Source organism: Boleophthalmus pectinirostris, unplaced genomic scaffold (assembly GCF_026225935.1).
Source record: "Boleophthalmus pectinirostris isolate CB_2022bp ecotype Guang Dong unplaced genomic scaffold, ASM2622593v1 HiC_scaffold_13, whole genome shotgun sequence".
Taxonomy (NCBI): domain Eukaryota; kingdom Metazoa; phylum Chordata; class Actinopteri; order Gobiiformes; family Gobiidae; genus Boleophthalmus; species Boleophthalmus pectinirostris.
The window spans coordinates 14,819,478-14,888,736 of record NW_026571036.1 but is presented as its reverse complement, the minus strand read 5'-3'; the positions used below and the strand labels follow the sequence as shown (position 1 = coordinate 14,888,736).

Here is a 69,259-nt window from a genome sequence, read left to right as displayed (position 1 = left end):
ATTATAACTATGTTGTAACACAAGAAAACAAAAGGAAGGTTTAAATCATGTGAGAGACAGTGATGAAGAGCTCATAGTTGATCTCTCAGTTGAGCCTAAACCTCTGACAGGAAGTGAATTGAAAGGACCTGGTCACAGGCTCTTTACTCACTGGTATCAAACAAGGATCAAAGATAATGACAGAGAACAGTGGGATAAATAATAGCAGACAAATGTATTTTCAGTATTAGAGCAACTAAACATTTAGTGCCAGAGGGCTACATTTCTCTTGATACAAATATTCCCATATTGAACAATAAATAATGCATTTTTTCTATGATTGTGGGATTAAAATGAATGGTAGAGGATGGAGCTTTATTTAATCCCCAACCAGTGTCGTTATGGGATTATGTGAGCCCCTATGACCTGCCGCAGGATTACCCCAGGAAAGGACCATGAGGCCAAGAGACAGGCTGCAGATCAGACACAGTTGGAGTTTACGAGAGTAATATGGATACTATGTTCTGAACAAGTGTAAATTATACTTTTAGGCCACTTTAGAATAACATCTCTGAGATTTATGAACACAAAAACCTAATCACTGCCTGGAAGGCAGACTTAAATACATGTTAATGTGCAGTAATTATAATAATAGCAATAATAATAGCACTTATTATTGTGTGAATGTGATACAGACTTTGGGTTTGCCCGATAAGTAGGGAAATAAACGAATGTGTGTGGGTTGTCTCTGAAATGTAAAAGACAAAATGAAAAAACTTACTGTTTCCTTGACAACAATGATGAAATATCGATTACCACTCCCACTTACTGTTTGGATCTGCCTCATTTGTGCTCACTGCTCATGTACATGAGGCACACAGCAAAGAGACAAATGTGCAGCATCTCCAGTCTCTGGTGAATGATGATTCTTTTCAATGAATTTGACCTCCAGTGCTGTGAGACAGTCTTGCCTAATGAAAAGCCTCCATCTCACAACCACAGCAGCTATGGCCGCGAAAACTTATAACCTATTTCAATGAAACCAAGACGCTCAAAGCAGATGAGAAGATAAGACAGAGAGCAAGACTGAAGAAGTGATAGAGGAAAGTGGGGATAGTCTGTGTGAAGAGGAGGGGTGGGGGGTCAGCAGATGCTGATGTGAGCTGTCATATTGTTGAGGCTTACATGGCCTAATGCATATGCAAAGGAGATTTCCCTTCTAGACAAATGTGTCTGGCTGCAGGAACTATAATCCTTAACTGTACTGTCTCATGATGATGATAATGATGACAATAATTTGCATCACAGTTTTGTATGCAAGCCATATCAACATTTCTGGTGATATGACTTTGTAACAGCCAAAGAAATGATGGCCAAAGTCAGTGGATAAATGGTTATCACCAAATTTACTTTTGTTTGTTTTACAGTTGGTTGTAGAACTCCGACTTTTTTAAAATCGTGTGGTGTGGTGCCGTGGTTCAGTAGTGTTCCCACAAACAATTCCGGCTCTTACAGTGGATGCTTGATTGTAGAGGGTGAGTACATGAGACGTGGAGAAGTGCAAAGTTGGAATCCATGCATTCCATCTATCAAGTGGTGAGACAGAATGATTATTCACCGCATAATGTAATGAATATTCTGATGCTGAATGCATCTAAGGCATTGTAGTCACGTGAGCACACTGTGTCTTTATCCTGAGAACGTTGTGCCTAGCAGTAGCCTATTAATGAAATTATAGCCTACTTCATATAAGAACAGTGTACTCCTCAACAGTGCGCACCACACAGTCACTGAGGCATCGGGTAGATTACGTCCACCCTGCTCTGCGTGTCACATGTCCATTCAGCCCATCTGCCGTGCGCGTGCATGCTTGAGCCGAGCGCGCCATCAGAGCTGGAGGCTGCAGGTAGGCTTCTCTCATCCAGCAGGCTGCACGCGGGACACTGCCCTCTCCGTGGATTTATCTCGTGTGGAGTACCGTGTCCTGCTAACTTTTTTGGCGTGGATGTGACTGCAGCATAGATCTGCGCTTTTGGACAACGGAATACGCCTCTTCTTCGCACTAACGCAAAGACAGGTCCATAAACTGAAGATGGGAATTACACATATCGGAGTGGATTTACAGCTCCTGTGCGCGGCATCATGGCGTGATTATCGGCCACATCTCCAGGACTGACGGTGTACTCTGAGGTAAGACTCCGCGGGGATCGGCTTGTTTGCGCTGTTGGTGTTGGTGCTTAATGCATCAAAAGCAGCCCGGGAGATCCTGTGGCGCGTCCCTGTCTCCTGCCGCCGTTAGCGCACGATGTCCTACTTATAGAGGTCTGCGAAGTCTTCGCTGAGCCTTGCATGTAGGCTACTCTGCTCTAAAAACAGGGCAATTGTCGACTATATTTTGTTGTCTGTGCTTTGAAGTAAATATAATAATGCATTTATCAGTCATGCAATGACACATTATACCGCTAGATGGAGAATGCAGATGACTCGATGTAAGGCAACCTATTTAATTCTGACTATTTTCAGGAAGCAACTTTTGAAATAATCTTGATTTTAGAATGCAGTATTTTAAAGACAAAGCATCCATATCCACAACATTACAATTTAAGCCACATACGATTCAGTTTGGAAAATGACATGATGCTGCAGCTGTAGCCTACGTATAAAGTTGGCCTGTCGGTGGCCTGTCAAAAGCTGCAGTGATGTGCTATGTAGAATCATAGGTAGGGCATTGCGATTAGTTGATTTTATTCATTGGAATCTCACAAAGACTAAACAATCTATTATTCCCTTTCAGGGCAAATGTGTCATAGCTTCAGGCCTACTCAACTCCAAAAGGCTATTCATGTTTGGATAGTGCTTCTTACTTCCCAATACAGTTAAAATATTCACTGTTTAGACGAATAACTGATGATGATTAATAACACTATAAAAATGGTGATATATAGGTATAGGTGCACATGACAGGCAAGACACTGTGTACATAAATACATGTTGATAATTCTGCTATAGTGATATTGAGGTCTATATCCCCCTGGAAATCACATGATAATGGAAATCATATCATAATGTAACCCCAGTTCCCTCTAACCCCAATTCCCTGTCTTTGCTGTCGTAAGTGCGAGTTTTGAAAAAGTAATTTTACTTTCTGCAGGAGGACATCACCTGCATCCTTCTGTGCAAATAGAGAGTTAAAATCATTCTCCATGGAGGCAGATGAGTTTTATGCCATACTGTTAAAAATTATAGCCAAAGGAACAACATTCCCAAGAAAACAAGCAAGCCTCCTCCAGGCCAAATAAGAGCCAGGTTTGTGGACATGAAAGCCAGCTCACAGTAAGGACACATGTTTTTCAGTGCAGGGAACACTTTAATAAAAGGTATATTGTAATAAAACTGAAAAGAAAATGTATTAATAGTTTGGCATCACTGTTGTTCAGTCTGAACACAGACCTCTGCTCTGGTGTGGTCATGTGATTGGAGCCAGCATGTCGAAGCAGGTCAGCAGGTGAACGACAGATGCTTTTGAACCCCTGTCATTGTTTGCAATTACTTTGTCCTTTAAAAGAAAACAAATCACAGAAGAGTCATCACTATTACAGCAAAATTAGAAGACAATTCAAGAGCATGAAAGAGACTGTGTACTGAGTCTCCCACAGTTTCATGCTTTAAGTGACACTTTTTCGGATATTATTTTGTTTGGTGAATAGTGCCTGTGGTAAGTATCATAGTTTTCCACCAGTTAAGTGACAATTTATGAAGAAAAGTGGAAAAAACATGGGATGTAAAGCTGAATTCTAAAATCTATCTATGTCTTTATCATCAATACACAATGAGAAATGATGTGCAAAGAACACATTTTTTCTAACGGCTTAAGGTGCACTATGTAACTTTTGTGGTAGGGGGCCCGCCAGTTGCTTGTTTCCATGGAGATGTTATTGCTTTGCCTGCACAGTTCCACAGTATGGCATTAGATTTATCAATCTCCACAGAGACAAGCAGGAGACACACCAGGCCAATTTACAGTTAAGATCTGTGAAGAGACGACCCCACTTACAGTCAAAATTCATGTTTAAAGGTTTTCTGAGCAATAAAAACACTCATGATTGAATAAATGCTCTATATAAATTTAAAATCATATTGTGGAACATTACAGACTAAGCAATAGCATCTCCATGGTGGCAGAATAAGAAAAGAAAATAAATAAATAAACATGTTGTCATAATTTGTTGTTATATAAATTAGACTTGTGTGTGGTTGCTATAGTTGTGAAATTATCTGCTCAAGTCCAACCAGAAAGTAAAATGATTAACTTCACAAAAATGGTCAAACTAGTAAAAAAAGGCAAGATGTTTAGTAGAATATAAAAGGTGTTGTCTAACTTGTTGCTGCACAATTTACACCGTCTGCGATGAAATGTGACTGTGAGGAAAATCTTGTGTCATGTCTACTGGTTTGACAGTGAGATATGGACAGCTGTACAGCCAATGATTAGATGCAACTGATATCAAGCAGTGTTTGATATTTTGGTGTTTTGGTTGCAGAGTGGGCCCTCCTCTCGCTGCGTCTAAAATCAATCTCTGTCAACCAGGAGAACCGTCGAGGTACCAGAGCCAATTGAAAAGTGCCTTTTAAAAGACATTAAGCTTGTGTCTGCTATATAGTTATAATCTGTGACACCCATGGATTATTATGTTATAATTTGGACATTTTAAATCACAATATTGATCTAAAAAGAAACAAGTCTGCTGGATAGCTGCACACACATTGTTTTTTTCAAATCACCAAATAAAAAGATTAAATTGGAGAATGAACTGGGTGTATATCAGTTGCGGTAAAAACAGGGGTTGATCGGAACAATAACGTCTTGAATGCAAACATGTGTGAATCAATACAACAACAACTTTGAGAGGGGAAATGAGAAGGGGAAACAACTATTACCTGGTTTAAAACTCTGTTGCATGATAGGCCACTTTAATAGACTTTCTCCCTCTCTTTTCCTTTCTCTGTTGTGGGAGGGACAAAGCGCCAAAGACAGGAGCAAATGCAGGGGAATACTGTCCACTCACAGATGACCTTTGGTTCGGTGGGATTACACACAGACCTTAATGAACTTAGTCTTAACCCTTTCAACACATATTTTGGAGTCATGCTATAGCACCAGGTCAGGTGGGGGAGGGGTGTTAATCTGGCCCCTGCTCTCTCCTGTGGCCACAGACTGGACGCCACAGTGAAACGGCTAATCTGCACTAATCACATCTGAAAATTGTTCCTCTTCTTCTCACTAATGATACAAACCCCAAGAGGCATTACTTTCCACTTATTGATGTGTTCATTTGGCTTATAACAAAAATGGTGGAATCCGAAGCTTTTGTCATTTCATCAGCTTTGCACAAAAAATGTAAAAAAACACTGGGCCATCTGCTATGTATTCTTCCTGGAATAGTCAAAAAGTTGAAGACTGAAAAATAACGGTATATGATATGGTCAGTAATAGCACAATAACAGGATGTAAATAGAATAGTAACTATTATAATTGCATGCTAATTACTCATGGGTACAGGGCAAGTCATATAACTCAGGTTGTCTTATAAACAGTTTTCTTTTAATTTAATAGGACATTTAAATTCTCATTCCACATTAGTGCATGTGCTGTTTTTGCAGTTTCTACTGCTAGATACTACAGTGATGGACAGGTTGGGTTCTAATGCTTGGTCTAAGCAGCCCCTGGGCCTCAGCGGATCTGCAGCCTATAAATAATGGCACATATGTCTCTGACGTCCTCTAAGCCGGTCCTGATCCAGAGACCTGCACGAGCGACTATGAGCAGGAGGGAGCTCACAGGTTACACCCATCTGACACTACTCTGGACAACTGACTCACAACATTGTAGGGCTGGGAATTGCATGGTTCCTCACAAATGTTTACATGTACAGTTATTTGAACTAGTACAGTTAAAGTCGTACTATGTAACTTTTCTAGTGGGCAGATTTGCCACCTGCTGGTCTTCATGGATGGAAGCAATTTGTTATTGCTTTTCTCCAAATATTCTACAGTATTAGATATTAGACTTATCTGTCTTTTATTTATGGAACTACAAGTGTTTTTTATAAAAATACCTTAAAAATTTTGCATTTTATTCTGAGGGGGGTTGTCTCTTCACACCTCTGACCCGTAACTTGGTCTGGGGGCACTACCTGCTTGTCAGGAATAACAACTGGAGACAAGCTGGTGGTGGACACTCCACCTAAAAAGTGACATAGCGCATCTTTAATATTTCATTACACAAACAAGATTATTTTTTTGGAAAAAAAACAATAAACAAAATATAATACTGAATTAATTCAAACTAAACAATTCACTTAATAAAATATCACGTTATCCAGTTTGTAAATATCAATATTTTGTCACACCCACATTGTATTTCCAGTTTATGTGCTGTGGTTTAGAGATGGTCTCATCCAGCTTCAGCTACACTCCAACTCATAAATATGATGGGAGCAGATGGGCTTGAGAGATATTTCACACACACTGCTGAGGGTCCAGTCCAGACTCTGAATGACAAAGTGCTGTGAAGAAGTAAGTGACAGGTAGCGGATCTGAGCAGACAGCTTCTCTCTTTGGTGTGATATTCTCCCAGTTCTCACCACTGTCTCCTGTCTCATATCAGAGCACAAGCATAAAAGGGAGCTGCATTAAAAAAAAAAATCTCTAAACCTGAATGAGATTCCATCTGTCTTTTTGTGGTCAATGACTCAGTCCACCCACCATCGCCCCCTGCTGTAGACGTGTAGGGAAGGGCTTGTTTGTTTATTCATGTTTTTGAGATACAGCAGACTGGGATGTGTCGAGCACAATGTTGAGTCATCAGCTCGAGAACAGCATCTCTGTGCAGAAATCACCATGGAGACACACTTTCCCCATGGTAACAACCAGTCCCACCACTAGGCCCACTGTTCCACCTGTCCCAACATAGCACCTCATTGCCCCATTACAGCACCCACTGTCCAACAGAGTGCATTCACAAGACATCACGGATGAATCTCTATCCTTTAAACCTGAGCTGGAGGGCAGGATTCAGTGGTAGAATTGTTGGGGGTAAGGTTAGCTTTTATTGTCTCTGTAGGGAAATTTGTCCTGTGCATTTCTTGTGACCCGTCCCTCAGTGCCAGGCAAACTGTCTAGAGCACTGGGTGCACCCATCTCCAGATTTTGAGCTAGGCTTTGTCAGGGCTACCTTTGTTGGAGGATTTTACCTATTGTGCCTGTTCTGTTTTGGGTTGATAGGGAAAACCAGGGTACTCGGAGGAAACCCTCCCAGACACAGGAAGAAACATACAAACTAAAAAAAACACAAAAATTCAGGCAAAATTTGACCCAGAACCTTCTTGTTGTGAGGCAGGAGCTAGCTGCAGCCATGATACAGGATCTATCATTCAACAAAAATTTTCACAATAGGCCCAGAAAGTGACGCCATTGTTTAACTGTGATTGTCGTCAGTTAAAAAAACTTAAGACATAAGATTAATACTTGTATGTCAAGTTTGTGGAACCAATCTCTAACAAATAATGATAACTCATAATTTTGGATATTTCTGTAGAGCACAGTGAATCTTGTGACCTTACAGTTTTTTAGGCCCCTGCCTCTATCTGAAATTCTGCTATACAGCACTCACTATCCCACCATAGCACCCCGCAGACCTCACCTGCTGTGATGCAGATGATGTGAGCTGAGTGGCCATCTCACCTTCCATCAAGATAAATTACATTGTGCATTGTACGGTAAAAGCTGCTAAATGAGAAAATGAGACATTTTACATAGCATATGCTCTGGTAATAACCAACTCAAAATAACAAATTTTGATTTTGAATGGTAAGTTGATTATCGTGACCTAAGGCCTAAGAAGCTACTGCTGCTACTGCATTGCTTGTCTGCAGTGGTACCTTTTCAAGACATAAAGCCACCAGTATGGGGACTGGGGAGAGATTGGAGGACTCTAAGGAAACAACTACATGACACTATCCTAGACTGTTGTTTCTGTGTCCTGGTGCAATAAACCAGTGGCAGAAAGTGAGCAGAGCTAAAAGTTAAAATGAAAGTAAAAAAAAAAACATGTTCTCAACTCATGGTTCAAAATCCGGCTTTAACCCTAAAAAGAGGTCAACACAGAGTTTAGCCTTCAGTCACCACAGTAATTTCAACTTGCTTTATTTTATGCATTGCCATACATGGACAGTCTGTGGAAGAATGGGTAGTATTCTGAATCTGTAGTAGCTACTTTCTACTGTCTGCCACATGACTCGCACTGAATACAAATACAGCCTATAAAGTTTTCTCTGCTTGATCTTGTGCAGAATGTACCCACAGACATAATCTAAACTTTCCTCTTTGAACCTGACCTGGTTCAGAGCAGGTTTTATTCCTCTAACCCCGAGTTTAATCAGAATCTGCTCCTGAAAGATCTCTCTGATTGGGCAGTTCACTTCCCCATGCACTACTAAGTATTGGGAACAGTAACATGAGGAATTAACTTAAAGGTAACCTTCATCTTATTCAGTCAGCTCACTCTTGTTCCAGTCTGCATGTGAAGAGGGGGCTAAGAGCCATAGGTGCCAAGCAGAAAATTTGTAGAACATATTGAAAAATTTATTATAAATTAAAGACTGAAGTGACCTAGAGAGTGAGGGCAGAAGAGGAGGCTGGTTGTGGAGGAGTGGAGGGAGCGGGATGAAGTGTGGTGGTGAAGCAGGTCTAAGAGGTTGGAGGGGGTCATGCTATGCAGGGTTTTGAAGGTGATGAGTATGACTTTGAACTCGTAACGGTGTGTGCGAGGAAATGGGTAGCCGAGTTTTGGATGTGCTGCAGTTTAATGAGACTTTTTGAGGGTGTATGCCGTTAGAGTAGTTGAATCGGGATGTGATGAATGCATGGTTTAAGGTTTCAGTAGAACAATAACTGAGTGGTGAGCAGTAATTTTTACTTTCACTTTGATTTACATATATTGTAAAAGCAGCTCATAGAGTTAAAATATGACCACCATATTCTATTCTGTCTGCAATCAGTTACAATATAAAGCATACAAGGAAGTGCACTGTTAGCATGCTAGTTGTCACTGTGATGGCAAAACTCTCTGGGATGTAAACTCATTACTTGAGTTAACTTGAGCATAAGAAAGAAGTTTTATTGCTTGTGGTGTGAGTAGGCCTGTCATACCTACTTTTCTGTGAAATATTGGTGATGAGAATATAGACGATAAACTATAAAAATGGACGTGTCTAGGGTGAAGGAAGTCTGGGAGTCCCTGCTTAGACTGCTGCCCCCGCGACCGGGCCCAGGATAAGCGGAAGAAAATGGATGGATGGATGTACGACAATGACATGATAAAGCAGAGATTTTTCATTAAAAATATAATATATGCATGTGTAGAAGTGTAGAGAAGTGAGGCCTTGAAACAGTGTCCTGCTGCTGCTCTACTAACAGTATATGTTATGATAAGAATTGAGCATGCAGATGTTGAAGTGATTTTGGTCATCATCAGACATGTCCACAGAGGACTAGCTCTTCTCCCCGTCCAAAGACATGCAGAGGTGAACTGGAGGAGGAAGTGCTGACACTCTCGATAAGATCACAGATCATGAATTAATGAGCAGAGCTGTGCAGGGACAGAGTATAGGGTATTCTTTCAGCGTGAGGGCGATCAATAAGGTGTTCATAGAAATGGCTTTCCCCTTCATCAGCTGATCCAGAGCCAGGCATATACTCCCAAGTGTTCTCTGTGTAGTAACAATGCTTCAAAAGAGAACAAAAAACATTTTCAATATTGGACATGCATTATTTTGAGAGATCAGTGACAATGATGATTTAGTTATTTGACAGGGACAATGCAGTGGTCTGATGGTTGTTATATAGGTTTATTATACAGTCACATCGCTGGTTGAAAAGTGACTTGTCTTGATATCTAAATTCCATTTAGTTGTACAATTTTCCATATGTTTTGCTCCACTGATTCATGTAATTACAGATTATCCTATTGATGAAAGATAATACTTCATAGATACCATTTGTATTGGGTTCTGGCACATACTAAAAAACATGACTTTTTATTGACACAGATCAGTTGGATTGGTGCATTTCTATGTGCTATTGTATAGTTTTGCATGTAAGTGTTGACATGTGCGGTTGCCGTGCAGTGGGTGACTCATACTGACTGTCCAAACCACCAGCCCTCCTCGCTGTGAAGGGGGGCTCAAATGTGGGATTTAGAAAAGAAAGCACAGCGGATATTTTTAGCTCAGCTCTGGCATCTCACTGTCAACTCAGGCAGGAGCACTTTAAATGAGAGTTGCATTAGGAGTCATTGTTTAGACACCTGCAAAAAGAAGATATTAAAAATCTAAGGAATATTTTGAAGTAATTACAGTTTTTTATGGTAATTCAAGAGAGTATAGTTTATATGTTGCTTAAGGAACTGTGTGAACTATGGAATGCATTTGCTACATAATGAAATTAAATGTTTATCAATTTAAACAAATATATGATGAAAAATATTGATGATGTGTTTGTTTATGTGTTTATGTGGCTGTAGTGTATATAAATACAGTAGTAAATTCTGATAATACTATATATTGTAATTCTATGTCTGGCCCTTTCAAAATCTCTGTTGATGTGGATAAATCACCCAATCACTGCTATTTGTGATGTGAATAGATGAGACATGAGCAGTCATATGGTGTGAAAATGACACGCTGCAGATGTCCTCAGGGGAAGCTGCATCCACCAGACTCCTGCACTTTCACTGTGCTGAATCTATTGAGGCCTGCCATGTTCTGTTTTTAGCAGCTACATGTTTCTATCTTTACCAACTAAAGCTGCTGAAAGCTAATATGATATTTTGATGAAACCTCACTTCCTGTTGTGTATTGCAGGGATGGCCGTGGAGCTTGCTGAACAGCTGTGCTCCTGTAAACTCAGCTCAAGATTCAGAAGGTGAGTGTTTTGTTTGACAATAGTTATTCTTCTAACATAGGTCATTAATAAAATTAAGAGCACTTACATGGACAACACAGGGGAAGTCAGATGAAAATATGCATTTGAGACCAACTTATGCATAATTTTCCTTCAAATTTGTTAAAAAAAAACACAGTCTTTGTTTAACATTGCAGATATGCAGAGCACTAAATATACATTACAGCTGTTAATTTAACTTTTATAGAAACATATATAGATTCAGATGCATATTAGTGAGACTGTGTGTTATGGATGAAATGGTTTGGGCAGAACACATTCTCCTCTGTTAGCTGAGCTGCTGCAGTTTGTTCGGGCTGTATTCTGCTGTTATATAGGGGCTGATCTGAGAGGCTGGCTGGGCCTCTGTGCTCAATGTGCTGTCTGCACTCACAGGAGGATGGCCTATCACTATAATAAATTGAGCAAAGGCCTTCCCTGTGGGGTCGGCTGCCTCCTGCCTGCACACATAATGGATAGATATTGTGTTTCCTCTCGCCAGGAGCAGCAGCTAATTGGCTGATGGATGGCTAAATGCAGCCTAGTAAAGCTAACACAAACCAACAGTTCAGCTGCAAACCAACTGTCCCATCCTCCTGGCCTAATGTGGCGCACACTGTCAGAAGAGTTTTCTGTGAATGTTGGGAGGGGAGGGCCTAAAACAACACATACATAACATACACACACTAAAACTTCAAGCATGGTTTGTCTCATATTGCTCCAGGTGTGGCTGGAGCTGCCCGTGTGAGGATTCAGGTCTGATAGTCAGAATGAGGTGACCCTGATGGTCTGAGACCCCTGATAGTGAAGCTTTGACCGTGTGAGCAGCAGCTGCCGCCTAATTGTTTCAGCGTTGGCCTATTTCTTCTATTATTTCACTGTAGGTCTCCCCTGGAGAAAAAAAATAGCCTTGAATAACATCAAAGTTCAAAGAAACAGCCCAAGTCCGTAATGAGCCTGTGCTGTTGTCTAATTAGCTCCAGCTGATTCTTGGGCAAAGATAGTTGCTCCAAATCTCTGAGCAGAGTCTAAAAATAACTTTATCTCCTGGTTGAAGTCAGATACCATTGTGTAGTGTTTTGTAGAGTCTTATATGCAGGTGTGGACATGCACACTTTGATAGAAGTGCAAGCTTGATTCTGTCAACTATAAAATTAGCCGACTTTTGCATCCAGGCCGACCTTTATTGTTCCTCTGTCAGTTTGTGTGAAAACCCAAAAGGACTTCTCTGAGCGCTGTGACTGCGCCACAGCACTAACTATTCAGATCATGTTGGCAGTTGGAGAATGCAGCCTGAGAGGCTCCAAGTGGGTCAGAGCGTGGCGGGTGAAACTTAGCTTTTAATGAAGACACAACAAAAACGGCAGAGCACGCACTTGTGCAGATATTTTTAACGCAGAGTTTGTTTACAAGTGCCTGTACAGCTACGGGACAAATTACATAACCCACAATGCTCTGTGTAGATGTGATCAAACTTGTTAAAAATATAAGCACCTTTGCACTGGTAACATCAATGATCCCAAAGAAAGAAAGCTGTAACACCTTTGCAGCAAACCCGCAAAAGCCACACTTACATTGTCTTTGAAATTCAGTGGAACCTTTGGAAGTCCATCATTTATAGTGTTGAATAACTTTGTCTGTGTGTAACAATAACATTTACTAAACTACATATACAGCTTTTACAAAACTGCCATATAAAACAATACAAAAAAAAAAAAAAGAAATACAAAGTTTAGTAATGCACTGAAAAGCTTGCCTGACCAGCCAGTCCCTTCTACATTCTGTTCTAATCCAAAAGGGTCTGGAATTGGACAATACTGTAAAAAACCTCTGTCCTAACGTGGGACGATCCAACCACAGCTGCTAATGCGGAAGACATTTCCTCTTGAAAATTATTGTATCATTCAGAAGAAAATATATAACTTATTATATCTGAGAAAAATAACAGGTTATGTTAGTCATGTTAATTTTTACCTCCCTTTGATTGGTTAATCCACCTGTCAGTCACAACCTCTGGGAGACAGGATACTGTTCCAGATCCACTTTGTGCAATTTTGCCAAAGCACGTGTTTCTGACAGGTCAGGTGACTGAAAACCATCAACATCTTGGCAGGCATAATAATGACACAAGTGATAACAATAAGATATGCTGGCTAACATACACAGATAAACTACATTGTTCATTATAATGTTTAAAATAGTTCCAGTTCTATTCTACTGTCATCTTTACAGTCTTCTTACAGTCTTCATCTGATTATTGTCTCAGTTCTTCTTAGGGAAAAAAGAAAGGAATCTGATCATCTTACATTGTAGCTATAACAAACCAAAAAGCATTCTGAAAAATGACTTGTTATTGTAATTATTGTTTCCAACACTGCACATAAGGTGCCATGAGCAGTGTCATCCTGAAAATATTTTTGCTTAAAATCAGTTTGAGACAAAAGAACTCATTTGCTTTTTCTGGAAATTCATGCTTTACTGTGATTGACAAAATCCCACCATCGATAACTCATAATCTTGGAGAGGCTAACCAATGGGAGGCGTGGGTGGGAAAAAATGTGTTTGAGCAGCAGTTGTATTGAATAGCCCTTCTCTTCTGCTTATAAATCTAACACTCACACAAGCAAAAGCACAGCCTCCTCTGTTGTCTTGAATCCATATTTGAGTAGAGTGGAGTAGAGCAGGCCTGTGTCGTTCTGCCATCCAGGGCGCACTGGGGTCTATACGCGGCACTGAAGAGTGTTTAAATATTTACTAGTTCCATTGCAAACACTCAATAAAAGCACCATCTTCCCAGAAGTGGAGCGACTTGTTCAGGACTAGTCCTGAACAAGTAGTCCTGACGACTGAGGAAACTGCCATACTCTGCTTCTGTTCTAAGGCAGAGCATGACAGTGAGGTAATTTATTTATTTATTCATTTATTTATTTTTATTAACTTATATTCAACCAGATAAAATATTTGACAACTAATTCTCATTTACAAACCTGGCCTTGCCATCTGAGCATCTGGTCAATGACACTTAACTTCACTTCAAACAATGTAAAAGAAAATCCTTCTGTGTAACCACCTTTACTAAAGGGTTTCAGCGTGTACAAATGTGTAAGTAGCATAGGGGTGATGAATGATATTGGGGTGATGGATGATATTGCAAAATAAATAAATAAATAAATATAACCCGAAGCAGCAATGATTAGCCCACGCCCACCCTATCCTAACCCTTAATACTAACACTGACCCTGACCCTAACCCCTTACCTAACCCTAACTACCCCTAAACCCAAACCACCCAGTCAGTACAGTTATTAACCATTTGTATCCCATTGTGACATTTGGTGAGTTGGTCCAGAGAAAAATAAATAATATAAAATAATAATATTCCAATGCAAGAACAATGCTTCCCTTTTTCATCTAAACTTTACATTTTCAGAAAGCACTTCAGCATTCCTACATCATGTCTTTTTCACTGACAGGCCCTTGACTTCCTGTCAGTGCCCTTACACTGCCTTACGATTGCAATAGGCCCTATATAAAAGCTTCTGTCGTTTAGGCCTAATAACTCATGTTAAAAAATAAAATAAACCAGAACAGTTATTTGCTAATTAAATGTTTATTTGACAGTCCACTGGCTCCACAGTCCTAGATCTTCCTGACTCATCTCCCTCTGTAGTTGGTGAAGTTAGTTTTCATCTCTCCCAGCATCTGCACATCCACCTCCAGGGCTCTCTCAGTCTCAAAATCCTAAAGATCCCAGAATGCTGTTGGTTGAACGACATTTTGCTGTCAAGTCAGTTGTTAGGTTTTGATCCAAGGAGGTCAATTTGGTTTTCTAAAAAATTTTATTAATATTTTTTTCAGACAATTATTTAGTAAGTTAAAGTTAAGTTCAACTGTGGTCTGAAAAGGAAAATCTGTTAGAATAAGGTTTTGATGTTCTGGTGATTGAGATTCAAATATCTAGCAAAAAATAAATAAATAAATAAATAATAACAATAAAATAAAAAAATATCAGCTTCACTGGTCATCTACTTGAGAGGATTCTTTTAAAATCCCTTGAAAATATGTGTCTCTGAAATGTGCTTTTCCTCAGGTTCCTCAACATTCTTCAAATATTCAGGAAGTTTAAAGTTATTCTGGCTCTTTTAATTCCACAGCTGTTACCTAGCAACCATTAACAAGGCCCCAAATCTGACTAAATTGCACAAAACTTATGATTACATTAATAAAATAAATAACAACATATTTATTTGGTTACATGAATGTTTAAAATAGCAGATTAATGCCTTGTACGTAAATTCTCTCAGCATTTTGGATGGAATTTTTGGAGTTAATGGCAGAGGTAGAGTTATTTTCATTTATAACTCATTGCTACTTTTTTCTCTTTTCTTTTCATATTTTCATCCAACCAAACCAAGTAAGAATTAAAAAAACAAAACAAAACAAAATAAAACATGAAAACCTGTCATTCATATGCATTTAAATTGTCAGAACTGTAAACACACAAAGAAACAATTGACGCTTGAGGACAAAAGAGAGTTATGTGCTTCTTCTGGGAGTTCACATTTCACTGTAACTGGGTAAATCTGCCTGTCAAACAATAAGATGAACAATAGGAGGAGTGGGTGGAAAAAAATTAGATTTTTTTTTGCATAAAGCTGCATTAAACTAAGAAGTACTAAATCTTAAAATAGAGCTGTTGCAGGGTTGTTGTATAGAGGCTATAGCAAAGAGAATTTAAGGAATTATAGGGCTTTCCTGGCCAAACCTCCATATTGGACAGTGGCAGTAATGCACCTTCAGTTGTGTGCCAATTGCAAAAAAAAAAAAAAAAACACTAGAAGAAAGTACTGAATCTCAATATCCTGATTTCACTAAAACAACAACACTGTGGGATCAAATCAGGATTACATTTTTGTCATCATATTGCCCAGCCGTAAGGATTGGTGGGAGAGAATTGTGAAAAGTTAATCTCAGGTACTCAGCTAAAAAAAGCATGACAATGAAAAAGCATGGACAACAAAGTCTTCTATCTAAGATACCAAGTCATCTATACCAAATCATCTATCCACCGCTTATAACAAGTTGCTTAATTGCATTAGTATAGGTACTAATTTTAAGTATAGTTTAACTATTTTTACTTGAAGTCTAAAATCATCTTGTTGGTGTACCAGTATTGAGGAGCAGTGTGAGATATGATGATATAAGTGCTGTATTCTGCAAATGTTAGGTGAATTGCATTTGTGTTATCAGGGGTGCTAAAAAAAAGAAAAAAAAAAAAAAAAGAAAGAAAGGCTTTCTTCAAAGCTCCAGTGTCTTAGCCTGCCTGAAAACTAAAGGAAAAACACTGAATGATGATTTGACAACAGAGAGGTCCGGAAAGGCTTAAAAGGAAATGTGTGTGTGTAGGTACTTAAAGATGCCCCCATTAGACGTGCATTAGTGAAATATGAACGGAGACAGCGGGAATGAGCCGTATATTTAATGGGAGCAGAGTGTGGAGCAAGGTTAGAGCTGATCATAATTCAGCACCAAGAAAAACAAGAGCCTTTAAGTACTGCTGAATTTTTTATTTTGAAGTGCATTCAAGACCTAACAGGAAATCAGACATGCTCTGACAAAGCAGGGCCTTTTTTTCCCCTCCTTTTTGATAAACAGTCCTTCTGTCTTTTGACCCTAAACTATCTTCACTATGGAAATATAACTTTGTCCAATCTCAGTGTTGTCTTTGTAAAGTGTACATGACAGGTTTACATGTTTTTTCTAATTGTTAAAATATGTGTAATATGTTTACATCAGTTTGATCAGTTTGAAATAATAGTTGAAAAATACAGGAATATTGATAGTTTCTAAAAAGAAACTCCCCAAAATTCTATCCAAAACACATAGACATACACACAAGGCACAATTTCTGAGAATTTAAACATTAATTACAATAATAATAATGGTGTTGTCATACAGTTTATGTGTCAAATATACTGCTCCATAACAGTTACAGAATGTGTCTTAAATATAATTATAATTATGTTAACTATGTTTTCATAAAATAGGTTGTCTGACCTCAATCTATTCCTGTTCCTTGCAGGTGCTCAGTTTGTCTCACCGGTGAAGAAGTGGGGACACTGGTTTGGAGAAAACCTATGGAACCTATGGCAAAGAGACAGGACGCTTCAGGTATGAACTCTGACACCAACACAAGCAACTTGGGCTTTCACTCACCTTTCCAGTAAACCACTTTTCTATTTATCTGTTCACTGTCCATATATTAGGGTTGCACAAATATCACAAAGGAATCAAAATTGCAATTTGTAGAATTATCACATCACAAATCTTGCAATTATTTAGGAATGTTCAACCATTAAAAAATACTGATATTGTGGGGGAAAAAACTGCTTACCCTGTAGTTTATAGATCTCTACAAAGTATTCTGAAAAGCTATCTCAGCTCTTGGTATGTGTTTAAAATGAGCAAAATAAGCAGCATCTTATTTACATGTACAACGCAGATTTAACCACAATCACAATACGTCACTGTCAGAAAAATCACAATAAGATTTTTTTATTACATTATGTATATCTACAAAGAACCAAGTTGATACATTTCCCATCTGAGCAGCTCTGTCAGCAGACTGTAAAATAGATTAACTTTTCAAAGCTTGCAAGCCTGAAGAAAGTCGTGTTAGCAATTCCCTGGATGAACAGGAATAGAGTAAACCACAACCTAAAGTCAGAGGAGATATAGTCCACACAGGAAGAGATAAAGAGACGTTAGATTGTCCCCTTCAGGGCCATGCAAACAAAATGGCTGAGGCTTTTATGTTAGCCGTGACTACTCCTTGCTAACATCTCCTCTCCAACAGTGACTAATGTGACAGTACAAAAGATGACATGAATTATCCACACCTTTATGCAACAGTGGCGTATGCTCTTGTCTTGTCAACTCTACTGCATCCAATCAAAAGGAAGCTAGATGAATTCAAGTAAACAGCCTTATACTCCAAAAACAACTCATGTATTTTATATTATGTTGTCTAGTGTAAAAATACTTTGCAATTTGTAAGTTCTTTCTATTTCCTTTCCAACTCTTTTTATGTTCCCGGACTTAGTTTGGCTAGTAATGTGGCAATCATGAGCAACACATTGAAATATGGCCCAAATATTCTTAATGCTTCAAGCTGTTTTGCTCTGGTGGTAATAACCAGATTTTGAAAAGGCACCCCTCTGTGCTACTAATGGCCAGTAATCTGCTCGGCATAACCATAACTGCACTACAACACTTCATAAAACATCATCTAAACAGATGTCATTAGAGAGACAGAGGCAAGACCAATCAAACCTCTCCACACAACACATTGGACTTCTTTTCAATCATGCTTGAATTGTGGCAAGACGGAATTTGAATAAAATTAGACAACTGAATTTTGTGCTTATGAAATAGAATAATCATAATACAATGTTTCAGTTGTCTCCCAGTATTAGTAAAAATGCATTTGACATCTCTTTGTGGCAGCAGAGGCAGTGCAAATCTCAGAGTTGTCTTCCTGTAGTCTGAGCGGCTGCCATATGGCCACTGTCGTCACCAGCGCAAACCGTGACTAATCCACATGAACAAACGCAGTGTTTTTTTTTCTTCTATGATTCTGCAAAAAACAGGCCAATTGTGAGAACAAGTGAAGCATGGGCAGTGGGAGGACAGCTCTCAGGTACAAATCCAGACAGGAACAAAATTCACCCTGCAGGGCTCTCCTGGAGAAAGAGACAGACACATGATAATGATGCCTTTACACCTTGTATTAACATAATCACTCACCAGCTCAGTTCTCAGTGTCAATCGTACAAGCACCTGCTTTGCTTGGAATATTCTTCACTTTAAAATGATTATCCACTGAAACTCCACTGTTGTTCCCTCAAGCTGATGCTTCAACAAGTAAATGGTTACTTATAATGAGTAAAAACAGGTGCTTACTCTTTTTTCATCAACAGTGTTAGCCATAACAAACTGGTCTCAGTGCTCTAAGCAGGCTTTTTGGGGGATCATCATGTCTTTCTTAATCTGCCTCTTTTTTTTTTTTTTTTTTTTTTTTTTTTTTTACTAAATACACAATACACTTTATGACATGCTAAAAATAACTCTTTCCTGAGTTTATGACTGAACCCAAAGCCAGCAGCACAGAACAATAAGCAGGCTAGGGGTTTAGACCTGCTGTGTGGAGTGTCTGGGACTGTATCAGTGTCAGACTTTTACATAATCCACAGCTTTTTCACACCACTGCTGTTAATGCGCTCCATACCCCTGATGCTGAGGACAGGGCAAGTCGCCTGCATCCAACAGACTCTGACAGCAACTGAACCTTCAGGGCCACCATAAATGTTATGCTCATTCATACAAAGATTATAATGATTCATAAGATTAAAAATGAGGAAATATAGGAAATATAAAGAACATCTGTGCGAGTTTGGATTTTGTTTGAAGGTAGAGGCAACAAAGAGGATGAAAATTACTTTAGGGGGTCATGAAGGAATCCCAATAAATTAATGGATTCCTTGTGTTTACAGAACGATAAGTTTATTATCTAATACATTCAAAGAACATGTTTATCTGGAACATAAATATCAATCATATCAAGTAGGATGTTTTTATTATGACCTAACACACATCCAGGCACATGCACACCACTGCATTGTATGGACCTGATGTCAAGTATACATACAACAATTTCATCCTTCAACTTATTTATTTCAGTAATATTTATTTTGTTGTACGGCATTTAGTCTGCTTTACATCAGCGCAAACAGCTGAAACAGGCGTTTGTGTAATTTCCTTTGTGTCATGTCCTGTGCTCTAAGGATAGACATATTTATTTTTTCAGCAGTAAGGTTTAGTAAAATGTTTGCAGTCTTTTACAATGGAAACAGCTTTTCTCACGTGTGCCCTTCCACAGGCCGGTGTGTATGACTGGGCCATGGAGCGCCTCCTGTGGTGCCTGCTGCTGCTTGGAGCTACAGTGATGACCACAGAAGCCTGCCCCAAGTACTGCTCGTGCCAGAACCTGTCTGAGTCCCTGGGGACGCTATGCCCATCCAAAGGACTCCTGTTTGTGCCTCCGGACATCGACCGCGGGACAGTGGAGCTGCGCCTTGGTGGAAACTACATTCTTCGTATCACTCAGCTAGACTTTGCCAACATGACTGACCTGGTGGACCTGACTCTCTCCCGGAACACTATCAGCTACATACAGCCCTTTTCTTTTGGAGACCTGGAGACACTGCGCTCACTACATCTGGACAACAACCGTCTGACAGAGCTTGGTCCAGATGATCTTCGAGGATTGATCAACCTTCAGCACCTCATTGTCAACAATAATCAGCTGAGTCGAATACATGACAAGGCCTTTGAGGACATGGCTCTTGCTTTGGAGGACTTGGACCTTTCTTATAATAACCTCATGTCTCTGCCCTGGGACTCTGTTCGGCAGATGATCAACCTTCATCAGCTGAGTGTAGACCATAATCTTCTGGACTACATTCCAGAAGGAACTTTTAAGGACTTGGAGAGATTAGCTAGACTGGACTTGACTTCTAATCGTCTGCAGAAACTGCCTCCAGATCCCATCTTTGCCCGCGCTCAGGACTCCATGATCCTGACCACGCCCTTTGCTCCTCAGTTGTCCCTGAGTCTTGGAGGGAACCCTTTACATTGCAACTGTGAACTTCTGTGGCTGAGAAGGCTGGACAGAGATGATGATCTAGAAACCTGCGCCTCTCCACCTAATCTGAAGGGGCGCTACTTTTGGAATTTAAAAGAAGAGGAGTTCCTGTGTCAGCCTCCCTTAATTTTGCAGCATACTCACAGAATGCTGGTTTTAGAAGGCCAGACTGCGAGTTTACGCTGTGAAGCCAGTGGGGACCCTGCCCCTATCATCCACTGGATCGCTCCAGATGACCGTCTCCTCGGAAACTCCTCCCGAACTGCTGTGTATGCCAATGGCACTCTGAGCATCACCATCACCACTTCCAAGGACTATGGGACCTTTACTTGCATCGCGGCCAATGTGGCGGGGGAGTCCACAGCACCTGTTGAAGTGTCCATTGTGCAGCTTCCACACCTTAGTAACGGCACCGGACAACCTGCACAACCCAAGTCCCGCCTCTCCGACATCACAAGTACCACTAGGGTCAGCAAAGGGGCCCCGAAGAGCACTCCTGAGAAGGAGGTCAGTGTGTCAGAGGTGACAGGTGTGTCAGCGCTGGTCACCTGGACAGTCAGTAACACGGCCCCCAAAGTGAAGATGTACCAGCTCCAGTACAACTGTTCTGATGATGAGGTGCTCATCTACAGGTACCACTGCTATGTATTGTATTAAATATATACTATCTTCTTGGGCTTTCTATCTCATAATGTATTTTCAAATAATAACCTTGTGTAACCATTTAAGAAGATTTTATTCAGTATTTCACTCAGGACATTTAGATCTCTTTATAATAATCATAATTGATTGATGAATTGTAATATTGTTGCATAAGGCATGTGTGGCATCAGAATTTATCTAATTATTCAATTATTAACATTTATTACATTCTTTATTAGCTGCAATATATAGAACTTAGTCCTCTGACAATTTTTCTCTCTTCTCAGGATGATCCCTTCTTCTTCTCAGTCATTTCTCCTCACCAATCTGGTTTCTGGCACACGCTATGATCTATGTGTGTTGGCAGCCTGGGATGACACGGCCACCACGCTAACAGCAACCAATGTAGTGGGTTGCACGAACTTCTTCACCCTGGATGAGTATCCGCAGTGCCAGGCCTTGCCCAGCCAGCTGCTAGGGGGCACCATGATCCTGGTGGTGGGAGGGGTCATCGTGGCCACACTGCTGGTATTCATTGTGATCCTCATGGTGAGGTACAAAGCAGCAGAGAGCGAGCCCCTGGGGAAAATGAGCGGTTTCACAGACATGCACTCACAGACAAATGGGGGGCGTTTGGGGCCAAATGGGTTGCTTCTACCCCAATCCCGGGCTCCAGATCCCTCTGGCCCCAAGGAGAAAGTAGCGGTGGCACTTCGAGATGAGGTGGTGCAGTTTAAATGTGGGTCTCTGCAGAGTAGCCTCACATCCTCATCTTCCTCGTCCGGCTCCATGCCCGGGTGCTCCAACAGCCCCAACAGCACACTGGCCCACATCTGGAGGTCTGCGGCCCCTAAGCCCAGACACAACTTGGACCATCTGCTTGGTGCCCTCACTGCTATGGAGTTGCGTGGGGGGCAGCCTAGGGACGCTGTGGCTGTTGGTGGCACATCTGTAAGAATTAGTAACCCTATAGAACAGGAACCGCTGCTTGGACGGACACTGGACTCCCGCCTCAGCAGACTACTCATGCTGCCTCTGGAGCGGCCCAGGCGCAGTCAGTCCTTTGACATGGGGGACACGGGTGCAGGCAACCGGCGCTCCAGCCGGCCACGTCGCATTAGCCGCATTTGGACTAAGAGGAGCATGTCAGTGAATGGCACGCTGCTCCAGAGTGAGGATGAGGGAGACCCTGGGGGCAGTGGAAGCTCTCCTGACAGTGCTGACTGGGTCTTGGAAAGTACTGTGTAGACCACACAGCAGATTCTGAGTTGTGCTTGTGCAGAGACCAGAGGGAGGCGCTAAAGAAAAATACTAAAGATGCTATATGAAGCAGCTGTCATATATAATTAAGCTGCAAATGTGTAAATACAGGTGTACTCAATTTTTATACGTTCTTTGTTTTTATTGTTTTGTTCAATTTCTTCATTTCTGATATGTTTCTGTTTTATTTTGGCAACATTCTTTGATATCTAATTTTATACACAAAAACTGTTTTTACTTTTTGTCTCACAAAAATACCTGTTTCCTCACACAATGAGTTGCAAACTTATTTAGTTTAACACTGTATACCTTCTCTAGTCACTCTACTTTAGAACTGACAAAAAGTACACTTGTAACCTTCTGTGCATTATTTTCACACAAAAAATCTACATTTCATGTGATAATTTTGTATATAGGTAAGTCTGTATTCTCACCAAAATAAAAAATGAATATGGATTTATTTTACGCTAAAATGGGCAGACCCTTGGATGCAGTTACCTCTGACTCTCTGGTGCAGTGTATAGCTATTTAAATAAATGTGTGCTTTTATAAAAATGTATGACAGATATGGAAGTTGTATATGGATGCTGTGCTCAGAGGCATCATCCTTCACTTCTGTAATTGCTTATTTTTACATGTTATTATTCATTGCCAAATTAGTGATGGTGAAGTCTTTGTTATTTTATATTTTTTGTTTTATCTGTTATGGTACACATAGGACAGTGGCTATGGGAAAAACAATCCAACACCAAGACAATGATTTAACAGACTTGGGTTTGTTTAACATGCAGTGTTACAAAATATTAAACCTCAATACAAGTATCTCCTGTTTTAAAGTGGGGCTTATTGATATATAGTGGACATTAGTTAATACTTTTTCTGTAGTTTACTTACAAACATTAAATATCATAATTGAATGTTTTCATATGGAGATAAGGAGTTTTATGTGCAATAATGGTCAAAGTTTTACTCATAAATCATAAACATTAGATAACAGCCTTTGAAGTTACAGTGTCCCATATAAGTCAATAAATGAAGTTGATTCAGTGAAATTATAAAACATCTTAACAAGATTAGACAGTTTTGCTTTTTTTTTTGGAAAGCATATATGTTTAAGACCTAACATACTCACTATCATTCACATTTAATTTACTCTGCCAGAAAATTGAATGGTGACCCAAAACAAAAAAGGGAGAAAATTTTGTCTAGAAACATCAGGGTGACTGTAAGGGAGCATTAAAGGCGGTGCCTGAGGTCTGTTGGACAAGGACAAGTTCCTTCCTGTACATTTAAAACCCATTTTGTTACACTTCATCTACATTTAACAGCGGCTGTTCTCACACAGTTCACCTAAGAAAGAATTTGGCCTTCTGACTATCGGATCTAAACCTATAAATGAACTATTCTAGGTCTAAACTAGACCTAAACCACATCTAAAACAAACAAGGTCTAATCCAAAAATGCATTTTATAAAAGATCAGGTAGAGGGTACAAAGCCTGCTTGTGTTATTAAAATGCTATTGCTTTGCCTGTTCCACAGTATCATATATAAACTAAATGTTTATGCAATTACACATTAGGTCTTGTGGAGCATTCCAGGCAAAACCCTAAAATCTCAATGGGGAAAATATTGTTAAATACTGTAGCACCGTTAAGTGAACTGCAGCAAAATCTGTGTATCGCCCTGCGTACCATAGTAGAACATGAACCACAATTTCAGAAACACTGCTTTACTGCACTGATCTGAAGCAACTGCACACAAGTCTATTAAACCTTTTTAGGAAATCGAGGCCTACTTGAGACTTAAGACAATAAATGTTTAGTTGTTTTGTTTGTGCATATTGTTCATTCACATCTAAATCTGCACTACTGCAGTGAAAATTCCCTCAAATCCCTACCCTCAGTGTCCTGGTGTGGATGCCTCAGTGCCCCTATGTATCATGTTTTGGGTTGTAGGCTATACATAGTATACATTAGGTCCCATCACTATTAGATCATGGTCATGGACATTGTTTATAATCAATATATGGGTATACTTGGTTGGTTAAGGGTTAGCCATGTAATAGTTATGGGTAGATTGGGATCAGTCTCCAGGAAATCAAATTAATATAATGTCCCTAAAAACATGGAACCTCAGTATAGGCTATGTGTTCAGTGCAAACAGGTCTGTTTCTGTTTCAGTCTATAATAAATTAAAGGGGCCAATGAAGGTGATAAATAGGCTATATAGTCTACCCATTAGGTTAAGGCTAATTACCGATCGTGTAGTTGCAGAATTTGTTTACTCCACTGACTCTATAAGCTACAAGCTATAGCTATAGCAGCCTAACCAGAAGCATAAATTAGTGGAGAAGCGGCAGCACTTCTCCACTAACTTGTGGAGAAGTGCTGCCACCTTGTGGCGATTGTTCTTTATTACATTAAAACTGCCGCATTTGGGAAGCTTGCCGAAAACGTAATCATCGCGCATGCGCGCTACAGGCCTGCGGATGGCAGCTGTCAGTATAGTATCGGAATGTGGGTCGCAAACGGACGGACTGATACTGTACACAGGCTGAGAGGAGGATTGCCTGACATGGTGTTGTGGTGGGGACCCGCTGTCCTACTCCTGGAGCCACAGAGATTGTAGTGACTGGCCGTGGGTGTACGCCATGTCTTCAGCCGTGTGCCTAGAACAGCGCCGCTGTTTGTCCTTGTTGTTTTACCGTGCAGTGCGGGATCTGAAGCCCGTGTGGATGCTGGAGGACATGCGGACCATGTTGGCCCTGTGTCCCGACGACGAGGACAACTCTCAGAAAACGTACAGTCCGTCGGAGGCGCTGCTTTACGCCATTGTACACGACCACCAGGCTTATGCCCAGTATTTATTGTCACACTTCCCCGAAGAGGCGCTGGTGGATCCTGGAGAGCGCTTTTGCAGTTGCCCGACACCAGCCCCGCACCTGTCTCTGGCCGTCCGTTATGACAGGCACTCCATCCTTGGTCTCATCCTGCAAGTTGCTCACCGGCTCCCCAGCGGGCTCCCTGCTGTCAGAGAGGGCTGTGTCCGACAGGTGCGAACAAACCAATTATTGTTTTAATTTAAATAGTCTAACTTAAATGTAATCACAATGAATGTTATGAACAGACTTACACAAACGGTCCGTTCTACATAAGGAGCAGACTCTAGCCTACATTGTAGCCTCTAGCACTAGGCCTAAATAAATCATACCGACATTTGTATGATAGGCCTATTGACAGACTTAATTTATTAAACCAGTGTTTATTAGGTCTTAATGTATCCATTATCCTTCCCTGAATACATAGACTGTATAACGTATACTTGTTATGGGCTAATAACTTGTTACCATGCAGGGCGATGGCCGGACCCCCCTGCACTTGGCCTGTGAGCTGGTCCGTCCTGAAGCTGTGCTGCTGTTGCTGGGCAGTGGTGTGTCCCCAGCAGTCCCTGATGCCCAGGGCTGGACCGCTCTGGACGTCCTGCTGGAGCCGCTCAAAGACTGTGAGAAGGCCAGCAGAGGACGGCGCCACTGTCTGGACACGCTCCTCATGTTCATGCCCAAGGTGCACTTTCACCTGCGGGAGGCACTGCGCACAGAGCCCCATCGCTGGAGTGGGGCCCTGGGCCATGACGCTGTGGAGTACCTTGCAGGGTTCAGGCCAGCCCCCCTTCTACTCAGTGCCATGCAGACTGTCCTCCAGCAGCTCAGCCCCACCACCTTCTCCGACAGCCTGCTCCAGCTGCCCATCCCCTCCTCTCTCAAACCGGCCGGACTGGGCTGTGGTCCACCCCGTTGTAATGACAGAACCCTGTAGCTGCAGTACAAACCTGGGCAACAAAGTAATGTAAAAGGACTTTAAGCCAGTTATTGAAAAAAAAAAAAAAAACTGTGTAAATCTCAAGGACAATGAATGTAACATAAATGTTGTCATATCATAGAAGTATTTTTTTCATTAACACAGCTGTTATAAGCTGTAGATTAACTGTTCATTTTCTTTCTATGTTACACATTGGTCAAAGGTGCTTTAAAACTTGGAAAATGACAATGACCAGTCAGGGAGCTGGGTCCTCCACGATCAGGACCACACGTTTTAATCAGTGACTATACCGTACTGACATACAGAGTCATATGGCATAGACACACGCCAGGCTCGGGTGCAGTCCAAACTAACTGAGGGTGCATCAGGGTTTCAAGGTGGTGCAATGCACCCTTTTACACCCCTGTAGACTCAGGCCTGATACACACACCCTTATGTTCTGTCTACCACAACACCCTCTTAGATTTTATTTCAAAGCTAAACCTTTACAAACCACTAAAAACTATTTATACTAAGACAGGATGCCTTCCAATTAAATGCCTTCTAAATTTTATTTTATTTTTTGAACTGAATGAGTTATATGGAGTGAGAGTGGATTGTGTGAGTACTGTGCAAACCAGAGGGTTTCTTGAAATACCTGAAAATGTCTTTTTGATGCAAGGTCTTCAAGTGAACCATGACTTGAGAAATGTTTTTTTTTTATTTGAATGAACTGCATAAAATGTCTGTATTCTGTGTATGCATACCACTAACAGTAATTAAACAATTCTATCTTCAGGGAGAAGGAGTAGATTTCAGCTTTGTTCATTAACAACATGGTAATCACAAAATCATTCAACTGAGTCCCTGTTTTTAAACTGTATGTGAAAACTATTTGAATTTGTGACTGGAAGTATCCCCTTTTTATTTTTACTCAAAGCAGAGACAGAAAAAGAGTCCAGCAGGAAGAACTGGAAAGCACGCTAGTGTTAATATAGGCTAATGCTATGCCATATTTACTGTAGGAATCCCTGTGTGTTTTTTGTCTTGGTTACTCTGTGAAGTCTTGAAACTTAATTGCCACAAAGTACAAATACCAGGCATTATCATATGATGCAGTGCAGTTAGCTGTTAAAGTTATGAACAAAATTCAGTTAAAATATAAATGTTAATACAGAAAAGTCCTTAAAATTATCTGTGTGAAAAGGGGATTGTACAAAATAGTGCCCAATGTAGAACTGCCCAAAAAACTGGGACTTAAAACTAGAGATCAGTGAAAGGTGTTTCTTTATGGCAGCAAGAGCTGCATGAGCCCTTTATTACTGTATTAACTGAAATTTATATATGCTATTTACTAATGTATAATTTAAAACAAAATGAGGACATTTGGGCAGCTGGAGGCCTGTTTTGTTCTAGTTTTCTGTTTGTGGTCACCTTATTATTGACAGAGACTTCAGCTGTGGCAGGGAGTGCATCTAAAAACAGCAGCTGATTATCGGGCAGGCTTATGGTCCAACCTGATAGACCTCAAGTGTGTGTGAAGCTACCTTAGCCATCTGCGCTACAGAGAAACAAATCCCTCAATCCGCTTTATCCCAGCCTCCCTCACTAAGCTCTCCTCAGCAGGTTACAGGTGTCTTACTATTCTTCAGGAGCTGTTTGTCAGACGCTCAAACTGGACTGTTAGTTTGGTGGGACTCTTTAAGAAAACTTCCCACAATGGGCTGCTCTCCATCCAAAGGAAAGTTATTCTCTAAACCTGAAAATGGATCTACCCTGGAAAATGCCCCACTGGAGGAAGCACCACTGCACTGTGTTGAACTAACAGAAAAGGAAAAAGTGGAGGCAAGTGTGCCTCTACCCCCCAGCAAAGAATATGCACCGGACCAAGATTGCCAGATTGTTACGGACTCCGAAAACAATGTTAAGGAAAATGAAATGGATGTGATAGTACCTGAAACAGTCGCCGAAGTCCAAGAAACAGAAGAAGTGAAGGGAACACATAGACCCAGAAACAAGAAAAAACAAAGGTTGAATGGAAAGCTCAGAAAGCCCTCCATCACTAAAGTGGACTTCTCCCCACACATGGTGAGAGCCCACCAGGCGGCCTATAACTTTCTCAATCCAAACATCTCTAAATTTGAGAGTTTATTAGAACTGCTGGACCAGGCGGCACAGACACAGCTCTCCCTTCAGCCCATGATGTCTGCTCTAGTCCTGCGTTTTGAAGAGATCAACCAGGCTCTGGAGGAGATGGCGGAGGAGGGTGAATTGATGCTAAAAGAACATGGGGACTACATGGCTTTACCCTCCGGCATGATGGGCCCAGCCGTAATATCAGCACTGAAATCAAGCAACGATAAAGATTGTCAGTCTGACCCATCTCCAGACCTACTCCAGCAACTGCTCAGGCATTCCACTGAGAAGATGAGGCATGTGGGAGGGTCATTCCAAACTGTGGGGGACACTACTTTAGAGGACACTATTGAGTACTTCACATCTCTCTCCAAAGTGCTAGGTAGAAAAATGAAAGCCAAGCACAATGCTGAGCAACGGATAGCCCTGGTTCTGGCCCAAGTTGAGGCAGCTGCAATGGGGAAGAGTAACCCTGAAGATTCCGCACTGCACAGTGAGGATAGTGGCATTGGGGGAGAGAATGACAGTCTGACAGGCTCTGACCGACAGCGAAGACACAGGGACAGTGCTGGGTCTGGGAGCAGTACTTCAGGAGCCAATGTCCGTGCTGTTCTACCCAATAACTCTGCAAATGAGCATAATGAGGAGGAAGAAGAGGATGATGACACTGATGAAGATGATGACGTGTCTGTACGAAAAAGGTCCAACTCATCCCCTCCAGATCCTAGCCAGGCATTTTTGAACATGCACAAGATGCAAACTAACAGACATAGACCACAAACAGAAACTGTGAGTGAAAGTTCAGTCACGAGAAAGCCTTTAGCTGGACAAGAAACCAATCTTGATAGGACCGGGGTACGAAGGCACTCAATCTCTGGAGCAGGCTCAAATAAAAGTAAAACAAATCCAGTGTTTGCATTGCAGTGCCCTAAACCCCCCTCTGTGAGAAGGCTGATCAACTCCTTCAGTAATCCATCGACTAACATCAGGACAACCAGGAAGACACTGTTCAACACTCCAGCAGAGGGTGCTCAAGTCCGGACAGATAGCAGAGAGGATCCAGATGAGGACATCCTGCCCCCACCCCCACCAGAGGTATTGATGGACAATTCCTTTCAAATAACTGAAAGCATAACAGGAATTGAAAAAGAATATCACAATTGTGGTTTATCAGCAATAAACAAAAAACAAGGATTACCCAATCGTTTGAAGACTTCAGTAGAGCTTCTGCCAAACAGAGCAAGTATTAAGCCAAAATTGATCAATGTCTGTTCTGGTGATCCGGTTAGACAAGATGCTATTGTGTCCTCCCAAGAAGAGGGACAGCATCAGAAAGCAGCTCTGGACCCTGACAATAGTTTGTACCAAAAGGCGCGTGCTATCATTCACATCCGGAGTGCAGCAGGACCCCTGCAGCCCACTCTGAGGAGAGACAGCTCTGATGCCCATGAGGGTGATGCATCCTTTAGCCTGCCTGTTATAGCACCACCAGTATCCAGAGTGCGGTTACCTCCATCATGCCCACCAGTGCGTCACAGATACCCCAGTCCACCTGTGAGGCTTCAATCCAGCACTTCCCGTCCTGCGTCCCCAAAGACAATTACTCGAGCCACAGACAACCTGGTGGAACAGATCATTCCCTCTGTGTCCTTCCAGGATGCCCGCTCTGTCTTCTGTCAAAATGAAACAACCCTCCCACATTGGAGTTCATGTGGGGCTTCAGTAATTCCCAAACCATGGGTCGAAGGACCTAGAGGCCGGACAGGAACCAGAACCATGGACTCCTCCCGCCGCACACAGTCTCCGAGTCTCTGAGCATAGACATACTATTTCCACCCATTCAGGGGGAACCAAACATGACCATCAAAGCCTGGCAGCTTCACATTGACAACATATAAAAATGGGACACATTGAATAGTCCTGTTTAATGTTACCAAACACCTGATGTGCTGGAATGGAAGAGAGTTACTTTTGAAGACTTTATATAAGTTTTGGGCCAAGGAGTAGGTTAGACCTCTTTCCCCACTGTCCCTGTTAATCCTCTTAGTGACCAACTGGGCAGCTCAGGAGACCCAGGACACAAAGGCAAAGAATCACATAAAGTTAACTTAATTAAAAAAATCAGTATGATCATGAACCATGATATGCTGTACTTTTGAAAAATGGTCTGAAAATGTGTCTTTGAGTTCAATAATGTTTTAGTATGGAATCATATTGCATTCATTTGAAAAAGAAAAAGCCTATTTTGTTTTTCAGAGCATGTATGTAGAATGTATGGTGGATTTATTTTGTTAATAAAACCACTAATAACTATGATATAGCTTTCCTGTCTATTTAACATGCAATCTATAGCCTATGTAGGAACACACCACAAAACCAGCTCATCCTTCTTATACTAACTTAAAAAAAAAAAATTCATTCAGGTAACAGGAGAATGCTTTGGAATTGTATCTTTTACTTGTGCACTGTATGTATGTGTATGTGTATTACTGATTTACCCTTAAATAATCAAATGAAAGTATGGCAATTGGCCATATTTTATTTTGGGTCTTGCACCGGTGATGAAAACAATAAATTGAATAAATAAATAATACACTGGCTTGATGACACAAACTTTTAACACTAGTTTTGCTTATGCTATGTACTTTGAATTTTTTATTTTTATTTTTTACTTCAAACATTATATATCTGATAAAAAGCTACTACTACTACTAAAAATAAAATATGTAATAAATCATGCCACCAAAGTCACACTTCTATGTGTTAACAATTAATAATAAGCTAATTAATTATTTGTTAGTGCCTTTTATGGCACACAAAGATATCTATGATGTCAACATACAAAATAAACAAATGGAAGATCATAAAAACATAACAAGTGAATAGGCTGATATGAGTAGGTAGATTTTAAGTTATCATTTTGGAAATGTTCATATGTCCAGCTGACAAGTTGGAAACCAAAGGAAAGCGTAGTGCATTCTACAGTGGCTCAAAACTCTGTATCCCATTGCAGTCATTTTAACAGAGTGGAGGAGACACGACACTGGAAAAGGAGTGCAGAGGGCACTCTTGTGAGAAACAATACCGCCATCTACTGTACAGCGTGGAATCACTGAATTAATCCACAAGTGAAAGTTTTGACAGTAAAAAACTGTAAAACTAACAAAATATATCAATATTTTCTAGAAAGCCTTCACAGTGACCCAAATTGCCATTACTTGTAATTAATCCTATTGTCTAACGCTAGGTCTCTCACAGTCACACTAAATTCCACCCAAAGTCTCTCTCTCTCCAGTGCCCCTCATTCAAAATGAATTTTAATTACAAACTGTAGAGTAGCCATTATGTTGCGAAATACTTGCACTTGCTACACAAGTGGATTTCTTTAGGTTTGTATGCAGATCTTTATGTCTTAAGGCTACGATTCAGAAACAAGTGCTTAAGAAAAAAAATAATTTTCGATTTAGGCCCAGTGCATTTACCTCCTCACCCGAAGAATAGACGATTGGCTCCTACTGAAAAGTGACGATAGAGTAACCCAAGTATGTTACTGCTGGCTCATAGATGCCCAGTGTAATGTGATATTTGGATTCAGCTCGACCAACTTTTATCGGAATCCATCACAATGGTAATACATGGGGGCCACGCAGCAGGGGCCCCTGAGATGTTTGGGCCCCGTGAGTACTGACGTCACTACGCAGAGAGCGCTGCGCATTGTGCGCAAAGAGCTACGCGCTGTAGTTGGGTGTGAAGATGGCGGACGAGGAGGCCGAGAAGGACCGTGGTCCTGAAAACGATGTTAATGTTATTATAACAGACCTAAAACAACGCTTAGAAGAGCTGCAGGAAAACGCGGTCAAAGAGAGCGAACACTCCCTGGTCCAGTCCTCATTCAGTTATTGCCAAGACTTCTGTCGGGTAAGTGACCAGTGGACCTAGCCTCCCTCCGCGTCTCTTCCCAGTGAGCTTGTAGGGAATGTGGGGGCACGGCGGTGTATGGGGCAACGTGGTTTTCTACACTACAAAATGTAAAACAGAAGTATTCTTTGCCAATTCTGTACATGGTTACCGTTGATAAGTTCCGTAGTTGTTGACAGTCAATGGTTTAGCTTAGCTTGTATTGGCTAATAAATGTATTAGCTTCTTGCTACCGAACTGATTGTATTTGAAATAGGTTTTTGTATGTGTTTTCTTTGTTATTGTTATGATCGTGGTTTTAATGTGCACGGCTTTCGAGGGTGCACTTTGATCGTTACAGTGTGTTAGCATCAGGCTGCAGACCCCGTTATCTCCAAAGCCCACAGTGTTTGGTGTTTAGTTCTGTGCGCGTTCACGCCTCCATCGTTTCACTGATTGTCTCTGCTTGTGTCGGGGCCGTGCATTGTCTCTGCGATGTTGGACCCCTGGTTAAATGAAGTCCAAATTTAAACTGCAAACCTTCATTTTCATTGTGTAGCTCACAACATTTTATATGTTTCATAGGCTTCCCGTTGCTTTTCACGCATGTCTACGTGCCAAATGGAACGCACGCATTTACAGGGTTCATTATGGTAGAGTCGTGCACGAGAGGGCCCCACAATCTTGACACAGTTTGGCGCACACCCAATTAATGGCCAGCTCTTACACACAAATGTTATCTGCAGTTACACTTGAAATAATAATTGTCATTGTAAGTTTTAATAAGTTATTGTAATCATATCAGTTTTATTTGATTACTGATTGGTAGCACGTTTGAGTCGTCTTCGGTAAATGCGATGAATTTTATGGTTCGAGATTTCTACAGCCACATTTATGCAGATGCATATTTTAGGGAGGTAAGCCATATGGCATTTTAGGGACTAATGTTGTGATTGAATTTGAGACTAAGGGGGTTTGAAATTCATTTGGTGATTATGATTAGTATAAGTCTTATTTTGGATTGTTTGTGTTTTCAAACAAAACTGTGTGATATCAAAATTTTGTCTGCTGTATGGAATGCAATATTTGCCCTGAACCTGCTCTAAAACATCAATTCCTTTGTCAAATAGAGAATGATTTTATGCACAATTTACAATGACTACATGGTTGAATAAATTAAGATTTGGGTTTGAAAATTGGCTGCTTTTTGTTTGTTGTTCTGTATTAAATTTTTTAAATTATTATTATTTTTGGTCAGGGTAAAACATGAATTCATTTCCTGGTTTGATACCTTGATACAATGCATGTTTCACTGTGAGAAATCAACAGCCCAATGTTTTTGTGACCTTCTGTGTAGACCCTGCTGGAGTATGCAGGCCATTGGCAGATTGAAGACGAGCCTTTGCCTGTAGTGCAAGTGTACATGGTTGCCCTGCAAAGTTATGCTGAGACATCGGCTTACCTGTCTGTCGAGTGTGACAATGTGCAACTCGTGGTAGAAAGGCTAGCACTGTAAGTTTCAGACTTTTTCTCACACACCTTTAATGAGATTTTTTTTGTTTATATTTCTTACAATTTCATTCTCTTTCAAACTTGTAGGAGTTTTGTGGAACTATTGCTGTCACTAAAGGAGCTTCCAGATGATCTATGGAATGACATCAGGTCTTGTGTCCAGGTAATGAACATACGCACTACCCCTCGCTGTTACCAGTAATGTAAGCCTAATATTTGAGGGACGTCATAAACACAATATAACAATTACAAATACAGTTGGACAAATTACTACTGACTAACCACTCAATATATTTAAATTTACCATTAATGACAAGGATTGAAGAGAAAGGTTAAAATCATTAAAAATAGAGATCAACCCATAGATTGCGCTTTGCTTCCTTTTGCCTCATAGATCCCAACTGTACATGCATTTGGACATTTGTGTTGGCTGTTAAATTGTGGAAAAAGAGGATTATATGTGTTAAATGTGTTTTGGATGCCTGGTGCATCACTGGTGTACAACCATGATACATATTTACCTCAGGTACTATCCCACTGAACCAGGAATCTCCAGCCTTCTGCACCTGGTGAGGTACCTTTACAAAATGAAAATGCCAGAGATGCTCATTTTAGCAGTGACAAGAAATTGAGTCTATACAAGAGGTCAAGCCTTAGATGTTGTATAGTTAGATGCCTCTAAAACTTCAAATCATTATCCATTTATTAGAGCACAAAATTCAAAATAACGCATTTATAATGGTAAGTAATAAAATTTTAGTTATTTAGTGCAATATGTATTGTACGGTTGGAGACCCCTGCACTAAACTAAGTAAAGTCTCTGTCTGGATACATGTCCATAGTTTTATGGAGGTTTGATTTAAAATGACAGCCCTGCTAATCTGTATTCATTTTGCGTACCTGTCATGCTTTTTGTTAGCAAAATGTGGATACAAATTGATGCTCAGTAGCAAAGTTTTTTGTTTGTAATTAAGAAGATGTTTATGTCTTTTCTATTTGTGCTTAGGTCTCACATGGCAAACTCCAGGAGAATGGAATCACCCAGCTCTCCATGCTGTGGACCCTGGGCAGGCAGATGGGGGTTTGGACCAACCCTATACTGCAAGGCCTTCTGTCGGGAGAGGAAGTAGGGACCATGCAAAGTGAGTGAAAATATGATTTAGGCCCTTATTCTAATAAATTTTCTCTGATTCGTTTATTCAAGCATCATTTTGGCAATTCCACTTGAGCATTATAGCTTCAAGAGTGCTCACTGTGAAAATCCTTACAGAAATCCTCCTGTAACCAAACTGTGGTGTTGCACTAATGATCCTTAAAGACAATCCCTTGTGTTTTCAGTTGAAAATTGGCTGGTTGAGGAAGGGCCCGGCCTGTTGGAATTACGAGTGAAACAGCTGATTAAAGATCAGCAGCTGGAGAAAGCTGCACAGCTTGCAAAGATCTGCTCCGAGAGTGCCTCGTGTAATGGAAAGGCAAACTTCAAGCAAATGTATCTAGTCTGTCTCTGCACTACCTTAGAACAAGATCAACTTATGGAAGAGGCAAGGCTATATTTTTATGTGTTATTTGTCAAATGGGCTTTATATATTGTTTGTCCTGTTTGTTTATATGAATATTGTATTTTCTCCCTAGCTTAATAAGGTGGACTGCCGAGATGCACTAGAGATGATCTGTAACCTGGAGTCTGATGGCGATGAAAAAGCAGCCTTCACTTTATGTTCTGCCTTCTTGACCCGACAGCTCCTACATGCAGATGCTTACTGTGCTTGGTGAGATTTATATAGTCTTGTGATTTAATAATTTTTGATACAGTCCCTTTTTGACAACCCCTAAATACTTAACATATATTTTCCAGGGAGCTGACATTATTTTGGAGCAAGCTTCTGAAGCGACTTGAGTCATCAGAGAAGGCTTTCCTAGACAAATGCGGTCAGATGTCTTTACTCTCAAAAACTGTCTACCATATCTTGTTCCTCATCAAAGTTATCCAGTCTGAGGTTAGTTACATGTGTCTTTCTCCAGTTATTGAGTTGTACTTTTTAAAATGTAACACTTTGCTGTTTAAATCTTCCACAAGGACTTTTGAAATTTAAACTGTATCAATGTAGGTTTCACTAAGATTGTGTCTTTTCAATTTCAGATCACTGAGGGTGGTGTACCAGTATGCATTGAAATGTGCATAAGAGCTCTCCGGATGCCGTCAGAGGATGGAAACACAAAAGCCACGGTGTGTAAAACCATTGCCTGTTTGCTTCCCAACGACCTTGAGGTGAAGCGGGCCTGCCAGCTCACAGTGTTCCTCCTGGATCCCACAGTGGACTCTTTTTACGCTGTGGAGACTCTTTACAACGAACCAGATCAAAAAATTGAGGAAGAAAAAATGACTGTTCCCAATTCGCTGCGCTGTGAGTTACTTCTGGTCTTCAAAACGCAGTGGCCTTTTGACCCAGAGTTCTGGGACTGGAAAACATTGAAACGCCACTGCCTTGCTCGCATGGGACCGGAGGCTTCCATAGTTTCTTCCATTGACTCACTAAATGATACAGATGATCCGGAGGAGGAGGAGGACATGTACATTGACGATGGATTTTTAGAAAGCGCTGATAGAATTGTCAGTGGCACGTACGAACTAACAGAAACAATGGACAAAAAACAGAAAAACAGAGAACAGAAGAAGCTGCGAGAAAAGGGATTTATTTCTGCCAGGTTTCGAAACTGGCAGGTCTACATGCAGTACTGTGTGCTCTGTGACAAGGAGTTCTTAGGTCACAGAATTATCCGTCATGCACAAACTCACTTCAGCAGGGGCGAGTACAGCTGCCCCATTTGTGCTCAGTCTTTTAGCTCCAAAGACACCCTGACTCCCCACGTCACCTCACATGTTAAACAATCATGTAAGGATAGGCTAACCGCAATGAAGACCAACAGGAAACTGGCTAATCCTAAAACTGCTGCCCCTGTGATAGCTGCTATAATGGCCAGGACTGAAAGTGAGGTTTCAAAAAGTGGTGGTCAACTGGGGCAAATTGCTGGAGGTGTTCAAAACGTTAAGGCTCGCCTTTCAGTTGAGCGTGGTGAAGAACATGTGTGTCCCGTTGGAACATGCAAAAAGACCTTCAAGTTCTACAGAAATCTCCTCTCTCATGTAAGATCCCACAACGAGAATGAGGAGGCAATTTCTTACCTTGAAATGCAAAGTAAGAAAGTTGTGTGTCAGTATTGCCGTCGCCACTTTGTCAATGTTAACCATCTTAATGATCATTTACAAGTCCACTGTGGCGCAAAGCCATACATATGTATTCAGCTCAACTGCAAAGCTAGCTTTCTATCAAATACTGAACTGCTCATACACCGAAAAACACACACGTCTTTTAAAGCGAGATGCATGTTTCCAAATTGTGGTAAGATTTTTAATGAAGCATTTAAACTTTATGACCATGAGGCAAAGCATTACAAAACTTTTACTTGTAAATTTGTTGACTGTGGCAAGGTTTTTCATACACAACAGCAGCTGGATTTGCATTTCAAAAGTCACACAGTCAAAAAAGAGCAAGAAGTTTCTGCTCCAGATGAAAATCTCCAAACCCCCCAGACTAGTTCTTCAGTTAATATGGCCCAGAGTATTTCTGATCCACCTCCACTAAAAGAAGCAGACAATGCAACGGAAAAATGCAGGGCTGAAACTGTTAGTGTTGGCAAACCAGAGACCCTTGAAAATTTGCTGAAAGCTTCTCAAACGCCAATCAAAACTGTGGATCGTTATGAAATAAATACTGAAAACGAAGAGAAATGTTTTGTCAGTGAGGCAAGTCAGATTGTAAATGTGCAAATACCTTCACAGCCAGAAAACGGATGCTGTACAAAAGAAGCATCTCAAAGCCAATCGCCTGATCTTTTAAAGCCTCCCCCCCAGTATCAGAAGCAGCATGTATCTCCCTTTGAGGCTACTATAAATAAAATGCTGCGTGAAAAAACAGTGTTACATAGTCAACTACAAGTTTTCTCCAGTAATGTAAATAGTGTGATTATAAACCACAATGAACTGCCTGTAAGTAATGCAGCTAAGCCAGCATTACCACCAACACAACCTATTCCTGCTCCTATAGTGGCAAAGTTGCAGGCTGTTCCTCCAGCAGTGGCCACACCATCTGTAAATCAAAAAGAATCTGCTCAAACTGAGACTGTTTTAAGAGAGCGATATCATTGTCCCTTTGAAAATTGCACAAGAAACTATAGTTGTTACAAAAGTGTTAGCAAACACATAAAAACAACCCATCCAGAATTGTATGCAATACGTAGGATTCCACGAAGTGAAATTAGGGTAACATACGTTTCTGGTTCACCGCTGGCTCCAAAGCCTGTTACAGTCAAAACACAAGACAATCAAAAAATAGAAATTCAGAGACCACAGGTCATTCAGCCTACTCCTTATTCTAATATGGTTGCAAATTACAATGCGGTTAGGTTTCCCCAACCTGTGACTGTAAACCAGACTGCTCCTCAATTAATGGAAAATGTATTAAATCCTATTGTGGTGGCTCAATTAAAAACAAATGTCCATCACCAAACGCAAAAAATCTTACCAAAGGCCCCACAACAGGAGCAGGTGCAAAACCTTAGAACTTCAACACTAAATGTACCCAGACCACCTGAGTTTATCAATGCATCCCTGGTATCTAAAGGTCTTGTAGAGTCGCACCCCACTATTACTGTAACAAATTCCATTTCATTGTCAAATATTCAGCTGCCACCTAATCAGATAAAACCCCAAGATGCTCGGGCAGTGTGGTCTGCTCAACTTCAAAGTCAACAATTGAGTAGCAACCAATTACACCCAACTAGGCTATTGCCATCTGGTCATATGTCCATGCCGTCCAATGACCACCACAGTTCTACTTCCATGAATCCAAATGGCAATACTTCAATGAATCCAAATGGCAATTTGGTGAATTCTCTAACAACAGCACATAAAGACATGCAAAGTAGTGCTCAACATATTTACAGACCAACATCTACTAATACTGTTCTTCCACCTAAAATTCACACAAAAACTGAAGAACAAAATATATCATTGTGGTCACCTGCCTCTGAAATTAAGCATGTTCAATCTGGTAGCCCTCCCCAAATACTCACAAACAGGCCAGGTCAGGTAGTAGCTGCCACTGCTCAATTTCCACTTAAGGATCCTCCTGGCAGTCTCCTGGGGTCAGACCTCAGTAAAACGTCAATGAATCCTAACCCCACATCTATTACACACTGTGGTTCTCTACCTCTTTACAAATCACCTTCAACTAATGTTGCACAGACATTGTTTGGCCAATCAAATCCTTCCCAAACAGGCCATCAAATATTGCCTCAAATTCAAAAGACACAGATTGCTTCTGTTAAACCGTCACAAATACTTCCCACAGCCATGGGCAACACTAATGTAACTATCCCATCTACATGTCCGCCTTGTAACACCATAGAGTCAAACATTACGGCTCCTATTCCAACAACAAGCATGCAAAGTAATATGAAAACTCTTGTACCTACTAACATTAAAAGAGAGGAGAACTGTAACTTCAGTTCTTTCTCAATGCAAAAAGATTCACCAGAAAACACAACAAAAAATGATACAGTACAAAATCCTTCTTGTCAGCCTCCTGAAAACCTAAATACTCCAGACAATAATTCAGAGAATCGCAAAACAGTTAGAAAAAGAAACAAGGTCAGATGGCCAGCAATTGTACGAGATGGGAAATGGTTTTGTTCACGGTGTTATAGAGCATTCAATAGTTCTAAATCTCTTGGTGGCCATTTGTCTAAGCGATTAGCATGTAAACCATATGATGAAATGGAACTGAATGCTGATCTCCCAGCATCATTTCTTGACCTCCTTAATTCTGACCAAACTGTTATTCAGCAGAACCATACAAATATTCCATGTGATACCTTCAATAACAGACCCCACATATCAAAATCACATGGCTTGTTAGAGCAAAAAGGTAGCACCTCTCAGAAATACCAAGAAAGGTTAAATGGGGAGACAAGCAATGACATTCTCAAACAAATTGTTAAAGCATCTAATATAGTGGACCCGTTTATCCCATCACACACACCTCAAATCCAAAAACCTTGTGTTTCTACTGCCACAAATTTTCAGAGTGGCTCTGTCAAACAGTCTATGGATGGTGTTGGTCGAGATGTTGGCTCATCTAACATTCCTAATTATTCTCAACCGAGGCCACCAGGTCGAAGATATCCAACACCACTACTTTCCCAAGCACTCAAAAACAGCAAAGAGTTTCCCTCAGTCAAGGCTAGCAGCAGTCAACAAGAAATTGATTCAAAAGATCAAGCAACAGTGTTGGGTGTTGTGCCGCAACTCATGCATCCAAAGAGTTCAGCTACAACCAATATAATGCAACCTGAGAGATGTAATATGGAGCAAGATATCAAAAAGAAATTACGGGAGCAGATCTTGGCTGGCGATTTTCAACGCAGAAACAATTTGGTTAATGTTTGCCATAATTCTGGGGCTCAAAGCCCAATGTCTTGTGGTTCTGAATCAAGCTCTAAAAATGAGGATTGTCAAATGAACTGGGATGTTAAGGGTTGTTTTGCAAGCAAAGAAAGCACTGTCATCATCCCTGGCACTCCAGCTGAAATAGAGGAACTCTTAAAAACCAAAAGCTTTACATGCTTAAGACCCAACACAAAGCGGGACATGCAGAGCTCCACAAGTGTAGATCTCAATCAAGATGTCGACACTGAGCCCCAGCAGCTGTCTCCCAGTCAACAACAATGCTTTTCAGAACTGAAGATTGCATTTGAAAAGATGAACCTTATTAGGGAATCACCTGAACCAATCCCTGAGCCTGTCACTCTAAATACAGGTTTAAACAGCTCAAGCACATCCTCTGAAGTAACACCAGATGATTCCTTAGCTGTGCCCAAATTATTTGTCTGTGATGCTGAAAATTGTGCGTACAATACGTTTTCAAGTGAGGCGTATTGGAGACACCTCTATAAAGTCCACAACTACACATTTGAACAAGTTAATGCTGTCAAAAAACAGCATGGACAATATGCTCCATTTCAGTGTCAGAGATGTAATAAAACATTTACACGCAACCCAAATCTTAAAGCGCATTACATATCTGCTCACCAGCTGTCATTTGAAGAAATCCACCAGTTAGACATGAAGCGTAAACAGGACAGGGCAGCAATGGTCCGCTTGATTACTTTGCACAATGGTGGTGCAAAGAAAAAGCGTCCTTCATCTGTTGGGCACCAAGAATTAGTACATCAGAAACCAAGTAATCCAGGATGCACATCAGTTATTCAGGCTTTACCCAAGACAAACTTCCATAATCTGACTGTAAAACAAGAAGAGCATGTCCGAACACCCACAGAAGAACACACTACCAATGGCCATCAGAGAACTGCAACCAATGGGCCAGTTTCAAATGGTTGTCAATCAGTTATTGCTCATCTACCCCAAGGAGATGTTCCATATCAGGCTAAAGGGCTGCTCACACCTGGCAAACAATCAAATAGACCAGCAACAGTGAAACCGAGTAACGATTTGATTAAGAAAATTGATAAAAAATCCACATCAAGCGATACATTAAGCCCATATAAGCCCTATCGATGTGTTCACCAAGACTGTGAGGCTGCTTTTGCCATCCAGCACAATCTCATCCTCCACTATCGAGCTATTCACCAATCCGCTTTATCGGCCCTCGAGGTCAACAAAGAGCAAGATCAGAATGAGGCAGACGGAGTTATGGATCAGGAGGAGGAAGAAGAGGAGCCATCCATTTCAGAGTTCCGATGTCAAGTTAAAGACTGTTCCCGAGTTTTCCAGCAGGTTCCTCAACTCATGCAGCACTACCTTCGACTACATGAGTTCAGCATTGATAAAGTGGGTGATCTATTGTCAATAATTAGACTTGGAAAATTTACTTGTGGCCATGAAGGATGCGCTGTATCATTTACTGCTTTCTGGAAATATATTGCACATGTTAAAGAACTACACAAAGATATCAAGCTATCCAAACCGGAAAACATGTACAAGTGTGAAATTGAAGGCTGTGATCGTGCCTATGCCACAAAGTCCAATATGCTCAGGCATCTTATGAAAAAGCATAACGATTTTTACCAACTTAAACAAAAAAATCAGCCAAAACCAGAGGATGTTGTTAAGCAAAACTCAAAGAAAGAGTATCAACTTAATAAAACAAGTGATGGGAAAGAAAATATTGAGAGTAATCAAACAAGTCAACAGAAAGACAGTAATGCAAAAAGAACAAGGAAAATAAACAACTATTGGACTAAATATGAAAAACCTGTTTTAAAATCAAATGTAGAAGCATCTGCAATGTGCACCAAATCCTATCCGTTACAGTATCCTTGCATGATTAAAGGATGCGAGTCAGTTATGAATTCTGAGAAGAGCATCTTAAAACATTACACTGTTCATGGACTTAGTGAAAAATTTTTGGAACAGCATAGAAGTCACTACATTTTCTGCAAAAAGTTTCCCAGACAGAAAAATGGTTCTGTTAGAAGTGATGATTCCAAGTCAGACCCTTCTTCTGACTCTGAACCTGAGCTAACCAGTCTCAATGGCACAGAAGAGATGCATTTTGATGATTCCAAACCCTTTCTGCGCAAAAGGACTAGCCCAATAATCCCAGCTTCACTACTTGATGGACTGTCTAATGATGACAGTTCTGATGGCTCGGTGGTAATGAAACGCAAGCGTGGGAGGCCAAAAAGGATTGTTGAAAAAATTGTCAAACGCAAAAAAATGTCCCAACCACCTAAAGTGTCTGAGAGCAGGGATGAATGCTCTAATTCATCTGTTATCCTCTCAGAGAAGGAGTCTGACCAGTCAATGTCTTTGGCTGCCTTCAAACCAATGGGATTTGAAATGTCTTTTTTAAAGTTCTTGGAACAGTCAAACAAGACCCAGCCTTCCCTCTCATGTGAAATACCACTGATTGGCCCATGGGTCAGATTATCCCAACTGAACACCAAAGAAACCTATGTAAAATTCAGCAACCGACAGAATATGAAAACATTGGACAAAGTGAAAATAGTTATGGACAAAGCATTTTTAGGTGTGACCGAGCTAATGTTGAAACAATTGCAGGAAATGCAGCCTTTGGTTATATTGGAGAAAATATGATCTTTGTTTTTGGCAGTATCTCAGGACAATTCGACTACATACCCATTAGTTCCCAACAGTACTTCTGTTTTTGACTAACAATGAACTGTAAAATTAAATGTATATCTATAGAAAAGTGTAAGCATGTTTAACTTATGAACTGATCTCTGTCTCAAATTTCACTGTGAGACTGATAGTGGACTTTGTATGCTAGTATTGTGATTAGACTGTAATTTGAAAATGTTGTGTACATATTTTAAAACGCCGCCTACTGCCACCAGCAGATTCACTCTTATTAAAACTTTCTAAAAAATATATATACATAACTTCTTGTATCTGCCTCATATCTTAACATACATTAAGAACATTAGAAAAGGGAGTGTCCTGTAAGGAAAACAAAATGGCAAGATTTTGGCAAATTCATCTTGGGTAGTAGCAACTGGAAAGATGATTTGTTACTATAATTCATGTGACAAAAAATTTAAAATCAGGTTTACTATATTTGGGTAGTTTAATGTGTTAACTGACATAATTTTACTAACATGTTATTGTTTTCAATACAAAAAAAATATTAAATACAGTGTTAACAATTTGAAATTATATCTTCAAATCTTCTCACAGCCTCCATTGGCCTCATGACCCCCACGCCAAAGAATATTTGACCCATAGCTTTTTATTATATACACTATATACAATATAGTGAAATGAAGGTGAAGAGCAGGGAGACATTCAGAGCGTTTGTTATAGAGTGAATATGGGCAAAGTATGGCTGTCAAGTTTGATCCTTTAAAAAAAGATAAACATCATACGACTTACTAACCTTATCCTTATGATGTGCAGAATTTAAAATCATATATTGGACTATTTTTTTGAAAAGTGATAAATGACTAAATGAAAGTTAGCAGTGACAAGCTGTATGTTTATATATATTAAATAAAATAGATAAAATTTATTTATTTTACAAAATAAATGACTAAGAAGTAGCCTGCAAAACAATGGTATTAACAATTTTGTCAATTTTTTGAGTCCAGGGATCACTTATTTGTATAGAAATCATTTGTCATCAGTCCCCACAATGGCATTACAATAAAATTCAGAAGTTCAGATCATATTTATAACCAAATTTGGAAGAAAAGTTTATTTCTCACAGTATTTTCTTAATTAGTGTCCTCGTTTCCAGTAGCATTCGCGTAATGTTCCATGCTGTCAAAATTTCTGAGAGACCCCACTTTGAGAATCGCTGCTATAGATGAAGTGGGACAGTGTACAAAAATAAAAATGTGTCCTTACTCTGAGTGGGCTTACATCTCCTAAAAGCTGACTCTCATTTGACCTGTTCTTTTGGCTATACTTTTCCACAGGTTGGTATGAAACTCATGGAGAACGTTCCGGAGTATGTAACTCTCTTTACATGGGATCATGCAAGTGACGTGCCACCTTCTGAAAGCCTTCATCGTTTGCTCCACTAGATGTCGCTGTTGTTCATACAATGCGCTGGTCAGGCTTCGTCTTCACCCAAAGTCATACAAGCACACAAAACAGAATTACAGAGCAGAACGTTACAATAAAGCAATGTTATGATTTAAAAAAAAAATAGTTTTATGTAGACATACACACTAAACGGCCTATTAATTATTTGCTGTATTCATTAATCGCTGTACTTAAAACTTCTCACAATATCTGTATTAAAATCTGATACTTCTTTCCTTTTACCTAGCTACATAATGTTGTAGTCTAGTCCATTCAAAGGCTAACCTAATAGGCAGCACAGCATTTGTTTGTGTTGTTTTATACATTTTGGAGGCCTGGGGTTAGAGACAGTTTTAGTTCTCATTTGGCCACACTAAACCGGCTTGGCAGGTTTTCATCGCACTATGGAGCGGGCTCTGTCTCTGTGTTTGCTGTGGGCTGTAAGCACACAGAGTTGTTGACAATAGATGCAGGTGGTTGGTTGTGGTTCAAGTGTCTCTCTTCCTCTAGGATGTAGCGCCTAGTGAGGCATTTCCAAAGGCGCTTCCAGACAATGTAGAAAAACTCCATCACGTTCAGAGCGATACAGAGAATCGATGTGCTACCCATAATGTAGAGGAAGATCTTTTTTTCAGTGGCTCTGCTTATGTAACAGTCCACTGTGTTGGGGCATGGGCTTTCACTGCAGCGGATCAAGATGGGTACATCAAAGCCATGATACACAAAGTAAAAGGCCAACAAGAATCCAACCTGCAAAGAAAAGAAATGTGGGCTTAACAATTTCGACCACAAACACGCCTATCTTAATTAGTAAAATAGACTGTAGGGTAGACTGGAAATTTGTGAACAATTAGCAGCATAATCTAACAAGTGGACAGAAAAAATGATAGTGAATATGGATACATATTAAAAGACATCTGAGGCCACATCCATTGCAAGGTCACATCAGTCCGGCACAATAACAAATGACACTGACACTGACATTGTTTTTTGTTTGCATAAGTGCTTGGTAATAGAGTTTACTCAGAGGCTGGTAATATATAACCTTTCGTAAATGAATCAGTGCAGGGACATTACTTTGACATTAATTTTTTGAAGAATGGTTCTAACTAACCTACACATCCATACCTTAACCCAATCTTTCAAACCATGTTGCCGATGTCTTAAGTACTAAATATTTTCAACATGTGTTCCAAACCTCTTACCATGGGATAAAAATACCTAAAGATCACTCGTGTCATCTTTAACATTTTAGGATTTTATAATAGGTCAACTTTGACAAGAAATTTAGTTTTTTTGTGAAGATTTTGAAAATGTTCTCTCTCTTCTTTTTTTCAGTAGCTCATGCAAAATTACTCTCTCCTATAACATGACATGATAGGCTTTATTAAAGGGCAGACAAAAGGCAAACATTGGAGCTGGTCTCAGACCTCAGAGGACACACATATGTGTAAATGAGGATGTGGACAAAGATGTACTATGGGGTCTATACATTCAAAGCTTTTAAAAATACTTAAGAATTAAAAAAAAAAAAATCAATTATAAAACAAACAGGAAGCCAATGTAAAGATGCAAGATTTGGGAAAGTGGTTGTTTCAAAACATTTTTGACATTTATGCTTTAAAAAAAATTTTTTTTTTTTGACAAAAAATATAAAAAAATACGTCTCACCTCAAAGGCTGTCTTGAAGAGCAGGCTGAGGGTGTAAGTACAGAACAAGCCCCCGTCAAGGCTGCTCTTATCAGTGTACAGTTTGCGCTTGTGACGGGCCTCACGGTGCTCTCTGTAGGCCACATGCAGTGCCACCAGCAGGGACGGGGTGGACACCATGATGAGTTGCAGAGCCCAGAGCCGCACTTGTGACACTGGGAAGGAACGGTCGAAGCAGGCATTCTCACAGCCTGGCTGACGAGTGTTGCATACAAAGTCTTTCTGCTCATCTTTCCAGACCTGTTCAGCTGCTGCCACATACACCAGGATTCGAAACAAGAAGACCACCGACAGCCAAATACGACCAATCACAGTGGAATACTTATTAACTCCACTCAAGATGTTCTCCAGGAAGCCCCAGTTCATCTTATCTGAATAAAAGCAAAGCCAACTGTTTGAGATGGTCAATTCAGAGCAGTTTCCTAATGCAATAAGCCTTATGACCCACTAAGAGGTGACCAAATGCAGCATGTTCAGTGAGTAGTAATATTTCCACAATGGAAGTAATTGACACCTGTCAATCAATAAATAGGCATCAAAAACAGTTCTGTGGCTGTCATAGGGGTTAAGAATCTTAATTTTGAGAATAAAGGCCATTTCCAAGCATCTTACATAGAGCACCCACAAAACAACAGTCCTGGGGTCTCATTTAGAAAATGTGAGAGCATACAATGTTAAATTTGTGATCTATAAAAGTTTGTGATCAATAAAAAAATACTTGATGTGGTCTCTGATATGTGGGTGTTGAGAGATGACGCAAAAGTGAGAAGTGAACCAGTTTGAGGAAGTTTGTGTTTTGTCCATACACATACTGTTTACTTTTAGTTAGAATTTCATGTAAAGTTTTAAAAATAAGACCCCTGGTCATTCTTCTGGTAAGCACACATATCTGATTGGATTCAATGACAAAACCCCTCAAGTAAATAGACTTCAAATGAATAGATGTGTAGTTCAAAATGCAGGCCTATAGATAGGCTCCTAAAATGATTTAGTTTAGATAAGAATTCTTACAAGCCAATCTATATGACATTTAAATATGAAGACCTTTTACTAGTTTAGGAATGTTCCGATGTCAGGAGAACACCTCTCCATCACCTCCAGCTACATATTTGTGGTAAGCAGCATTATGAAATATTAAATATGAGCTCTGTCATCCTCACAGACAACACACAACTAGCACATTTTTTGCCCACCAAACTCTGTACATAGCACTGTGTCACATGCAGCATAATATCTTCAGCCATTCATTATTTTTAATAAATTGCTGTACCTGTGTTTCCTGGGACGTCTCTCCTCCCGGTGCTTGGTTTATGCTGTTGAGTGCTCACAGGTGACGGAGTTGTGCTTCAGGGAACTGCTCCATGCCACGCCTTGTTCCCCACATTTAAATACCACTGGATTTGCCTGATGTCAAAACTCCATCCTGTGGGTTCAGAGCTTACAAATATTGTAGTTTTATTTATGGTGAATTATAAAAGCAAATATAATTTAGTCAATATAGTCAAGTTCAACTACAAATTACAAACAAAATATTTTTTCATTTATCTTTGTGGAGTTTCCTACTTAGGACAGATGTCTTTAAGGATAACCCATACATTCTATGGATAACCCTGGAGTTTGTGTTTGTGGCTATGACGTGGGTGTGTGCATGTTGTCATGGACACTACAAATGCAAATACACCACCCAAGTTGGTGCTGAGTTTACCTGAGCAAGAGGCAGTGTTACCATCCATCAATTATACATGCATCAGCTCAGCTCTCACTCTCAACAAACACAACTGAGCTTGACTAAAACTTTGTTGAAGGAAAGAGCTATCCCCACTCTGGTGATAAAAAGAAAAAATGCTAGTCTTTTAACCAAAGCCCTTCACCAAAACCCTAGAATTTATTTTAAAATTACACTTTAACTTGAGTGCTCTGGTTGTGTATTCATGTTTAAAATGATAATTCTATTATTTCAGGGACAAGCATTTTCCTTACAGACATTTAATGAATGGGAGTTGTCACTCTAATTCAAACATTGTCTGAGGTTTTTTTTTACATTTTGTTTACATTTCCACAGCTTAGATAAGTAAACTGTAAAATGACTGCAGTACCACCTCCCTACCATTTGAGGCGCTGTATTATTACGTCGGCCCATTCGTCCCACAACCTGTTCACCTTCCTATCGTGTCTATTTAACCAAAATATGGCGTCGACCTGCAGCCACATCTGTCTGTATTTTCTCTAGCATGCCAAAACCACCTGTAACTTGAGCACCACACGAAACAATGTCGGATCCGGAATCAGGGAAAGGAAATGCTACTTCAGGGAAAGAGTACAGGACCCCAGGACTAAGGGGCGCCAAGACCACCACTCTGTTCCGGGCGGTCAATCCCGAGCTCTTCATCAAACCCGTGAGAAAATACTTTCACTTTGTCTACTAGAAGCTACCATCTAAAGAATTAAATAAGGACTGAAAAATAATAAAAAATATATATATAAAAAAATAAATCTTCTTTGCAATCTCTAATAACACTTTGCTGTTAGATAAACGTGCACACAATAATTTAAAAACTGACTGTATAAATAACAATCCCAGTCCATTATTAATTAATTAATCTAACATAACCACCGACATTAGACTCGTCATCTCGACAGATAACGCTAAAATAACACGGTGAATGCCTCTGTCCGTGGTGCTGAAAAAACTCCCTCCCAAAGCCAGAGGAATACCAGCGTTTGTCTCAGAGGACATAAGAGCTGATCTGATGGTTGTACTTGTGACTTGTTTGTGTTTGGCAGAATAAGACTGTGATGGGGTTCGGTCTGCTCAGCATCACTCTGTGTGTGTGCTACCTGGGTTACATGCATGCCACTCAGGAGAACCAGCAACAGCTCTATGAAGCCATCGACAGCGAGGGGGGAGCGCTACATGCGGAGGAAGACTTCAAAATGGGACTGAACAGTTAAAACTTCTGAACAATGTCTAAACCACATGAAAACCAAAACAAAGTGACTGTTGACCACTACTGCTATCTGTAGCATGTTTTTATGATAAGAAATGTGGTACACTTAAAGGGTTAAAAAAAAAGACTAATTTAACTTATATTGACAATATAAATGATTGCATAAAATGGTTTATTACTGGTACATTATTCAGCTGTCTTTTCTTCAATTTATTTTATTTTCCTGGGGTATCAGACTACAAAATCTGACAAATTTGTGAAGTACACTATTTCATGTCCACCTGAGAAGCTTTGAGAAGCAGGTCAGAAGTAACTCTTCACTTGCTCTTCTCCTCCTATGGACAAAGTAAGACAAATGTATAAAGATTGAATTACATGATGGACCACTTCAACACAAAATGAAACACTGTAAATTAAATAATATACTTAATACAAAAAATATATTTATTTCTACCTTGATTATTCCAGCTAAATCTCTCAGTGCCTGTTCATAACGCTCCTCCAGACTTTTGAGAAGTTCTGGTTTCACAGTTTGTTTCTGGATCCCGGGACTGCCTGCCTCACTCACCATATGCAAGAAGTTTTTCTCCTGCACAAATTACACTATTCATAACTTATTTATTAGTACATTTGATTTTAGTGTTAGACATATCGAACCTGTACTTGAAGCAGGAAGGTGAAGGCCAGCCCGGCTCTGCCCGCTCTCGCTGTTCGTCCGATTCTGAACCAAAGGTTGGAGAATGTTAAAAACTGGACACACCACTACACAAAAAGAGATGGTGTGGAGGAACAGACCTGTGAATGTATGTGCGTACAAACTGTGGTGCGTCATAGTTTATCACACACTTCACTGCGCTGATGTCGATACCTCGTGCCGCAGCGTCTGTGCTCACAAGCCTTCAGGAAAATACACAATATTAATACAGAATATACAAGCATTGGGTAAATTTATAATAGTTCATATCATGTGCTCTAATGAAAAAAAGCCTAAGTTTGTGTGTATAAAAAAAAATATCAGCTGTGAGTACATAAACTGCAGATGCCAGTGCAGGGTAGTCTGGCCAGAATACAGCACATTTTCCTATACTTCAAACAACAATGTAGACTGTTACCAAATCTATGGTTATTTTAATACTTTTAGTGTGGTGTGTGCAGATATACTAACAGTTGGATCTTGCCCTGCTCAAACTCCTTCAGTGTCCTCCTTCGTTCCCCTGGACTTAGTCTGGAGGAGAACTCCATTGCCTGGATGCCCCCAAACAACTGTAGCAACAACACCAGTCTAAAAAAAAGTAAAATGTCATGAAATGTTTAGTGCACACTGTATTCAGTACAGACCGATGTTATGTGCATTCTCTGACCTGTGAGCTGCCTCTCTGGAGTTGGTGAAACACAGAACAGGGCTAAGCTTCATCCGAGTGACAAAGTGCAATAGAACCAAAGGCTTCTTACTCATCGTACATGGGACATAGTACTCCTAATGTATGCACAATACAAACAGAAGAGTGAGGGAACGTCTGGCCTATATTCTGTTCTTGCGTATGGGCTGAACACTTACTGTTAGCCCTTGGGGAAAGTTGAAGCGTTCCGGTGTTGGGGTAGGAGCTGAGGTGGGTTCCGACACTTGGTGGGCTGAAGTAAAGAGGCGCGGCTGGTACAGACCCATCTGTTGGAGCTTTTCTGGGTTGTGTGTAAGAGTTGCAGAGAAGAGCAGCTTTTGAAGTGGCATTTGAGAAGGAGAAAGACTAGAAACAGGACAGTGCGTTTTAGAAAACTTAACAACAGGTAGACAGCAGTTGACAGAGTTCAAGGAAACAGAATTAGCAGGTGGCTCACCTGGCAGCAGTGAGGTGTGCAGCCTCTGTCCTCCTGAAGAGACTGTTTGCTTCTGTTTTTGATACATAAACAGCTTTAACCACCTGACTGAGCCAGGACTGGTGCATACTGTCAATCATTCTGTCTGCTTCATCAATTATCTGTAAACAATACGATGTGATACTATACAATGTGACAATACAATTTAAGCTAAAAAAGATTTAGAAGAAAAATGTACAAGAAACCGCAGATGTTCTAGACAGAGGCTGGAGTTTTTGTTGATATGGTCAACAAGGCGCCCTGGAGTAGCCACAACGATATCTGCAAGACTACGCCTTTGATTCCCCCTGTAACAAAGACAAACTTTACAAAAATGTTCAAACAGAAAAGCATGTTTTTTCATATATTTATTTCTCTACTTTTAAGCAATACCAAGCAAAAAAAGAAACACAATCATACAATTAATACATGAATGAAGAGCGAGTTTAAGTTTTGAACAGTCAAAGTATATGAAAAAACAATGACATGTACCTGACTTCTGAAAGTGAAGCTTGCTCAGCTGCCAATGACTTGTGTCCTGTCACCATTGCCACCTTGAGTTGTGTGCCTTCTGCATATGTTGAAAACACTTTCCACACCTGTTGAGCCAGCTCTTTGGTAGGCAGTACAGCCAAAGCTCTCACCTCACAGACCACCCTCTGCATCAGCACCTGCTCAACACAATCGGAACTCAATCTGCCTTGACATTTCTCCCCTCTTTCTTTACAAATTGAACAATTTTTCTTTGCAAATTATACATAGTATAATGTTTGCCTGCTAAAAGTAAAAAAGACTTACCTGAATAACAGGGAGGACAAAAGTGAGTGTCTTGCCGCTGCCGGTGGGGGCTGACACACAGATGTCTCTGGGTCTATGGCCCCCAGGACCCACCAAAAATCCATGATGGGAACTCTCAAGTATAGCTGGAATAACCTCTGCCTGAACTAAGACATATAAATGTACAAATTTACATTGAGTCTTTTTTATGCATGGGTTGTGTGCATGGCTATGTATAAATACCTGGGAAAAGGTGCTGAATGTGATTGTTCTGGAGTTTCTTGAGCAGATGAGCACACAATAGTGGCACTTCAGAGAGTGGATGAAGATGGTCTTTAATGTTTTGATGAATAAGGTCAGGCTTAGCAAGCCACTGAGGCAACACTCTATTCACCTGTACACACATTAGGACCCAATGAACTGATACATGATAGACACAAACAATAATATGGTATAGCCAAACATATTATCATAACCTATAATATTTAGTAGGGAGAAATAGAAGCATCAGGACTTAACAATAATGTATACCCCTATTATCACCACTATCAAAAAATGTGAAGGGTTTTCCAGAATTGTAGTATTAAATACTATCCACCACGGCCAACCATTAAATACCTTTTGTATGTTTTTATTGGAAAATCCTCCAAGAACAGGGAATCCCACACCAACAGGCTTCTCAGGAGTTTGTGGGGATTCTATGACTTGGTCTTTCCTAATGTCCTCACCCCCAGTAGATGGAGTTTGTACATCTGAAACACAACAACTTTGAAAGACAAAGCAGCTTGCTTACAGCCGCCACATGTAAACAAAAGTTCAACTCACCACTGTGATGTCCTACTGCGCTCTTTTTCTTCTTTTTCCGGATTACATCTTCATCCTGGTCAGACTCTTTCACACTGTCACTACTACCAACTTCTTTATTTTTTCTTTTCTTTTTGGGTTTTATAGGTGTGCTGTTTTCTTCTGGTGGTATGGGTTCAGAGCCACACTGCTTCTGTCGCTCTTTTGCCTTCTCCTTAAGTTTTGCCAATAAAGTCTGTGATCGACTGACTTTACTGTCGTTATCATCTTCCTCGCCAAGATATCTGGAATAAGCAATGTATATTTATGCAGGACATGGTTACTCTGAATAACAAGAGCGTGAAAAGATCTTACCTGTTTACAAGAAACAACGACATTATTAGCTAAGTATTTTATGTAATGTTGCCGCGTGTATTTTTGCCTATACTGTAAAAAAATAACACAACATGCTAATAATCAACAAAAACACGTTTCACTGTATAAACGCAGCTTGATGACGTCAACTTCATTCGCCGAAAATAAATCGTGGATAAATAAATAAATAAAATGGTTAACAATGACTTTTAAAATATTTTACAAAGGCAGATGTTCTGTATTTAAATTGAGAAAAAAAAATTACAATTAACTGGAGTTATATTCAAATGTAAGAACTCAAACGAAGTAGTTAGCTATCTTAAATTAAAAATTCACAACTATATTCTGCATTGACAGAATATATATGTGTATGTATATGTATATATATAGTCAAAAAAGTGTGTCACATTATTTTTTTTTATACACCATTACAAAATGTACACACCCACAGCTCACGTATGGGTTTTTCTCCTGGCGTAGTGACGTAGTTTCAACATTCTGCGCGGGAGCTCTGGATCAGGTCTCAACAAGACCCGAGGTATACCAAGTTATAAACGTTTTAATTAGCTTACTAACTCGGTATTTTTTGTCTTATCTAGATTAATACTTTGTACGGGCACACAGATTCCTACATTTGTTGTTTGCTTTCTTCGTGTATATCCCTATCATGTTATTGAATTGATCTACTGCTGTTAGCTAACAGCCGTGCAAGACTTTGCCTTTTTGTCATCCCTCATCAGGGTAAAACTCGCTCTGTTTTTTATTGAAATACTGTGTACATGTCGTGGACAAGGCAATGCACGTTTCTTATGTGAAGCTGAAGTGAAAACAGGAGAGTTGTGTTTTGATCTGAGAATAAAGCAAGAGAAGTCATACACTGTCATGGACACTGTGCTTTTGAAGGTTCTCTCGTGAGGTATGGCTATGAGGAGTGACGCCCGAGTGGAAGCAGAGGTGGAAGAGGAGGAGAACTTTGGCCCACAACCTCTGGTCAGACTGGAGGTAAGTAACCCACAATCAGTCAGCACGCGCAGTCTGAAATGGTGCAAGTTTCCCAGTAACTTCTAAACTTGTAGATGAAATGCATCTTGACATGCATGAAAGAGACAATCTAAATGAACTGCATTTGTTTTCCACTTTTCTTTACTTGCACTGATCATAATAGTTTAAGGCTGTATTGTAAGATTGGTAAAGAATACAATAAATATTATGCATTGACATTCTTTATTTACTTTTTTTGCTTCAGCAATGTGGGATCAGTGCCAGTGACATCAAGAAACTAGAGGATGCCGGCTTCCACACCATTGAGGCCGTTGCCTATGCCCCAAAGAAAGAGCTGCTCAACATCAAGGGCATCAGCGAGGCCAAGGCTGACAAAATTCTAGTAAGAGAGAATGCATGTGATGAAAGAATGTGGATATATTCTGATAAAATATGTAGTTTATGTTAATGTTTTTTTTAATTTGTTTTTTTTACTTTTCAGACAGAAGCAGCCAAACTAGTGCCAATGGGTTTTACCACTGCTACTGAATTCCACCAACGACGAGCAGAGATCATTCAGATTTCCACTGGCTCCAAGGAGCTGGACAAGTTGCTACAAGGTTAGTTCGAGAGGAGGTATTGCACAAAACTATCAAGGCCTGTGATAGTCCATTTACCCCCTCACTGTGAAAACATGGTAGGCTATAAAGGATATATTTGTAGGGTATTATTCTAAACACTAAAATATGTGCATAGCATCAGAAGAATGCTATGCACTGCTGTTCTTTTTACTGTACTAACTTGCATCTGTCTTTCTCTTTTCATCAGAAATGTGTATCTCATTTTGTGACGTTTTCTCCCATAGGTGGCATTGAGACGGGTTCTATCACTGAGATGTTTGGGGAATTTCGCACAGGCAAAACTCAGCTTTGTCACACTCTTGCTGTAACTTGCCAGGTAGAAAATATCTAGAAAAACATTTTAACATTGAAATATGGGAAGATCAGGCCCAAAGCTTATCTATGTATTCTCAGCTACCTATTGACCAAGGTGGAGGAGAGGGTAAAGCCATGTATATTGACACTGAGGGTACCTTCAGACCAGAGAGGCTGCTTGCTGTTGCTGAGAGGTAGGTCAATATTCTCAATGGGAGATTGTAAGGTCGTCACTCACATTTTATTTGAAACCTATTTTAGATTTTATGTTGAAAAGGACCTTTTAAACCTTTTCATTTGAGCAGGTATGGGCTGGTTGGCAGTGATGTTTTGGATAATGTGGCCTATGCTCGAGCCTTTAACACAGACCACCAGACACAGCTGCTCTATCAGGCCTCTGCTATGATGGCAGAGTCAAGGTGAGTATCTGCCTTGATATGATTTTTGCTTGGAGGACTGATGATGGGTTTACTATTCATTCCATGATAAGATAGTGATGTGTATGTCTCACCTGTGCTTCAGGTATGCTCTGCTGATTGTGGACAGTGCCACTGCTCTGTACAGAACAGATTACTCTGGCCGTGGTGAGCTGTCGGCAAGACAGGGACATTTGGGTCGCTTTTTGCGCATGCTGTTGCGTTTAGCAGATGAGGTAAGGCTCATATGGCACATTAGGCACAAATCTGAACTCAACGGCTCAATCTGTCAAATGAAAGCACTTGAATCTTTGAGTATCACCCAGTAAACCTCTACATTACAATTTAATGGTTAATTCTAAGATCTACTGTGTTATGTTCATACACAATAAGACATTCAGGTCATAACAATGTCTTAAATTGCTTTGTTCTCATAGTTTGGTGTTGCCGTGGTCATAACCAATCAGGTGGTTGCCCAAGTGGATGGTGCTGCCATGTTCTCTGCAGATCCCAAAAAACCTATTGGTGGAAATATTCTTGCTCATGCCTCCACCACTCGGTGAGCAGTTTGAACTTTTCTATGGGAGGGAAAAACTGGTGGTGTGCTATTATCATGGTACGTGTTACTTATAATACAGTCTGATTAAACTACATTATTCATCTAGGTCTAAGCATAATTGTCATTACCTAAATGTATTTAAATATGATTCCTCTTTATAAAGTCTCAGCGCTCTTATGTGCACTCAAGGGGCTCTACCACCTACTCATTTGACTCACAACAGCAGGATTCTAAGTTTCTGGGTCAACCAGTCATCTTCATATCTTATTCTGAAATTTAATCTGGTATGGAGCAGGTTCCAGGGTCAGCCTCAAAGTTATCTTTACACACCTAGATTTAATACAGGCGTCTGACGTGCTTAAGAGTGCACTGTGGTCCTAAAATGCATTGAGCTAATGTTGACCTATCTCATGTTTTTAGCCTTTATCTAAGAAAAGGTCGTGGAGAGACCAGAATTTGTAAAATCTACGATTCCCCTTGTCTACCGGAGGCTGAAGCGATGTTTGCCATTAATGCTGATGGAGTGGGAGACGCTAAGGATTAACAGTACACTGAGACATTCTCTTGACCCATCCTGTGAGTGCATTGTGGAGATGCCGAGAGCATCTTAATGGACTACTGAACGCAGCCCCACCTCCCAAAAAAAAAAAACAAGCAGCACTTTTGGCTGTTGTTTAATTTACACCTCTTTGTTTGTAAATGTCTCTAGTATCAACATGTTTGTGTGAGGTTAACTGTATAAGAATTGGTGCATGACGTATCATTGCATATGATTTGCGTAATCTAGCTAAATAATTTCTTTTCAAAACTGTACCAATTTTCCATCTAAGTTGTTTGAGTGCTTAGACTTGCTGTTGTCTTTCAGCATGTGTGAAAGAAATGCCTCCAGACTTAACTGCATTGTTTATTAATCTGTACAGTATGTTATAAATGACATGTTTTATCAATAACTATCTTGTTGGTCCGCTTCTATTTTTATTCAGGTAGAGTGACACTAAGCAGTGCAGCATGATTTATACAACCATGTGTCATGATTAACAAGCAGCATTTATCACTTTGACTTTTTTCTTATAATCTTCCACACCTAAGACAATGCTTACATAATCAACAATATTGGAATAAATAATTTTAGACTTTGGGTGAAACGGTACAAAAAGCCAAGGAATACATTGCTTAAATACAAGTCAATAAAGAAGTCTGTTAAATACCATAAATCTTTTGACATCAAAACACTTTGTACACAGTGGCTACATTTTTTTGAAAGTGAAGACTTTAGTCCTTCATAGATTTTGTGGAATTCTCAAAGTGAGATTCCACAATTTTTGAGGTCTCCTCATCCTGAAAGGTATAAAAAGATCATAAACCATCCAAAGTGATAATTTGCCATCTTAGTGACTCACCTGAAGGGTGGTGGGAGAGATTTTCTTTGCCAGGTCCATCCATTTTGATGCCTCTGAGACGTTCCCTAGCTCCTGATGGCACTAGGAAGACAAGGCCAGTCAGGATGGTAAATATACTCAAGGTGTGCAGACTAATAATAAGGGGTTACCTTGGCTATGTAGAATCTGGCAGTCTTTGAAAATCCTGGACTTAGTTGCTCTGCCTGTTAAACAAGTACAAATATGAGGGCAGAGCAGGGGGCTACCAGTAGCTCTTCCACCTCATTCCAAGCAGCTCCCCAAAAGATTTTGGAATTAAACATGTCATATTTGATTTCAGTCCATTATTTGTAAATGATGCTTATATTTGTGCACAAAATAGATAATGGTTAATGTTGTATTCGCTATACCACATCTAAGCCATCACTACTGACTCAACTTCTTGAGAACTAAACTAACAAGAGTTCCATGTTAGAGGCTCCTGAGTATCACCACTGTCAAAATGAGAAAGGAATAATTGAACAATACAGCTGAGTAGTACCTTCAGAAAGTTGTCAAGAGCCTGCTGCAGAGTGGAGCTGGGGGGGCTTTGATACAGGGCAGCTGCTGCCTTCTTTTCCAGCCAGTCCAGAGATGCAACCTGCCATAGTCATGTGGTATAAATTATTGTATTATTCTGTGTTTGTTTTTAAAAACAACTTAATCACATTTTATGAATTCACGTAGAATGCCTGACCTGATAGCACCACTTGGCAAGCAGGTAGAAGCAGACAGGGTCGGTGTTGTTGAGAGCTAGGGCCCGGTCCAGATGCTCCTGAGAGACACCAATGTCATTGTCACACTACAGTTAATGATTTACACTGGATCAGTGGGGGCTTGATACCTTCATGATGCGACTGCTCCTTAGTTTACTGTGCATGCTCCCATGGTCTGTTGTCAAGTCTGTCAACATAGCAAACCTAACCACAAAACAGAACTATTCCAAATCTGAGTTCACAACATGGAGCTTAAATTGTTTAGTCTCTCACCATTTATGGCAATCTTTGTTTAATCCATTCTTTTGTAGGGCAAGCTCTGCTTCCTCCAAACCTGTACAAAAAAACATTATTAACTGACAAACCAGCACAGTAGAAGCCCATATGTTTATAGTTATGGCCATTCCCATTGTGAATTAATCTCTGAATCTCTTGCCACCTCAAGAACTACTGAACCATTTTAAAACAGCGGCCAAGGACTGACACGAAGCCAACACAAAGCTCTACCTATAATAGAGAATAGAACCATCTATTAGTTGTCTGCTAAAATGGTATATGATCAGAATACATGGGCAGGGCAGAATTAAAATAAGGTCTTGTAGCAAAGGTTACATAATCTGAAGCAGATTTTGAATCATTTGCTTGTAAAAAAAACATGCCTGTGTTGTGTAGTGGGCTCATACATAACATCACTAAATTTTATTTGCTTTGTAATCTTGTGGTTTGTTTCAATGTTTTATTTTCACAAATTAGTTTCAGTAACAACAAATAATAGCACACTCAGATTTCAACTCCTGTGTGGGACTCACCCTGCTGTGCTAAGGCCCTTCTGCTCTGTGGGTCTGCTGTACACCAGTACATGTCACTGTGAGCTCGAGCCAGGCGCCACACAAACTCACGATTGTCTTCATACTGAACACAAAGATGTACATTCCCATGATAACACACTGCATACAAACACTGATTGCTGGCATTTCATATCAGAATCTTTTTTTACATAATTGTGTTCAATCTCTATGGCAGCTACCCTGGTCCAGAACAAACTTAAAGTGTAACAAAGCCTTTTTCCTACTAGTGCCACTTTTTGTGTCTGTCAGGCTTCAATAAGTCTAAAACCAAGGGTCGTCAGAATTCAATCAATTGTTCCTAAATCCTGTTTTATTAGCATCTCAACCAATGTCCAAAATCCTTTTAAATATTAAACAGTAAGCAGACTAGAACAACCCATATAATAGCAAGACTGCTCACCTCTGCCCTGTTGTCTTGCAGCAATTTGTAGCCCTCCTCCTTTAGTCTTGAGTCTCCTGTGTGCAGAATGTCGCTCTGAGCCAGTAGCAGAGCCAGCTCTCCACTAGGAGTTTCTGTCAGTAGCTGTAGGCCCCTCACCCCGGTCCCCCCAGCATCTTGCCCTACAGCGTCTGTGTCCTCTTCCGGGTCCTCATCTTGGGAGTCGTCCTGTTTCAGAGTGATGACGGTGGCACAGCTCTGGTCTTCACCCTCTGACTCTGGATCTGGGTCTGCACCCTGTTCAGGCTCCTCTCGATCAGTGTCCCGGTCTGTGTAGTCTGACTCAGCATTTGCAGTGGAGTACCTGTGAGAGTGGAGATAGTAGAATATTAATAATTTGTGTCTGTTTTTTTTCAGCTATGATCTATCTTAAATCTTATGTTAAATAAATGTTGTCATCTTTTTAGTTCTACTAAATTAAAAATAAAATCCTTCACAAAGTATAGGTCTGCAAGCTTCATGTTTCCAATATAATCATGTTGCTAATCAGCCATTTCAACCTGTTTCACACTCCTCACCCTTCCCACCAGTTGGAAAAAGACACCCCAGAGTAGTCACAGAACCAGCGCCCAAAAGATATTTTTTAAAAGCAGAAAATGGAATTAGGAACTTGAATTCTATTAATCTCATAGTAAATCCAAAATCCAGGTGTACTTTTCCTTTTTCAAACAGGGCGTTTTATTGCTATAGTTCTCTATTTTTGTGTCTTGCACAGACCCATTTCTCTGAGCATTATGGTTCGGAGATTAGTTAGAAGGCACAACAGATACACTCATGTAGTCAAAAGAAAATGTATGAAAGCATTGTACTACTATTGCAACATCACTGTTTTATATCACACCCCCAGAGCTGCCCATACTGTACCCCATACACCCCGCACACTGTTCATACTGTACATACCCCCCCTCACTCGTCTCGTAGGTGCTAGTCGGGCCCTGACTGGCGGTGAAGTAAACAGAGCTGGAGGTAGTGGAGTCTGTGCGCTCTCGGGGAATGTAATGCCGACGGCGGCGAATGCGTTGGCTGTCCTCCACTCCCTTCCTGCAGACAGCAACAAATATGGTAAGGAAATAAGTACTGTTTGAACTATAAAGCAAGGTAAAGACATGCATTACATGGTTTAAGGAAACGAAAGCCAAATATGTTTAATTCAGATGTTAATGGAAGCTGTGATGTGCAGCCATCTTACATTACACAAACTTGAGGCAAATGAATAGTTAGCACTCAAACATAGGTCTCACTTGACATCCTGAATAATCTGCAAAGCGATGTCTTGGAGACCCCCTCTCAACTCAGCCACTTCTGAGCGCAGGGAGGTGACACAGCTCAGGACCTGGTCCAGTTGCTGTCGTAGCACCACCTGCTGGTCAGGAGACAAGCCCTGGACCACAGCCTCCACAGCAGCTAGAGCCTGCTGCTGTGCCTCCACCTCTGCAACACACACAGACACTGTGTTATGCTGTTTTCAGTATCACTCAGTGTTGCCATGATAGTGTTAGATTAGGTCAGTAGCTCTATATGTGGTAAATTCAAAGTTTTAACAAAAGTAACAAATCTACTGGACAAGAGAGAGTGAACGACTAGTAGTGAGGGCGTTGGCACTGAAAAGCCCCCACATTAGTCAGCCTCATGTGCATGTCCATGTAGTAAAGTTAAGGAATAATGCAATGTGAAGCGACAGTCAAAAAGTGTTGGGCAAGACCTATATTTTTATTACTACTGCTGCTATTAGGTAAGGATAAACTGCAGAAGACAAATTTCCACATGGAAACAGTAAAGTGTATAGCTACTTACAACCTTTACAATACATGCAAAATGTCATAATAGTTTTGAGTAGCTCCACAAATTAATCTAAAAACAGCAGGCCTAAATAAAAATCTAACTAGGCTTGCCTATACCCAGACTACAAAATTAAGAAAGGGCTACGTATAACATAATTTTGGTTATAAAATGTTTAACACTGTAAAGAGACATTGTGATATTATGTTGTTGATAAATTCACCCTGCTCATCCAGAGCGTTTCTCAGCAGCAGCGCAGCTCCATCACCGCTGTCCGTGGGTTGTGGGGGGACAGTCTGAGCTGCCACGGCCAGCGCCGGAGACCTCCTCCTCATCTCCCGATAAATGATGAAAGCTATCACGCCCAAACCAGCGGTAGCTCCCACTATGAGTCCTATAAGTCCATTTCTCCCGAGCGAAGGGTTCATGTCTTCAGCCACTGAACGCAGCCCACCTGTCTGTCACGCCGTTCCCACGACTCTGTTCCCCACGTACGGTCCCATTTACCACAATCACGTCTGATTGTAATGGCTGACAATGTAACTGAGGAACAAAATCGTTTGTTTTCTTTCCAATGACCTAAGCTCAGTGCATGTAATAGTTCAGCGCATCATTAGCTCTTGATGCTACATAGAGCGGCTGTCAAACGACGACTTCCGGTGGTCTTTCCCCAAACCGGAACATTTCGTAAAACGTCTGCTGGTTTATCAAAAACCTCAGATGCCCTGTGCAGGGTGCCCCGGAGTGTCTTATCACGACGTACTGGCGCACACACACGACACATGCGGATAGCAAAGAGGATCACTCCATAGTCGCCGTGTCGGTCACACACAGATCTATCACAGGGTGTTACACATGGACCTCACACAGACAGAGAAGCGCGTAGTAAAACCCTCCGCTGTGAGAAAGTGAGAAAAGGCTAGGCTTACATAATCCTTTCAAAATAAAAATCATTTTAAGGTGAAGAAGAAACCCTCCATTCAATATACAGACCATTAAAAAAAATTTGAATATCATGGGAAAGTTCTCCATTCACTCCTTTTTCAAACACAAGTAAAATCTGCGTGACATTTGTTTTTGTTTATTGTTAAAGAAAATAAATATTTACTTTCTGCATTATAGCTTTGTATTTACGTTTTCTATGAGTGTCTTACCTGCTGTGGAAAAAAAAAAAAGAACTGGACTGCCCAAAGCGTAGTCAGTTTTGCATATCTTAAATCAAGGTCCCAGAGTCTGGAGGAAGAGTGGGCAAGTACAGAATCCATGTTATTCAGGGCGAAGTTTCCACAGTCAGTAATATTTGGGCTGCCACGTCATCTGCTGATGTAGGTCCATTGCGTTTTCTGAAGTCCCCAGTCAACGCCGTCACCTACCAGGCCACATTATAGCACTTTATGCTTCCTTGGACTTGGCACTTGACCTGAAGTGACGTGACCTGAACCCCATAGAAGATCTCTGATTTATTGTCACAAGGAAGATGAGAGACACCAGACCCGACAATGCAGATGACCTGAAGGTGGCTATCAAAGCAACTTGGGCTTCTATTCGACCTGAGCAGTGCCATAGGATGATCAGCTCCATGCCACAGCCCACTGATGCAGTAATTCATGCCAAAGGAGGCCTAACCATGTACTGAGTGCACAGAAATTAACATGCTTTTCAGAAGCCTTATATTTCTATTCCTTTCTGAGACACTGAATTTTGGGCTTTTATTATTTGTAAGGCATAATCCTCTAAATTTCAAAAAATAAATGCTTGAAACCTTCGCTCTATGTGTCATGAGTCTATAAAATATATGAATAAAATATTAAAAATTCTGAAATGAGAAACTTTTTCATGATATTCTTATTCTGTGTTATTTTATCTTAAGGCCTAGTTCTTAGGCCTATCAGCAACAACAGCACCATACCAACACAATTTTCATCAACAACATTTATGAAATAAATAAATTGCCTAATTTTTATGCAAATACACCTAGGCCAGAGAAAAGAATAGCCTATTCATCAGTAAACAGAACCAATGCTGATCTAAAATAGCTTAATGACCTTGAGTCTAAGTAGTTAGCAGGTATGGGGGGTATAGATGAAAACAGAAATTCTCTGATTAATAAAGCCTGAAATGCAGGACAAAGAAGCATATCAACTTCATTTATACTGTACAGTCATACTCCTTATTTTAATGTATGTTGCATAGCGTTGCATTTAAGTTTGAGTTTATTTAAGTTAAGTTCATCTTGATTTTTGAGTGCATATCAATTCTCTTTCTGTTTTACATTGACACCATTCTCCTTGTCTACTGTCCATTGGCTTCTCTCCAACACTGCACTCTCCAGGTTCCTCTTTTCCGACCATCACATCTCCAACTCTTGCACCACTCTGTCCCCATTGGTATTCAGTCCCTTCATCTTCATCATTTACATGCTATCCCCTTGGCCACATCATTCATCACCATGGACTGCAGTCCCTCAATGATACATGCACACATGATATGATACATGCACACATCTCCACCACATCTGTCACTCCAGACTTTCCACCATCACAAACTGTCAGACAAAACTTCTCATCATTGGACCCCAATCTGGCAAGTGTGAAGCTTATTCTGCTGTCTGATTGTTTAAGTTGTTTACTTTTATTTCACTGAAATTATACAACTTTATTTGCGTTCGCTAATGCGGTACACTGAGAGTAGGTGGGGGCTTGAAATCCTCAAGTTACCATCACGCGTTTGTCTTTTGTTTTTTGTTTTTTTTGTGATGAAGTATTTTATTGAAGTGCAATGACAAATACTATACACCCTCTGTTAATTTTTAAGAGGCGGCACTCACAAAAATAAGCAGACAAGAGCAAAAGAAAAAGCTAAAACATCAGCAGCAGCAAAGAGGGTGCCATAGTGGCAACGGCTGGCTAGAGTTGGGTCCCTAATTAGGGACAGGGCCAAAGGGCGGAGCCGAGAGGTCCACTTCATGGACAGTAGGGGAAAACAAACAACCCCACTTCACTAAACTATATTGGCTAATGTAGTGACTTAGATAGCCTAATCAATATCCAGCTTAATTTCTACACCTAGCGTCTAAAACAGTAAAAAGCTTTTGGGTCAGATACAGTTGTCTTCATGTGTTGTGCCTGTCGTGTGTGATGTTCAGGTCATTAGTGCACTGTGCAGAGGTGTGTGTCGAAACTATAGACCCACATTATCGAGGGATATGCTGTCTGACAGGTCCTTCAACACACGGGCCTACAGGCACTTCCTGTTCAACCCGATCTTTCACTGTCTTATTGCCAAAGAAATTAAATTAAGGTAGAAAAGTACATGTTTTAAATCTAAATGTAAGCCTATAGGCCTATTTGTAGGCTATGGCCCCATGTCCGTTATAATTAGGCTTGGCCTATGTGTAGATTGAAAGCCAGTTAGGCCTATATATCCTTTTGGTATAAGGATATGTCCGATTTTTATTTATTTATTTATTTGTTTTTTTCGTGGTCAGTGAACAAAATTTACAGATTAGGAAATTGTTTCAGAAGTATGATGCAATATAAAACAATGAACAATATAAAGTCTAAGAGCCTTTATAAAAATGTTAGCTTTTCCAATCATCTTTTAATAAGGGCTTTTGTGTTTTGTTTGGCTTTGTGCTGGTTGACCACAGAGTGTATATACAGTTTATGCTCATGGTGCACTACAGCCACTTCTTATAATTTAATGAGACCCTGACACATTCCAGGCAAAACATCTTGGAGAGTGCCAGGTTGGGGGCCTTCTCTTCCATCAAAAAGTTACACAGTGCACCTTTGGCTCATTTCTACTTTCTACGCCCCCTGAAGTTCGAATCCCCGCCCATCGGAGCTGATAAGCGGACAGTGCAGCCGCGGCCCCTCAGTTCTCATGGTGCTCAGGAGACGTTCCTGGTGAAAGATGGCGGAAAGAGGAGATGGTACGGAGCGGCGTAATGTTCGACTTCTGGACTTGTCTACTTTTTAATATAACTGTACCGCTGTCATACAAGCGCGTAATCTAAGAGTCCGACAAAGTTTTCTGGAAATGATCGGCAGCTGAAATCGACAATGAGCCAACGCGTTGGAGGTGAGACAAGTGCACCGGAGCCGCTCAACTGTGGGGTCCTGTACTTTCTCCAGAGCCTATCTCCGGCTCTTTCTTAGTATCAAATTTCTGTACTTTGAATTCAATGTGGTCGGGAGCTGTGATAATCAAGAAGGGGTGTATAACATTCTTAAAAATGTTCCCACTCATAGTTGTGGTTGTGTTTCAGGCGTGTGGACCCAGCCGCAGTCCAACGAGCCCTCCCCGATCTTTCCCGCTGATCACGTCCTGTTTTCCGGAGCTGTTTTATTCCCCGGTACGACCTTCTCCAGCAGTTTTATAACTTCGGTTAATCCTGTTGAGGTCGATGCAGAGTAGACTGATGTCGCATGATGCATGCACGAATAATGTTCTTAATCGTTTGTGTGAACGTGTCACTTGATGGGCCCCATGCGCAGAATGACAGCCATGTCTATCTGAGGACTTGTGGCTACAGCTTTTGTTTTATACAAATGAACTTCATCATAAAGGACCATAATGTTGAGGCATACAGTGTATGAATTCTAAGTGAATTTCTTGTGTTATCTCTAACCATATCTTTTTAAATTCTGTTAGGGGCTTTCGATCAGCTGGGCTGTCCTCTGGTAATATTCCCAGTAGCTGGACAGACTCCGCTCTCTGCAGCACTCAGTAAGGCAGAGGTGGTGGACTTCATCAGCTACTGCCTTTCACAGCACAAGTAAGTGACTGGCAGTAGTAGTGTCTGTAGGGTTTCCAGATGTTCTGTGAGTTCAATTTATTTGTATGCTGACAGTAAAACACAGAAGAGTAGTTTGGTGTCAGTCGTGGCAGATCTCAGAGAAGCATCTGCTGCTTCGACGCGGTTCATTGCAGAGACGCTGCTCCTGCTTGAGGTAGTGTGGAAGTTTTGGTTTGTTTGTATTTATTTACCAGGTTTAATGGCTACGATGACAGACCTAAGCACAGAAAGTGCTGTTACTTTGAAATGTATGCACTTTTTTTCTACTGATTATAACATAAATGCATGGGTGAACCATGTAGACATTTGAAATTCAGACACAGATTTGAAACAGCATTTTCATTTGTGTTTGGGGAAATATGCTGATGGTGTGGTTTGAGTGGATTGTAGAGGTGGGTGTGGGGACCATCTGATTCCAGTGGCTTACTGTGTTTGCCAAAAGGGAAGGCTTCTGTGTATGCACTGCAGAATGTATCTTCTCCTTGTGCAGTACAGTGCACAATTGTGTGTGTTTTTTTTTTTTTTTTTCCCCTGAAGAAAAATATTTTCTTGCATAACCGTTAATTTCATAAAATAGTCTGACTGTGTTCAGAATGGTTATGGGGGTCATAAGAATTGCACATCAGATGGTTTATAAGCTGAAAACATACTCACATTAAAATGACAATATTTTACTGCTACCATGTAGCACTACAGTCAACCAAAGACATGCCCTGAGCATCAAGTGACTATATGGAGGCATGCCACCAGAAGAATTTAACAAAATTATTAGGATATTAGGATCTTGTGCAAAACTACTATGTAAACCTGGAAGAATTAATAAACAACAACTTTAATGATGAAAAGGCTGAGTGACTAACTCATCCCATGCATTGTCCTTTTTGCTGTAGTCCATATAGTGATTTTTGACTACAGCCCTGCCACCAAAAGAAATGCATGAATAATAAATGCATGTATTATAAAATTAAACCCAGCCAACTGGAAGTGGCAGATGAACTTGTGTAATGAGTAATTTTGACAACTATCTATTGAAGTATAATTGTATTGTATTACACTGTAGCATCTTAATATCAGATCTATAGGATTAAAAAGTTAAATGCTTTTTTTCTCCAACACTGATACAAAAGTTTGTAGTATTGTTTCATAAATGTTCTAATATTTGATGATCTGTTGAATTCTTGTTCCAGGAACAGAAAAGAACAGTCCACACTGCATATATAGTTCAGCCAAAGAGAAAAGATGTGCTTCGGATGTTGGGCAAACTGTGGAGCCCGTCCAAATCACAGCCTGCTACTTTTAATGTAAATTCAATCATTTAAAATTTTAAATGTTAAATCTTAGTGAATGGTAAAGATTATTTTGTGATTTCCAGAAAGTTCTTCTCAAAGAGGTCTTTGAACTGTCAAATTACATCGACAGAAGTCAGTTGATGGCCTCGTTGGGAGGATACCTTGTTTACTGTCACCAGAGCTGGGCGGTCTTCACCAAGGTCACTTTTTCTAAATATTTTCCTTTAACTGGTATTTAGTTTAATGGTGAGCCCCTGGGATTGACCTTCTTGGTTACAGTTGAATTTTAAATCTATTTTCTCAATATCGTGAGTGTAGTTTTGACCATCCATAGACTAATGCTAGTCTGTGCTCAGCCTCTTCCCTTCCTACCCTGCTTTGGCACAATACCACACACATCCTCTCCCTGTGTAAATTAAGAGCCATTTTCACTGTCCCTCTGACCCCTTTGTCCACCAGGCTCATGTATGCACTCACTCAAAGACTGTATTTGTGATTGTTGTATCATCCGTTTCCTTGGTGAGGCTGACCTTATTAGCGACTGAAAAGGGCCTTTCTGTCTGTGAGATTATACATTCAGTTACTGGTTCACGCTGCCACTACTCATTAACATACTATGGCTTCACAAAGCTGTTGGCCTGCCACATTGTAAATGTGAGTCTTTAAAAGAATTTCCTCATGCATTGCACACATACCATTGTTGGCTATAAAGAACTGACAGATCAGAGTGTTGCATTAATTAATTGTGAAGATTTTTAAATATGGCCATTACTGAATTTACATTCCTGTTTTCTTTCAGTAGATTCAGCCACCCTGATTTTTGTCTTTTTAGTCAAATTGTGTCTAAAGGTATATAGTCATCTCTATAACTCGTATAACATTAGTTATGTTAATTTTCCTATCTGATTTGTAATACTCTAATGACTACAGTCAAAACACTTCAAACAATGTTTACATTTCAATAATCAGACAATTGGATTGTTCTTATACCACTTTCTTGCATTTGAGACCTTAATGCAGCCAATGTAGTACCAATACCACTGTAAAATATGATTACTGTACGTCATCGTTGTCCACCACTGGTCATCACTGCCATTTCCATCAGGCTCAATAAACAATGTATCTCGTGCATATTCACAAGCAGGTATATCAGACCCGTGCAAATCCAGCTGGATGTTGGTGGTTCCAAACTGCCTAATTTTTCACTGTTGCCTGGAACTTGAATTTAATCTTTGATTAATTTTGTTCTACTCATCTAACCATCTTTGCTGTAACTGCTGGGTTTATTCTTGGTTGTGCAGGAGATGGATGCATTTGAGGAGCACTTTGGTTCAGTTGTGAAGCGGTTGCCAGGGTGTCTCTCCTCTGTCCAGGCCTTGTCTACACGGCCTCTGCCCAACTCTGTCCCTGAGCTCCAGCTCTTCTGCTCTTCCATTGAGACTCACTTTCAACAGCTCCAGAGGTCAGGCTCCTTTCCTTTTCACTTCTGGGTGATTAGCCACTGAACTCATTTTTTGTGTTTTTAAAACCACAGGAAGATTTTGCAATTTTAGAATCTTTCTGTGTATATTTGCTGTGTAACACTGCAGAGAGTTGTCCACTTGTCCCTTGATTAACACTACAGTTGTAAATAAATATGGAATATATAGATATTTAATCATTATTTTCACAAAACATCTGACAAAGTGACTGTGTGGTTCTTTGTGTGCAGGGAGCTGGGCCTTGATGATCTACTTAAACACTGCAAACTTCTGGTGGAGAAACTAAGATCGCCTGATCTTGACCCCCACTTTCAGGCCATGGCAGGCACTGCACTTTTCACCCTACACTTCTCCAGCATGCTACAGTACCACCGCAGGTACAGACAAGAGTCCGCACCTTTGGTACATTTTACAATCTTGCTCATCGCAAAGGTCCAGTCCTTTCTTGGTTCTGTTGGCCTGACAACTCTCAATGTCAACATGCAATATTGAGATTGACAGCATATTAAGATGAATATTTCAAATCTTATTGTGGTTAGAATGTGGGTCATAATCTTTTTAAAATCTTTATTCATCCAAGTAGTTTAAGATAATGT

The 69,259-nt window shown here is 40.4% G+C and overlaps 9 protein-coding genes across 9 annotated transcripts in view; 6 read left to right on the top strand and 3 right to left on the bottom strand.

The window, feature by feature from the left end:
* The first annotated feature begins 19,929 nt into the window (after nucleotides 1-19,929).
* lrfn2b (leucine rich repeat and fibronectin type III domain containing 2b) lies at nucleotides 19,930-22,572 on the top strand. The gene is made up of 2 exons (XM_020919608.2): nucleotides 19,930-21,314; nucleotides 21,612-22,572. Exons 1-2 carry the CDS (start codon nucleotides 19,939-19,941, stop codon nucleotides 22,570-22,572), a joined length of 2,337 nt encoding a protein of 778 aa, XP_020775267.1. The 5' UTR covers nucleotides 19,930-19,938.
* Nucleotides 22,573-25,081: 2,509 nt separating this feature from the next.
* On the top strand, nucleotides 25,082-27,175 carry zgc:112001 (uncharacterized protein LOC550384 homolog). The gene is made up of 2 exons (XM_020919965.2): nucleotides 25,082-25,637; nucleotides 25,939-27,175. The coding sequence occupies exons 1-2, from the start codon at nucleotides 25,236-25,238 to the stop codon at nucleotides 26,398-26,400; spliced, it is 864 nt and encodes a 287-aa protein (XP_020775624.1). The 5' UTR covers nucleotides 25,082-25,235; the 3' UTR covers nucleotides 26,401-27,175.
* A 5,089-nt stretch (nucleotides 27,176-32,264) lies between these two features.
* Nucleotides 32,265-43,399, top strand: znf292b (zinc finger protein 292b). Its single transcript, XM_055149371.1, has 8 exons — nucleotides 32,265-32,436; nucleotides 33,773-33,927; nucleotides 34,015-34,090; nucleotides 34,934-35,069; nucleotides 35,266-35,468; nucleotides 35,560-35,696; nucleotides 35,783-35,924; nucleotides 36,068-43,399. Exons 1-8 carry the CDS (start codon nucleotides 32,272-32,274, stop codon nucleotides 43,103-43,105), a joined length of 8,052 nt encoding a protein of 2,683 aa, XP_055005346.1. The 5' UTR covers nucleotides 32,265-32,271; the 3' UTR covers nucleotides 43,106-43,399.
* A 193-nt stretch (nucleotides 43,400-43,592) lies between these two features.
* Nucleotides 43,593-48,312, bottom strand: gjb7 (gap junction protein beta 7). The gene is made up of 3 exons (XM_020941800.2): nucleotides 47,535-48,312; nucleotides 46,226-46,635; nucleotides 43,593-45,304 (listed from the first exon to the last, which is right to left on the bottom strand). The coding sequence occupies exons 2-3, from the start codon at nucleotides 46,628-46,630 to the stop codon at nucleotides 44,957-44,959; spliced, it is 753 nt and encodes a 250-aa protein (XP_020797459.1). The 5' UTR covers nucleotides 46,631-46,635; nucleotides 47,535-48,312; the 3' UTR covers nucleotides 43,593-44,956.
* Nucleotides 48,313-48,408: 96 nt separating this feature from the next.
* On the top strand, nucleotides 48,409-49,396 carry smim8 (small integral membrane protein 8). The gene is given in 3 exon segments (XM_020920617.2): nucleotides 48,409-48,660; nucleotides 49,049-49,165; nucleotides 49,167-49,396. Coding segments are annotated over 3 exon segments (285 nt in total). The 5' UTR covers nucleotides 48,409-48,534; the 3' UTR covers nucleotides 49,209-49,396.
* On the bottom strand, nucleotides 49,364-53,162 carry ddx51 (DEAD (Asp-Glu-Ala-Asp) box polypeptide 51). The gene is made up of 15 exons (XM_020941000.2): nucleotides 53,002-53,162; nucleotides 52,669-52,931; nucleotides 52,462-52,595; nucleotides 52,087-52,237; nucleotides 51,865-52,010; nucleotides 51,559-51,737; nucleotides 51,266-51,374; nucleotides 51,049-51,188; nucleotides 50,771-50,957; nucleotides 50,574-50,689; nucleotides 50,378-50,494; nucleotides 50,008-50,109; nucleotides 49,870-49,933; nucleotides 49,667-49,801; nucleotides 49,364-49,547 (listed from the first exon to the last, which is right to left on the bottom strand). The coding sequence occupies exons 1-15, from the start codon at nucleotides 53,022-53,024 to the stop codon at nucleotides 49,530-49,532; spliced, it is 1,884 nt and encodes a 627-aa protein (XP_020796659.1). The 5' UTR covers nucleotides 53,025-53,162; the 3' UTR covers nucleotides 49,364-49,529.
* Nucleotides 53,163-53,465: 303 nt separating this feature from the next.
* rad51 (RAD51 recombinase) lies at nucleotides 53,466-56,845 on the top strand. The gene is made up of 10 exons (XM_020941745.2): nucleotides 53,466-53,539; nucleotides 53,905-54,003; nucleotides 54,248-54,385; nucleotides 54,485-54,602; nucleotides 54,848-54,939; nucleotides 55,017-55,111; nucleotides 55,223-55,336; nucleotides 55,440-55,569; nucleotides 55,771-55,892; nucleotides 56,313-56,845. Exons 2-10 carry the CDS (start codon nucleotides 53,920-53,922, stop codon nucleotides 56,434-56,436), a joined length of 1,017 nt encoding a protein of 338 aa, XP_020797404.1. The 5' UTR covers nucleotides 53,466-53,539; nucleotides 53,905-53,919; the 3' UTR covers nucleotides 56,437-56,845.
* On the bottom strand, nucleotides 56,784-61,959 carry rmdn3 (regulator of microtubule dynamics 3). The gene is made up of 12 exons (XM_020941767.2): nucleotides 61,316-61,959; nucleotides 60,555-60,744; nucleotides 60,214-60,354; nucleotides 59,275-59,617; nucleotides 58,836-58,938; nucleotides 58,300-58,360; nucleotides 58,155-58,230; nucleotides 58,008-58,085; nucleotides 57,813-57,911; nucleotides 57,442-57,495; nucleotides 57,293-57,373; nucleotides 56,784-57,230 (listed from the first exon to the last, which is right to left on the bottom strand). The coding sequence occupies exons 1-12, from the start codon at nucleotides 61,518-61,520 to the stop codon at nucleotides 57,165-57,167; spliced, it is 1,497 nt and encodes a 498-aa protein (XP_020797426.1). The 5' UTR covers nucleotides 61,521-61,959; the 3' UTR covers nucleotides 56,784-57,164.
* Nucleotides 61,960-64,982: 3,023 nt separating this feature from the next.
* LOC110154806 (uncharacterized) overlaps nucleotides 64,983-69,259 on the top strand; it is a 12,870-nt gene continuing 8,593 nt past the window's right edge. Inside the window, exons 1-8 of the mRNA XM_020918852.2 lie at nucleotides 64,983-65,175; nucleotides 65,363-65,449; nucleotides 65,749-65,872; nucleotides 65,948-66,047; nucleotides 67,081-67,194; nucleotides 67,266-67,382; nucleotides 68,484-68,644; nucleotides 68,894-69,040. Coding sequence (XP_020774511.2) covers nucleotides 65,157-65,175; nucleotides 65,363-65,449; nucleotides 65,749-65,872; nucleotides 65,948-66,047; nucleotides 67,081-67,194; nucleotides 67,266-67,382; nucleotides 68,484-68,644; nucleotides 68,894-69,040 — 869 coding nt within the window. The 5' untranslated portion in view covers nucleotides 64,983-65,156. The remainder of the gene's footprint in view (nucleotides 65,176-65,362; nucleotides 65,450-65,748; nucleotides 65,873-65,947; nucleotides 66,048-67,080; nucleotides 67,195-67,265; nucleotides 67,383-68,483; nucleotides 68,645-68,893; nucleotides 69,041-69,259) is intronic.

Excerpts from the sequence above, each read along its gene's own strand:
- lrfn2b (XM_020919608.2), top strand. The coding sequence starts at position 19,939 with ATGGAGCGCCTCCTGTGGTGCCTGCTGCTGCTTGGAGCTACAGTGATG. Across the intron at positions 21,315-21,611 it reads GATGAGGTGCTCATCTACAG|GATGATCCCTTCTTCTTCTC; the intron begins GTACCACTGCTA and ends CTCTCTTCTCAG.
- zgc:112001 (XM_020919965.2), top strand. The coding sequence starts at position 25,236 with ATGTCTTCAGCCGTGTGCCTAGAACAGCGCCGCTGTTTGTCCTTGTTG. Across the intron at positions 25,638-25,938 it reads GAGAGGGCTGTGTCCGACAG|GGCGATGGCCGGACCCCCCT; the intron begins GTGCGAACAAAC and ends GTTACCATGCAG.
- znf292b (XM_055149371.1), top strand. The coding sequence starts at position 32,272 with ATGGCGGACGAGGAGGCCGAGAAGGACCGTGGTCCTGAAAACGATGTT. Across the intron at positions 35,469-35,559 it reads AAGATCAACTTATGGAAGAG|CTTAATAAGGTGGACTGCCG; the intron begins GCAAGGCTATAT and ends TTTTCTCCCTAG. Across the intron at positions 35,925-36,067 it reads TCAAAGTTATCCAGTCTGAG|ATCACTGAGGGTGGTGTACC; the intron begins GTTAGTTACATG and ends TTTCAATTTCAG.
- gjb7 (XM_020941800.2), bottom strand. The coding sequence starts at position 46,630 with ATGAACTGGGGCTTCCTGGAGAACATCTTGAGTGGAGTTAATAAGTAT. Across the intron at positions 45,305-46,225 it reads TCTTCAAGACAGCCTTTGAG|GTTGGATTCTTGTTGGCCTT; the intron begins GTGAGACGTATT and ends TTTTCTTTGCAG.
- ddx51 (XM_020941000.2), bottom strand. The coding sequence starts at position 53,024 with ATGTCGTTGTTTCTTGTAAACAG. Across the intron at positions 51,375-51,558 it reads GCTTCACTTTCAGAAGTCAG|GGGGAATCAAAGGCGTAGTC; the intron begins GTACATGTCATT and ends TCTTTGTTACAG. Across the intron at positions 50,958-51,048 it reads GCACACCTCACTGCTGCCAG|TCTTTCTCCTTCTCAAATGC; the intron begins GTGAGCCACCTG and ends TCCTGTTTCTAG.
- rad51 (XM_020941745.2), top strand. The coding sequence starts at position 53,920 with ATGGCTATGAGGAGTGACGCCCGAGTGGAAGCAGAGGTGGAAGAGGAG. Across the intron at positions 54,004-54,247 it reads AACCTCTGGTCAGACTGGAG|CAATGTGGGATCAGTGCCAG; the intron begins GTAAGTAACCCA and ends TTTTTGCTTCAG. Across the intron at positions 54,940-55,016 it reads CTCTTGCTGTAACTTGCCAG|CTACCTATTGACCAAGGTGG; the intron begins GTAGAAAATATC and ends ATGTATTCTCAG.
- rmdn3 (XM_020941767.2), bottom strand. The coding sequence starts at position 61,520 with ATGAACCCTTCGCTCGGGAGAAATGGACTTATAGGACTCATAGTGGGA. Across the intron at positions 60,355-60,554 it reads CAGATTATTCAGGATGTCAA|GAAGGGAGTGGAGGACAGCC; the intron begins GTGAGACCTATG and ends TGCTGTCTGCAG. Across the intron at positions 59,618-60,213 it reads TACGAGACGAGTGAGGGGGG|GTACTCCACTGCAAATGCTG; the intron begins GTATGTACAGTA and ends CCACTCTCACAG.